This window comes from Salvia splendens, chromosome 1 (genome assembly GCF_004379255.2).
Source record: "Salvia splendens isolate huo1 chromosome 1, SspV2, whole genome shotgun sequence".
NCBI lineage: Eukaryota > Viridiplantae > Streptophyta > Magnoliopsida > Lamiales > Lamiaceae > Salvia > Salvia splendens.
The window spans coordinates 29433378-29505466 of record NC_056032.1 but is presented as its reverse complement, the minus strand read 5'-3'; the positions used below and the strand labels follow the sequence as shown (position 1 = coordinate 29505466).

The 72089-nt window shown below is 36.2% G+C and overlaps 4 protein-coding genes across 5 annotated transcripts; 2 read left to right on the top strand and 2 right to left on the bottom strand.

Annotated features, from left to right (window-relative positions):
* Positions 1 to 22304: 22304 nt before the first annotated feature.
* Positions 22305 to 26070, bottom strand: LOC121746790 (probable serine/threonine-protein kinase WNK5). Its single transcript, XM_042140725.1, has 5 exons — positions 25477 to 26070; positions 23911 to 24558; positions 23379 to 23649; positions 23012 to 23308; positions 22305 to 22935 (listed from the first exon to the last, which is right to left on the bottom strand). The coding sequence occupies exons 1-5, from the start codon at positions 25558 to 25560 to the stop codon at positions 22568 to 22570; spliced, it is 1668 nt and encodes a 555-aa protein (XP_041996659.1). The 5' UTR covers positions 25561 to 26070; the 3' UTR covers positions 22305 to 22567.
* A 4370-nt stretch (positions 26071 to 30440) lies between these two features.
* Positions 30441 to 36379, top strand: LOC121746779. Of its 2 annotated transcripts, XM_042140711.1 has the most exons (10): positions 30442 to 30670; positions 30759 to 30821; positions 30902 to 30957; positions 31621 to 31714; positions 31907 to 31967; positions 32833 to 32914; positions 33274 to 33329; positions 35364 to 35427; positions 35556 to 35637; positions 35947 to 36379. In XM_042140711.1, the coding sequence occupies exons 1-9, from the start codon at positions 30563 to 30565 to the stop codon at positions 35617 to 35619; spliced, it is 648 nt and encodes a 215-aa protein (XP_041996645.1). In that variant the 5' UTR covers positions 30442 to 30562; the 3' UTR covers positions 35620 to 35637; positions 35947 to 36379. The 2 variants fall into 2 exon arrangements, 1 of the variants encoding a protein (XP_041996645.1); XR_006039075.1 differs by lacking the exons at positions 35364 to 35427; positions 35556 to 35637; positions 35947 to 36379 and adding exons at positions 33717 to 34082; positions 34248 to 35125 and having other exon boundaries at positions 30441 to 30670.
* Positions 36380 to 46878: 10499 nt separating this feature from the next.
* LOC121766112 lies at positions 46879 to 49076 on the bottom strand. The gene is made up of 5 exons (XM_042162488.1): positions 48753 to 49076; positions 48493 to 48624; positions 47921 to 48243; positions 47478 to 47879; positions 46879 to 47395 (listed from the first exon to the last, which is right to left on the bottom strand). The coding sequence occupies exons 1-5, from the start codon at positions 49074 to 49076 to the stop codon at positions 46879 to 46881; spliced, it is 1698 nt and encodes a 565-aa protein (XP_042018422.1).
* An 8390-nt stretch (positions 49077 to 57466) lies between these two features.
* On the top strand, positions 57467 to 58185 carry LOC121797839 (non-specific lipid-transfer protein 1-like). The gene is made up of 2 exons (XM_042196587.1): positions 57467 to 57864; positions 57999 to 58185. Exons 1-2 carry the CDS (start codon positions 57524 to 57526, stop codon positions 58006 to 58008), a joined length of 351 nt encoding a protein of 116 aa, XP_042052521.1. The 5' UTR covers positions 57467 to 57523; the 3' UTR covers positions 58009 to 58185.
* The last annotated feature ends 13904 nt before the right edge of the window (positions 58186 to 72089 follow it).

The window sequence follows — 72089 nt, the reverse complement described above, 5'->3', positions numbered from 1 at the left end:
CGACCCCATTTTGCTAAGGATAGCAAAGCCGGAAACCGTGACTAGGAGTGGGAAATAGGAAGAGGGGAACAGAAAGGGGATAAAACAATGACCGAATATTCACTTAGAAATAAAGGGGGAATAATTTCAAATTAACTTTTAATTACAAGAACTTGAATAGAAATCTTACTCTTCAATAAATGTTTATTAGAGTATAGAAGAACAATACGCAGCGAAATGAACGCGGTTACATGTATGGAGACATGCACCCCAAGAATCTCTGCTTAGGTGATAGAGTAATCATCAAACTCAGCTCAGCATTTCCACCACCATTGTTCAACCTGTACATTTAGAAATACACGTAGGGCTAAGCACAAAGGCACTCAGTGAACGCATCGTCGAAACATACATATATAAAATGAAAATATTGTCATGCCATCACAGTAACACTCGAGAGTTTTCTCTTGAAGGCCCGAACTTACTAAATTCTTTGTGAGCTAAAGTTCGATTGATCAGTGTAAGTTCTTTTTTACTTCTGCCATATCTGAACACCAAGTGCCGTGAAGATGGTGCTCTTCCACGGTCACCTACATCTTTCTCCAGCCGAGGAGGTGGCCACCTCCCAACGACCTCTACTACATCATCTTTGTGCCATGGAAGGTGGCCACCTTCCACGGTCACCTGTGTAAACTAATCCGGGTAGGGACACCACCCTCACTTAGACCCGAATTCGATTCTTAAGTTCCAACCAAACAGATAGGTTTCATACATATAAAAGAAATCATTTATGGCAAGACAACATCATTTTTATAAATAAATATCATCTCGCAAATAATTTGAAATTTTTATCCACATTAGCATGTAGGATAAAAAAGTTCACCTCGTGTGTTTAACTTCCTTTAGTTGAGTTTCTTTACTCCTACCATCACTTGCTCGTAGAGATAGCCTTTTGAAAATAAAAACATATACTCCCTCCGTCCCATGTTACTTGCACTTTTCATTTTAGGCCGTAAATTTAGGATTGATTTTTTAGTGTAATTAAATTAGAATTTTAAGTGTAATGAGACATCACTTAATAAAGGAGCTCTTAACTTAAACTAACATATTAATTAAATGCATTAATTCTAACTTAAACTAACGTAATTAATTCACTCAGTCTTTGTTTAGTTCCAGCCCACCACAAAGTTTAAATCCTTCAGCCCAAAATTCTATCTCAAAACATTACTTACAGGCCCACTCTTTCAATACAATTAAAAAGCCCATCCTATTTTACACGCTCATCTTCTCCATCTCCCCCAAAGTCACACGTCATTGCAGCGCCACATCTCTCTCTCTCTCTCAGCTCTCACATCCGCTGTTGTGCTATTGGTCCGTCGCCGTTTCTCTCGATATATGGATATTTTTATTATCTTTCTATAGTTTTGATTATGGATATTTTTAATTGATTAATTGTCAATTCATATTTGTATGCTCTCTAATCAGAATCAATGATTTCCATGTTTGAAATATATTGTCTCCAAATTGATTCTATTTATGTATATGGAATTAATTTGGGTATATAGACTATGTATATACTGTATATAAATTGAGTTTGTATGTATGTATGTATGTATGGGTGAATTGAGATTTCAATTAAATGTTTCATGATTATGAATCTATCGAGACGGTGGAATAAATGTTTACATAATTCAATTTATGTTTTAATGTATACAATCATGATTATATTATGTTTATTTTGCAATCACCAAAGTGAGGCAAAATAAGTAAAGTCTATAATTAAATTCATATGAAAATTTATTTAAACAATTAATCACTATACATTTATGATTATATTATGTTTATTTTACAATCACCAAAGTGAGGTAAAATAATAGAAGTTTATAATCAAATTAAGTGAAAAACTGCTTAAACAATTAATCATTATACATTATTGATTATATAATGTTTATTTTACAATCACCAAAGTGAGGTAAAATAAGAAGAGCTTATAATTAAGTTAATATGAAAATCTATGTATGCAATTAATCATCATGCTTGTTGTGGCTATTCATTATCTAAATAGTTTGTTTTTCATAAAAGGTCTAGATTCCCAAAGGAAATAGTCTTTGCGACATAATGAACACTAAAATTGGTGTCGATTACCCAAAGGTAACGCCAATTTATTATTACTCAATTGTCGAACTAAGATATGGATATTAAAAGCATGATTTTTATTATTGTATGAAGACTACCCAAAGGAGTTTTCATAATTGCCTCATGATATGGGTTTTATATGTGAGCATTCATCTCTTAATTGCTCCTATAATGTAAAAACATATTTTTTTTCTACTAGACAGTTTACCTCAATCGTTCCCCAACTTAATGGAACTAACTTCTTTGAGCGTGCATCTCATGCTCACATTGCAACCGAAGGAGCATCTAAAGGGTAATATTCATTCGAATTTATCATTCTTACGGCATAAAGGAACTGGAACATATTTCTAGTGAAAGAATTAAGAGGCTTATAAAGGATAATATCCATTCGAATTTAGACTTTACATGCATTACCGTTTGTGAGGATTGTATTAAATGTAAACAAACCAAACACAATACTATAAATGCCACAAGAAGCAATGAGCTCCTTAAATTTATACATACAGATATTTGCATACCTTTTGGCGTTTCGACTTTTGGTGGAGAAAAATATTTTATCACCTTTATTGATGATTTTTTCGCGTTATGGATTTATTTATTGCAAGAAAAATCTCAGACACAGTTGAACATTTTATGACTGAGGTTGAAAGACAATTAAATAGAAAGGTGAAAATTATTCGATGTGATAGAGGTGGTGAAATTTATGGTCGTACCACTAAAATAAGTCAATTACATGAACCTTTTGCCAAATACTTAGAAAAGCATGACATTTATGCTTAATATACTATGCCAAGTACGCCTCAGCAGAATGATGTTGCTGAGAGACGAAACCGAACTCTCATGGAAATGGTTAGAAGTATGATAATTCTACCTTACCCATAACGTTGTGAATTTATGCTCTTGAACAGCTATTTATGTATTAAACTGAGCTTTTAGTAAGGTTGTACCAAAGACTTTCTTATGAACTTCGGACAGGTAGAAAACCCAGTTTGCAACACCTTCATGTTTGGGGTTGTCCAGCGGAAACTAGAGTATACTCTTCGCAAGAAAAGAAAAATGGATTTTAGACCATTAGTGGTTATTTTATGGGTTACTAGAAAAATCTAAAGGGTATAGGTTTTATTGTCCTAATGATAGCATGAAAATTGTGGAAACTAGAAATATATGATTCTTTGAGAATGGTGAGATCAGTGGGAGTTCTAACACTCGTAATGTGGTCATTAATGAAATAAGGGTATAACCTTCTTCCCTCATTTTCTCAAGAATTAAGTGTGCCAAATATTGTTGAACAGCCTAACAATATTTGAATGACCAACCACTTAATGATGATGCCAAAGTCATTGAACATAGGTGTGGAAGAAGCATCTACAGAAGTGACATTAAGGCGTTTTCTACGAGAACGAAGATCAACCATTTCTGATGACAATTTGGTTTATCTCCAAGAATCTGAATGTGATATAGGAATACGCAACGATCCAGTTTCATATTCACTAGCCATTAAAAGTCATAATTCTAATAAATGGGTTGATGCCATGATAGAAGAGTTGAAATCTATGGATTTTAATGAAGTCTGGGACCTTGTCGCATTGCCTGATGGACACAAGTGCATTGGGTGTAAATGGGTCTTCAAGACCAAATTCGACATGAACGGTTTAATCGAACGATTTAAAGCCAGACTTGTTGCCAAAGGTTACACTCAGAAAGATGGTGTTGATTATAAAGAGACCTTCTCTCCTGTATCAAAGAAGGACTCACTTAGAATTATTTTAGCACTTGTAGCCCATTTTGACTTGGAACTACATCAAATGGTTGTGAAAACTACTTTTCTGAATGGTGATTTGGAAGAAGAAGTCTACATGGAACAACCTGAAGGCTTCATTAAGAAAGGGAATGAACATTTAGTCTGCAAACTTAAGAAATCAATATATGGACTGAAACAAGCTTCTCGACAATGGTATTTTAAATTCCATGACACTATTACTGCTTTTGGTTTTAAAGAAAACACCGTTGATCTGTGTATATACCTCAAGGTTAGTGGGAGCAAGTTCATATTTTTGGTTTTGTATGTTGATGACATATTGCTTGCTAGTAGTGACCTTGGATTACTACATGACACTAAGAATATCTCTCTAAAAACTTCGACATGAAAGATATGGGTGAGGCATCCTACGTGATTGGGATAGAAATATCACGTGATCGATCACGTGGAATGTTAGGATTGTCTCAGAAAATCTACATAGATCGAATTTTAGAGAGATATGGGATGAGTGCATGTTCTCCAAGTGTTGTTCCAATTCATAAAGGCGACAAATTCAGTTTGAATCAATGTCCAAAAACTGAATTGGAATGTAAAGAGATGGAAAATATTCCTTATGCATCTATTGTGGGAAGTTTGATGTATGCTCAAGTCTGTACTAGACCAGACATCAGTTTTGCAGTTGAAATGCTAAGCCGTTACCAAAGTAACCCTGGTGTTGAACATTGGAGAGCTGTAAAGAAGACAATGAGATACTTAAAGGGGACAAAAGATTTTATGCTCACGTTTAGGAAATCTGATCAATTAGAATTGATTGGGTATTCAGATTCAGATTATGCTGGATGTGTTGACTCTAGAAAATCAACCTTTGGTTACATTTTTCTTATGGCCGGAGGAGCCATATCATGGAAGAGTGCCAAGCAGAGTTCTATTTCGACATCCACCATGGAAGCTGAATTTATAGCTTGCTTTGAAGCATCTATTCAAACTACATGGTTGCGAAATTTTATTTCAGGACTTGGTGTTGTCTCCTCAATATCCATGCCATTGAAATTGTATTGTGATAATAGTGCAGCCGTGTTTTTCTCTAAGAATGACAAGTATTTAAAAGGAGCTAAGCACATGGAATTAAAGTTTCTTGTCGTCAAAGATGAAGTTCGGGAACAAAGAATATCTATAGAACATATAAGCACACAACTTATGGATGCTGATCCATTGACTAAGGCATTACCGCCTAAGACATTTATGGAACACGTTAACAGAATGGGTCTTGGGTATGGAGATGTCTAATCTTTATGTATCCATGTTGGTTCAGACACTTAAGTTATCGATATTTTGAATTCAATCAATGATGTTCCTACTTTTCCTGCTTAAACTTATTATTGATATGCATATATACGTTTTTAGTATTAATGCAGGAGGTCTTGAAATAAGACAATTATGGACGTTGTGTCACTTATAGATTATATTAGTGCGGCTATTGGTGATGTGGTACATGGAATGAACTATGTCGACTGAATGATGTACGCCCGCAATGACCCACATTAGTAGTCTCTCTAATAAAATATTTATGTTTGCCAATGATGAAAGTATTTAAAAAGTCCGATATTATGCTCGCCTTATGTTTATTATGTCTATTTTACTGTGGCTCTGTCAAGTGTGACAAGTGGGAGAATCGAAAACTTTGTGTCTCACATATTCTCCAAGTGGGAGAATGTAAGTTTTATGTCTCACATATGTGACATGTGATAGAATCCTAAATAGAATTAGATTTTTAATATAATACATTAACTTGGTATTAGACACATCTTTCCCTAATTAATTAACTATCAATTGAATATATTGATTGCTAATCAAATCCTAAATAGAATTGGATTTTTAACGTAATACATTAACTTGGTATAATACACATTTTTCCCTAATGAATTGATTATTAATTAATTATTGTATTAATTGGAACAAAAATTGGACGTTTCCAAATTGGTCTTCAATTAGTCATAATGTATGTTGCCTAATTTAACTAGCCATCTATTGGCTGAATTAAAAGCCACTGCAGTAAGTAAAAAGGAATATTTCATTCCTATTACTAATAAGGTAAATGAATATATATTATGATTTGATTGGCTCATGTAACCGATCTTGCTATTCTATTCTTGGAGTATTATTGTGGAGCATAATTGGTGTTATTCTTTGATATCTTTTCCTTTCTTAACACTCCCCTTTTCCTTTCTTAATACTCCAATCAAATCATAATATATATTCATTTACCTTATTAGTAATAGGAATGAAATATTCCTTTTTACTTACTGCAGTGGCTTTTAATTCAGCCAATAGATGGCTAGTTAAATTAGGCAGCATACATGCTGAAAATTATTTATCATCATATATTCAATAATACATAATTGAATATAAATAAAACAAGATCTTCGAACATTATGTATTTCACGTATTAACCATAAACATAATGGATCGAAAACTTACCTTGACGATCCATAGCGGAAGCTATTGGGGAACACGGAGAGAACTTCCTCGGACTTTCTTTGGCTTAGTGGCGCAACTCCAACTCCAAGGATTTGTTTCTCTCTCTTTTCCTCGTTTATGTGTTCTTTGTAATGTGTGTGTTTTGAAGGGATCACCACACTTATATTTATAGGCAGAGAGAGGACAAACCCTAATTATCAAACATTAATGTCATTTCCATCAAAGTGGCTAATATGAACGTTTCTTATTGATCAAGAATATAAATTGATACTACTAATTGATCACAATCAATTCTAATCAAATCATAAATATATGTACATACGTTCCTTTCCTTAATAACCAAGGGAATGAAATATTCATTCCAATTAATGGCAATCAATGACATACATATATATTCACATATATTTTCTTTAGGTATTAGTCAATTATATAATGAATAATCAAAATTGACAATGTCTCTTATTGATTAATGGCTAATTTCCATTCGAATTAATACAAGAATTAATTGATAGCCAATTAATACAAGAATTAATTGATATGGTAAAATGTGTCTTATACCAAGTTAATATATTATATCAAAATCCAATTCTATTTAGGATTCTATCACATGTCACATATGTGAGACATAAAACTTACATTCTCCCACTTAGCAAACATGTGGGACAAAAAGTTTTCAATTCTCCCACTTGTCACGCTTGACAGAGCCACAGTAAAATAGATATAATAAATATAAGGCGCGCATAATATTGGACTTTATAAATACTTTCATCATTGGCAAACATAAGTATTATATTAGAGAGACTACTAATGCGGGTCATGGCAGGCGTATATCATTCAATCGACATAGTTCCTTCCATGTACTACATCACCAATAACCGCACTAATATAATCTATAAGTGACACAATGTCCATAATTGTCTTATTTCAAGACCTCCTGCATTAATACTAAAAACGTATATATGCATATCAATAATAAGTTTATGCAGGAAAAATAGAAACAACTTTATTGAATTCAAAATATCCATAACTTAAGTGTCTGAACCAACATGGATACATAAAGATTAGACATCTCCATACCCAAGACCCATTCTGTTAACGTGTTCCATAAATGTCTTAGGCGGTAATGCCTTAGTCAATAGATCATCAACCATAAGTTGTGTGCTTATATGTTCTATAGATATTCTTTGTTCCCGAACTTCATCTTTGACGACAAGAAGCTTTAATTCCATGTGTTTAGCTCCTTTGAATACTTGTCATTCTTACAGAAAGATACGATTGCACTATTATCACAATACAATTTCAAGGACATGGATATTGAGGAGACAATACCAATGCCTGAAATAAAATTTTGCAATCATTAATGCTTCAAAGCAAGCCATAAATTCAGCTTTAATGGTGAATGTTGAATTGGAACTTTGCTTTACACTTTTCCATGATATGGCTCCTCCAGCCATAAGAAGAATGTAATCAAAAGTCGATTTTCTAAAGTCAACACAACAATCATAATCTGAATCAGAATATCTAATCACTTCTAATTGATCAGATTTCCTAAATGTGAGCATATAATCTTTTGTCCCCTTTAAGTATCTCATTTCATCTTTGCAGCTCAGCTCTCCAGTGTTCAATGTGAGGGTTACTTTGGTAACGACCTAGCATTTCGAGTGCAAAGCTAATGTCTGGTAGTACAGACTTGAGCATACATCAAACTTCCCACAATAGATGCATAAAAATTATTTTTCATCTCGTTACGTTCTATTCAGTTTTTGGACATTGATTCAAACTGAATTTGTCACCTTTATGAATTGGAACAACTCTCGGAGAACATGCACTCATCATATATCTCTCTAAATTCGATCTATATAGTTTTTCTGAGACAATCCAAAAGTCCACGTGATTGGTCATGAGATATTTCTATCCCTATGACGTAGGATGTCTCACACATATCTTTTATGTTGGAATTTTTTGAGAGATAATTCTTAGTGATGTAGTAATCCAAGGTCACTACTAGCAAGCAATATGGCATCAACATACAAAACCAAAAATATGAACTTGCTCCCACTAACCTTAGGTATATACACCGATCAACGGTGTTTTCTTTAAAACCAAAAGCAGTAATAGTGTCATGGAATTTAAAATACCATTGTCGAGAAGCTTGTTTCAGTCCATAAATTGATTTCTTAAGTTTGCAAACTAAATGTTCATTCCCTTTCTTAATGAAGCCTTCAGGTTGTTCCATGTAGACTTCTTCTTTCAAATCACCATTCAGAAAAGCAGTTTTCACATCCATTTGATGCAGTTCCAAGTCAAAATGGGCTACAAGTGCCAAAATAATTCTAAGTGGGTCCTTCTTTGATACGGGAGAGAAGGTCTCTTTATAATCAACACCATCTTTCTGAGTGTAACCTTTGGTAACAAGTCTGGCTTTAAATCGTTCGATTAAACCGTTCATGTCGAATTTGGTCTGAAGACCCATTTACACCCAATGCACTTGTGTCCATCAGGCAATGCGACAAGGTCCCAGACTTCATTAAAATCCATAGATTTCAACTCTTCTATCATGGCATCAACCCATTCATTAGAATTATGACTTTTAATGGCTAGTGAATATGAAACTGGATCGTTGCATATTCCTATATCACATTCAGATTCTTGGAGATAAAGCAAATAGTCATCAGAAATGGCCGATCCTCGTTCTCGTTGAGAACGCCTTAGTGGCACTTCTGGAGGTGCTTCTTCCACACCTATGTTCAATGACTTTGGCATCATCATTAAGTGGTTGGTCATTCAAATGTTCAATATTGTTAGGCTATTCAACAATATTTGGCACACTTAATTCTTAAGGAAACGAGGGAAGAGGGAAATCTACCCTTATTTCACTAATGACCGCATTATGAGTGTTAAAACTCCCACTGATCTCACCATTCTCAAAGAATCATATATTTCCAGTTTCTACAATTCTCATGTTATCATTAGGACAATAAAACCTATATACCCTTTAGATTTTTTCTGGTAACCCATAAAATAACCACTAACTGTCTAAAATCCAATTTCTTTTCTTGCGAAGATTATACTCTAGTTTCCGCTGGACAGCCCCAAACATGAAGGTGCTGCAAACTTGGTTTTCTACCTGTCCAAAGTTCATAAGGAAGTCTTTGGTATAATACATAAATAGCGGTTCTAAGAGCATAAATTCACAACGTTATGGGTAAGGTAGAATTATCATACTTCTAACCATTTCCATGAGAGTTCGGTTTCGTCTCTCAGCAACATCATTCTGCTGAGGCGTACTTGGCATAGTATATTAAGCATAAATGCCATGCTTTTCTAAGTATTTGGCAAAAGGTTCATGTAATTGACTTATTTTAGTGGTACGACCATAAAATTCACCACCTCTATCAGATCGAATAATTTTCACCTTTCTATTTAATTGCCTTTCAACCTCAGTCATAAAATGTTCAACTGTGCCTGAGATTTTTCTTGCAATAAATAAATCCATAACGCGAAAAAATCGTCAATAAAGGTGATAAAATATTTTTTCTCCACCAAAAGTCGGAACACCAAAAAATCTGCAAATATTTGTATGTATAATTTTAAGGAGCTCATTGCTTCTTGTGGCATTTATAGTATTGTGTTTGGTTTGTTTATATTTAATACAATCCTCACAGACGGTAATGCTTGTAAAGTCTAAATTCGAATGAATATTATCCTTTATAAGACTCTTAATTCTTTCACTGGAAATATGATCCAGTTCCTTTATGCCATAAGAATGATAAATTTGAATGAATATTATCCTTTAGATGCTCCTTCGGTTGCAAAGTGAGCATGAGATGCACGCTCAAAGAAGTTAGTTCCATTAAGTTGGGGAACGATTGAGGTAAACATACTAGTAGAAAAAAAAATATGTTTTTACATTATAGGAGCAATTAAGAGATGAATGCTCACATATAAAAGCTTTGAATAATAACACGAACATTGATTTGAAAACCCATATCATGAGGCAATTATGAAAACTCCTTTGGGTAGTCTTCATACAATAATAAAAATCATGCTTTTAATATCCATATCTTAGTTCAACAATTGAGTAATAATAAATTGGCGTTACCTTTGGGTAATCGACACCAATTTAAATTATTAACTCCTTTAGTGTTCATTATGTTGCAAAGACTATTTCCTTTGGGAATCTAGACCTTTTATGACAAACAAACTATTTAGATAATGAATAGCCACAACAAGCATGATGATTAATTGTATACATAGATTCATATTAACTTGATTATAAACTCTTCTTATTTTACCTCACTTTGGTGATTGTAAAATAAACATTATATGATCAATAATGTATAATGATTAATTGTTTAAGCAGATTTTCACTTAATTTGATTATAAACTTCTATTATTTTACCTCACTTTGGTGATTGTAAAATAAACATAATATAATCATAAATGTATAGTGATTAATTGCTTAAACAAATTTTCATATGAATTTAATTATAGACTTTACTTATTTTGCCTCCCTTTGGTGATTGCAAAATAAACATAATATAATCATGATTGAATACATTAAAACATAAATTGAATTATGTAATCATTTATTCCACCGTCTCGATAGATTCATAATCATGAAACATTTAATTGAAATCTCAATTCATCCATACACACATTCAAACATAATTTACATACAGTATACACAATCAATATACCCAAATAAATTCCATATAGATAAATAGAATCAATTTGGAAACAAATATTTCAAACATGGAAACCATTGATTCTCGGTAGTGAGCATACAAATATGAATTGACAATTCATCAATTAAAAAAATATCCAAAACCTATGATGCCGTGCACAACAAGATTCAAAACATACAGTTAATGTATAACATATTCTCTCGAATCTATGGCATCAAATAACCATCATTGCCATTTTTAATTGTAAGTATACACTACTACATATGCATATTTCATGTAATTTCATAATCACACAAAATAAACAACCTTCAATTGATAAAGATAAAGTAATTAAACCAATACAATTCACAAATATATTATGCGAATAAACTAAATTTACCAATTCAAATATCTCATTGCCACGCCGTGAGATATTCAGGCAATACATAATCAAATCATGTGAATAAAATAAATATTCAGGCGGAAACAGTTTTCCATGAAAACATCCGAATCAAAACATAAAGGTTCAACTAGTCATATGCATATATTGAATTCACAAATACGTAATACACAGTTCATCAAATTTGAAGTCATATTATGCTTGAAACATATTTTAAAAACAGTCGATTCAATTAACAGTAATTTATCAAAAAAAAATACATTCAAACAATATGGTTTTCAATAATACGAAAATACATGAGTTCTCAACCTGGCTGTGATACCACATGTTGAAAATTATTTATCATCATATATTCAATCATACATAATTGAATATAAATAAAGCAAGATCTTCGAACATCATGTATTTCACGTCTTAACCATAAACATAATGGATCGAAAACTTACCTTGACGATCCATAGCGGAAGCGATTGGGGAAGACGGAGAGAACTTCCTCGGACTTTCTTTGGCTTAGTGGCGCAACTCCAACTCCAAGGATTTGTTTCTCTCTCTTTCCCTCGTTTATGTGTTCTCTGTAATGTGTGTGTTTTGATGGGATCACCACACTTATATTTATAGGCAGAGAGAGGACAAACATAATTATCAAACATTAATGCCCTTTCCATCAAAGTGGCTAATATGAACGTTTCTTATTGATCAAGAATATAAATTGATACTACTAATTGATCACAATCAATTCTAATCAAATCATAAATATATGTACATACGTTCCTTTCCTTAATAACCAAGGGAATGAAATATTCATTCCAATTAATGGCAATCAACGACATACATATATATTCACATATATTCTCTTTAGGTATTAGTCAATTATATAATGACTAATCAAAATTGACAACGTCCCTTATTGATTAATGGCTAATTTCCATTCCAATTAATACAATAATTAATTGATAGCCAATTAATTAGGGTAAAATGTGTCTTATACCAAGTTAATATATTATATCAAAATCCAATTCTATTTAGGATTCTATCACATGTCACATATGTGAGACATAAAACTTACAGGTCCGTCGCCGTTTCTCTCGGCTGTTTTGGGCAGCCACAAACCCCTATCTAAAAGCTAAGTTCTATCTTGATTTTGATTAACAAAGAGAAAGGTGAAAGCCTTAAATTCATACCTTAAATTATGAGTTTTATAGTTCAAAGTATAGCTACTTTTATATGTGATTGCTGCTTCCGAAAATTGTCTAATGATGCTTGAAAATAAAAGAAGTGGGATTGGTTGGAAAATTGTCTTTGCTCACTCTTTTCTCTAGCTCTCCATTTCTTTGGAATTGATCAACTGTGATGGAATTGTAGTATAATTTGGAGATTTGTTTTCAGGCGTGGATATGTATGCAAGAAAGAGAAGATGAGTTGGGTGGGCCTGTCCATGGACTCCCAATTTTTTGAAGTCAGCTGGAATATAACTCAAAGGCCCACATATGTACACCCCTTTTATTTCTTGAATTCCATCTCATAGTTTTTAGAGATGCATACCGGTAGTTAAACTTGTAAAATAAAAAAGTTTGGTTCACCATGTTCCTCACTTATGTATAACATTCCATTTACTAGAATTCTAATAACTTATATTATTCTTTACTTCTTTTGAAATTTTTGGCTAAACATTCCATGTCATTTCGAGAATAACAAAAAAAATATAGGTGAAAAAAAGTCGGGATGTTACATTCTACCCACCTTAACAAGATGAAAAAAGTCAGGATGTTACAACTTCATTATAGTAGGTTTTTACACCATTCGAATAGAATTATTACTTTATTCCAGTACATATAGGCTGTTTCGCGGGCGGAGCCGTCAAGGACATCCCGTCTACGCTGTGACAGTCCCAAAATTTCATGTATGACAACAAAATGAAGTGATAGCCTAATTGAATGGTGTAATAAGCACACGGAAATAAACTATTTGAATGAAGTATGTGTAGAAGCATTTAAAATCCTACTTGAATGAAGTGAAAACTTGTCCAATGAAGTAATAACCTTTTTGAATGAAGTAATAAACCTACTTGAATAAATTGTATTTTTTACAGCGAATAAAGTAAAAATCCAATTCAATGAATTCGAATGAAGCATGTGTTGAGTAATTTCAAAACCTACCAAAGTAAATAAAAACATACTGTAGTTTCAAGGTATTACGTACCGGAATGAAGTAATAAACCTACTAAAATGAAGTCAAATGGGCTTGTAATGAAGACCGAAAAAATTTAAACATCAGCGCATCTCTTAAAAAAAATAGATCTAATGGTCCTAATTTGGTATCTTCTCATTTCATTTAGTTTAAAAAATAAATATTAAATACACATCAAATTAAATATAATTTTTAATTGATATATATTGTTTTAAATTCAAAGTTAGAATAAAAGAAAATATAATTTTATAATATTTTCTGTGTTTTTGGAAAATATTTAAGCCGGCGTGTTTATTTTAAGAATAAAATTTATCAAAGACGCATCCTAATAATATTTATTTTAAGAATAATGAAAAAAATACTTTTTACTAACATAATACTAGACCTTGTCAAAATGCTCATATGAAATGTATTTGTAGCTTTTATTAGTTTACTTTTAAGATACGCTCTTGTTGTTATTATCTTTAGTTCGATATGAATATTGAATATTTATTTAAAATTAAATTAAATTGAAAACAAATGAGAGACATGAATAAGAGATTAAAATATTCCTTAAATCTAAAAGGTGGAAAAGAAAAAAAATATAGTGCAATAATATCTCAAATAACTAATTCTTTATTTGTATAAAATTTTTATGATTCATATTTTTACCAAATACCATAAATATGCGAACCCCATTATCCAAAGACAGTTTTTATAGTTCACTCTAGAGTCTAAATCTTATCCGACGAAAAAATAGCTTGATTGTCTAAAGCAAAAGTCTTATGCCTGAATTTCCCCTCAGCCGATTTAATTTTACCTAATCCCCATTTCTAGATTCAAACAATTGATACACCAAAATCGTCACTATCCAAAAAATAATAATTTATCTATCTCATATGAATGTGCTTATTCTTTTAAAGAAACATCCCAATTAAAGTAGTAAAATATTTAATAAAAATTAATATCATTATTTCTACTTTAATTATTCTCTATTCAACTCTATTCTTTATCTTTTCAACTTATAAAACCACACCACCTTAGCGTATTGGAAAGAAAATATTTCGATGGAATAGTAATGTTTCTCAAGTCAACTAATATATAGACTAAAGTTCTTGAGCTCAAATCTAGTAGTCAAAGCATCCACAATGGTCTAGGACCTCCCATAGCCCTCACATAGTCTTCTCACTGCCACATCATCCAGCACTAAAATCCTCCTGCCACATCATCTGGACATGCAACTGGACATCAAATAGCTCTCACATAGCCTATCCACATCACTAATAACAATTATATAAATTTAATTTACAATTGTAGCAACATACGAAATTTAATTTACGAGATAAATACAAGAAAATTGAATAATACTATTAAAATTTCAAAAAGTACAATAATTTTAAAAAAATACATTTAAAAAAATTACATAAATTTAAATAAAAAATTACATGAAAATGACGTCCAAAGCGCGTATATATAGTGTTTTCGAAAAAAAAATTTAAATTATGACGCCGATCCCGGGCCTACAATGGCGTCGTGAGGATCGGCGTTAGAACCGCCGTCACCACACGAATCGGCATGGGTACGCCGAAATTGACGCCGATTTCGCCGATGCCGGTCGCAATGGTTCGGCGTCAGAACCGGCGTCGGCGAAAAATCGACGTCGCGGTTTTGACGCCTCCATTGCTGATGCTCTCATGGCAGGGGAGCTAAATCACCAACTTTAAGAAAAGATGGATCGGATGCTCAAAGTGTAATATATTTAAATGTGCAATAGTCTAATTTTATGGCATGACATGAGAGTTACTTTTCAGTCTTAACCAAATTTGCAGTGTTGTTTATCAAATTGGCCTAAAAGCATATCTAGCCCATTCAAATTTAACATACTATTCCTTTTATCTCATATCGGCTGCCCAAATTGGAAATTTTCTAATTAATTGCAAAAACGGTAAAAATAACAAATTCGGAAAAGTTTATTTATTGCAAAAAGTGTAAAAAATAAAGAATTTGAATAGAAACTACTCTCACCAGAAAGTCTGATAATTCAAATTTTAGCTTAAAACTGCCTCAGACTATGGCGCCGAATTGCATTGGTCCTCCATAAACAGGAAATGAATGATTACTTTACTTAATTCTATTTCAAAATTCAAGATGATTATATACTAGTAGTTCAATTTGGTAGTTCATAGCCTCATTAATTTTACATTTGCATCTCTAACTACTACTAATAGATGTATCATATCAAACCTTGTTTTGTGACAAGATATTGCATTTCAAAGTGCAATATACTATATACATCTACCAAAAACATATGGTATTTATTTAAATTCAGGTATACCTCTCTTATTAATGAGACATTTAAGTGTAAGTGAGACGTATTTTTTTTGGACCGTTCCACTATAAATGAGATATTTTTTTATTGCAAAAAAACAACACTATGTCTCTCCTATTTTTTTCCGTTCCTACTTTATTTTCTCTTCATTTAACCACTAAACGCCACTACCTAAAAAGTGCCCAAAAGAATTGTATCACATATTCATGGACGAAGAAAGTACGTATATATACAAGAATGTGATCAATACCAAACTAGTCTTAAACGCTAAACGTCGAACAACATCATTATAAGATTGTTGGAATAATTGAATGAACAATTTCATAAAGCTCTCTATGGTGATTAACCAAGAACGACGGAGAAGGAGCTGAAACTTTAAAGCTAAAGCGTACCTTGATCCATAACGAATTGAAAGGCGGAATTGCTTTGCAGCGGCTATGGATCTTCCAAACGATCAGAGACATTCTTCGCAATATTATGTCGAGAGAATACAGAGATATCGAATGTTCTTCAGACTTTTGGGGACCATAACCCTAGTTTATATTTATATAAAATATAAACCCCTTTATTTTATATTCGGTCCCTCATCAAATAGAAAATCACAAATGGTATCTACACTTATTTCCACAACAAATAAAAACACTTTTAGCCCAAACTTTAATCTTTATAGGATCACTTTAATTGGGCAACTGAAAGACAGCCATACACATTAAATTAGTCATGTGGAAGCCCAAATTTCTAACAATCTCCCACTTGGGCAACACATGACAACAAATAAATGTGTACAAACCGAATGGGTGCTCAAATATGCTATCACATAGTGTATTTCCAAATAATCTTATTGTCAACCATATCGGCATAGGACTAAAGAGACAGTCGCCATATTTTTTCATGATTAAACCGATTAGTAATCACATATGCAAACATAATCAACAACAGATCAATTATGGAGTGTAGCATGTAAATTTCATGCAATGTGATCATACATGCCTAATTCCAACTGGTCCTCTCAAATCCTTAGTGAGATCAAACCAAAACCAAATTACAAAAAGTAATGGACAAAACACAATACTTTATTTCTGCAGAGAATAACATGAGTTTATTATAACTTCATGTTCAAAACACAATATAGAGCAATAACCCAAACTACTTCTATTGAACGGAAGTACCCTTAAACAACATAACACCCATTTGGGCTACATGCCCATGAAAGACCTTGGGTGATAGTCCCTTAATGAGCGGATTTGTCATCATCAAATCCGTTCCCTTATGCTCTATATGTATTTGTCCATTCCGAACTCTTTATTTAACAACCAGGAAGCTCTTGTTGTTTTAGAATATAATACCGCAGAGTTATTGTCACAACATAACTTAAGTGGTCTTTCAATACTCTAACAATATGCAGCCTCGTGACAAAATTTTTGCAGTCATATTCAATTACTAGATGCCCCAAAACAAGTTACAAATTCTGTTGTCATGGCAGAAGTAGCTACAAGTATTTGCTCAGCACTTCTCCACGAAATGGCTTCACAGCCAACAGACATACGTAACTTAAAATGGATCATTTACTGTATTGGCATCTAACAAAATCAAAATCAAAATGCCTAAATATCTCTCCAAATGATATGATTTTCTGTATACGAGCATGTAATGCTTTGTTCTCTATAAATATCTCATAACCCGTTTTGCTGCTTTCTAATGATCCATATCGAGTTATTGAAATATCTGCCCAACATATAAATAATTAAAACCAAATTGGGTCTAATACATACTTGAGCACACAATAGGCTCCCAATAGCCGAAGCATATGAGACCTTTTGCATTTTATAAATATCAAGATTTATCTTAGGGCACTGAATATGAGACTAAGTTTGCCTCCTTTAGACACATGGGTATTTCTTTACTTGCAATTATGCATCTCAAAATACTTTAGGCACTTTTTCAATACATCCCTTTTGTGACAACCAAAGAATATCTAGAGAGCTATCTCGATTTATTTCGATTCCAAATACAAAAGAGGTTCCCTAAAATCTCTCATCTCAAATTTATTCGAGAGAAAATTCTTAGTGTTAGTGCAACATATCCTTATCATTAATGACAATCAATATGTCATTGCCATATAATACCAAGAAGATGCATTTGCTCCCACTGAACTTGTGATACACACAACCATCAATAGCATTATTTCTGAATCCAAATGAAAGAACTGTTTCATAAAATTTGTGGTGTTATTGACGAGAGTCTTAATTGAGGTTGTTGAGATTGACTTTAAATGATCTCATCTACATGAGATTGAACGTTTACAACATTATCATATTGAAGTTCTTAATCTGCTTCTTCTTTAATGATAGTAATTGATACCTAAACATTGTCAGAAGCAGTAGTAGGTGCCGATACAGACACCTCCTCAAAAGTAATGCCCCTTAATACATTCTTCCCCCCAAACTCAACATCCTCTAGGAATACTATATTTCTCGTCCCAAAAATTAGTTCCTTTTGTGGGATCATAAAATTTAAAAACCCCTAAATTTTTGTGGATGACCAAAGTGAGAATATATGCTACAGTCTTTAATGCCTCTCCCCAAAGTGAATTCGACAAGGAAAAATGATAAATCATACTCCTTCACATATATTTAAGAGTTTTATTTCGTCTTTCAGCTACACCACTCATGCTAGGCAATCCCAGTATGGTGTACTAAAGGACGATCCCACACTCTTCCAAATAGAAGGCAAAAGGTCTTTGACATTGTTCACTTGAGCAGTCATTTCTGTCGTAGTATTCGCCACGACGGGCAGATTTGACTTTCTTAATGTCGTTGTTGAATTGGAGCTCAACATCAGCCCTGAATATTTTGAACTTGTCTAAAGCCTCAGACTTTTAATAGATTAAATGTAGGTGCCCAAAACAAGAATATTTGCCTATGAATGATATAAAATATTGTTGATCATTCCAAGAAACCGAAGGGAATGAACCACAAACGTCTGTATATATCAATTCTAAAATGTATAGCTTTATTGGCACTTATTTTTATGTTTGGTCTACTTTCCTTCGATACATTGAACACACAAATCAAATTCAGAAAAGATAAGTGTATTCAATATAACATTGACACAAGTCTCACAATCCTTTATTTTGAGATATAACCAAAACACTTGTGTCATAAATTAACCAAATTTTCATCATTTAATTTGCTTAGTCCTTTTTGATTCAACATGTAAATCTTCTGAATATGAAGTAACATAATTGAGCATACAAAGATTGTTATATGCACTTAAGGAAACAAGTGCCCACAATACTAGAATTGTTTGAAGGAAGAACTTTACTATTTCTGAATGAACAAGAGAAACCAAATTTGTCCAAAGTAGAAATAGAAACCAAATTTTGTCTAAAAGACAGTACAATAAAGTATCCTTCAAAACCGAAAAATTCCAGTCTTTAATAACAATCTATAATGCCCAATAGTCTATACTTCCACCGATTTGTCATATCACACTTAGATGTATCTTTTACTATTAATTGACTTTCGGCAGTTCAGACAGCCTTATAACCTTATGTGAGTAGTAGTATCAGAAACTACCCACCAAAATATCATTAGGGACTAAAGTAAAATTAACTTCAGAACAGACCAAAACAAGAATTGTAACTTCCTTCGCACGCCATTCGTGATATTTACAATTCTTCTTTGTATATCCATGTTTACCACAAAAGAAACAACTATCATTATTCTAATGTTGTTGCTTTTGTGATGAACCTTTATCCATAGCAGCATTCTCAATACACTTTTTCTTAATGCCCTTTACTTTATTTCTTGAAATATTGACCAGATGTGCAGCACCAAATGCACGAGCAAGTCTTTAGAATTCAAGTTTAAGTAAAACAACGTGAGACATTTTCGTAATGTGCTCCCTTATGTTGCCCTTGCTCTTATACTTTATTGAGATCAAGCACGCTTGTCTCAGCCTTATCATTTTTCATAAAACGTTCCTTAATTTTGGCAAGGTATTCACTGACCTTAGTAATATTCTCAGATGCAGTACCTCGAAAGGCTTCTAGATTGCTATACTTAATGATCATTAGACTTACGCGATTCAAGCATTTTTCACTTCTCATAGTTCTCCTTTGATCAAGAGTACTACTATCCATACGAGAAACAAATTGCTCGGTCCTTATCACGTAATCTAGATCCATGCAACCCAGAGTAATCAGAATATTACCTTTCCAATCCTTAAAATTCGACCCATTTAATATTAATATATATTGGAAGAAACTGTAGAAGCAGACACCATATCTGTACAGAGAACAAAACTGAAATAATTGTCATGCTCACATAATAAAATTCAAATAAAAAGGTAACATCTCGAGGTACCGACACAACATCCATATCAAGTCTTTTGACAGTAATATGAACTTGTATTGGTAGCCTCATCGTAATGATCAAACACTGAGAATAAGATCTGGTCAAGTAGTATCCATCTTTTGGCATCACACTACTCACATGAACACTGAATAATTATCACGTATTTATCACCACAGGTATATATGTATTTCGTGCCAAACATTAATCTTCCTTTTGGCCAACTAATATCTGCATTAAAATACACACACACATACCGTCCTAACATTCGCAATAAAGAAGTCTAGACAAGAGAGGTTACTTTTGCAACATCTTGCTTCGACCAATCTACTTTCAACATTAGGAAAACATTACGAGGTTCCGAGCACAACATCCACATCAAGTCTTTTGACAGTAATATGAACTTGTAAATGGCAACCTCCTTACATTGGTTAAATACTGACAGTAAGATCATGTTAAGTAGTGTCCACCTTTTGGCATCACAATACTCACATGAAAACTGAATACTTGTCACGTATTTATTACCACAATTATATGCGTATCTCGTGTCAAATATTAATCTTCCTTTTGGCCGACTAATATCCGCATTAAAATACATACTCATTAATAGAAAATAAGGAACATGAGATGTGCCCGAAAATTTAAACAAGAACGAAACCATTGAACATAATCAGCCAAAGCAACATCAAAACAATCAAACAAATCCACAAAATACTTATCCTAAGTTATCAACATGAAATCCTAACCACCGAACAAGGATATACAATTTGCAAATTATCAACATAACACATAATCATGTTATAATCAACCTGTATACGTAAACATAAATTCTCAACTCATCCAAAGAATTGCAGTTGACGACCATAAAAAGCAAGACAAACATGAATGAATTCTCAATTCATTCATCCAAAGCCTCGTAAGTTCATAATCGTGAAACTAAGAATTGAGAAGAATTGAGAAATTATATTAACAAGTAGTTTGACTTAATTTGTGTGCACAAAACCAATTCGTAAACCAAAAATATATACGCATCAACATATAAACTACAATTATGGAATCCACCAAAATTCCAAAACAATACCGTATCGATTTGCATGCATAAAAGATATACAAACCCAATTCTAAATCATACAGGTTCTCGGCAACTTATTTCAATTTAAAAGAATTATCAACCCTAATTAAAAGTGGTGGCTGTAGCAAGTAATTTATCAACACAAATTGTAGAAGAAAGTCTCAATAATCAACCACAATTCTTCACATCAGTTAAGAATTACTCCAATTCTCAATTCATGAAATACATCGGTATATATGCGCAAATATTTAACCAAAACAACGAAGTAAATCCACAAAATATAAACCCTAAAATTTTGTGAATTCATCCAAATCGAGCAAGAACAAAATCCCATAATTCTCCTTTTCCAATTCTTAGAGAATCATCAATAGAGTGACTCTGATACCACTTGTTGGAATAATTGAATGAACAATTACATAAAGCTCTCTATGATGATTAACCAAGAACGACGGAGAAGGAGCTGAAACTTTAAAGCGGAAGCGTACATTGATCCATAACGAATTGAAATGCGGAATTGCTTCCAAACGATCAGAGACATTCTTCCAAACGATCAGAGACATTCTTTGCAATAGTCTGCCGAGAGAATACAGAGATATCGAATGTTCCTCTGACTTCTGGGACCATAACCCTAGTTTATATTTATATAAAATATAAACCCCTTTATTTTCTATTCGGTCCCTCATCAAATAGAAAATCACATATGATATCTATACTTATTTCCATAGCAAATAAATACGCTTTTAGCCCAAACTTTAATCTTTATAGGATTTACTTTAATTGGACAACTGAAAGATAGCTATACACATTAAATTAGTCATGTAGAAGCCCACATTTCTAACAAAGATAACTCAGAGTTCAATATAATGAATTAATAAAAAACTTATAATGAACTCCAGATTTTTAAATTATGGTGACGTTATTGTTTTTAAATCTTTGAATCCCCTAGTTATAATGAACTCCGTATTATTTTACAAATGATGCGTTTGGCGCTTAGTGTTTAAAACTAGTTTAGTATATATACAGCCCTATATATACATGTTCATCTTACACAACCTTTTATTGCAAACTCTCACGCATTGCCACCATGCTATCTTTGTAACATGTCCATAGCATGCTTTACATCAGAGGAACATGTTCAGCAATCAGATCACACACCAAATAAAACACACTAGTGCATATAAAACCTTATAACATCCACACTGCTGAATGTTGGTGACAAATTTCAACATTCAACCTCGCCTCCTACTCACTGATTTCCCATTCCTCGCTTGACAATCCGGCTGCCTGTATCCAACCTGGTCAAGCGCCCCGACAGTGTTGAACATGCGTCGCTTGTTCACCTCCTCCACGAGCGTCCTGTGCAGCAACTGGCTGCGTATGTCCACCAGCGACGCGGTCCTTGGCATCATCCTCTGCTGAGTCTTTGAGCTGCAGTCAAGGCCGTTGCTCATGCTCCCTTCTGGCCCGAATCTCGTGCACTTTTGGCTACTCCTATTTCTGCAGATCACCTCCTTGTTGGTGTTTATCGCACATTCTTCGTAGTAGCTAAGATTGGTGTAGTTGTCAGAGCAGACAGAGCTCGTGTCATCACCTTCGTCTGCACCATATTAATGTTTCTTGTTACAACTTCATCGTGTTTGAGTAAGTGGTGTCAGGGGTATGACTACGTGTACCTTGAAGCCAATCTGGGGTATCATTGGAGGAGAAAAGATCCAGGAGGGAGGTTTGTGAGGAGGAATGGGAGGAGGAGGTGGTGTAGAGAGGGTGGTGTGGGCTGTTGTCTTGCTCGTCGTGATTGCATTCATTGTCCTTCCATGAAGGAACCAAACGAGTGATTTCGTTATGGATCATGCCGGCTATCTCAGATGGCTCCCAGTCCGTTATCTCAAACTCCTTCACCATCTCCTTTGCAACGTCGAGGGCAGTGTCGCTTGTGATCTCGAAAGGGAAGAAGATGTTTCTTGCAGGGCCTGAAACATTGTCCACCTCATAAGTGTGAAACTATGTTGATTGATCAGTTCAGTAGAATTCCATCCATACCTTTTTTATCAGAGATTTGTACTTTGAGGAAGATGGTGTCATCGTCTTGATTCATAGTCCCTGTGATGGTCATGTTGGTGGGGCCCACAGGAGATGATAGGGAGCACGGAGACATGATTTTTTTGGAAGCCTCTTCTTCCATGCTGCAAAGAAACGGATCGTTCAATAGCTCGGTAGCTGATGGTCTGTCGGGAGCCTTCCGCAAGCACCTCCCGATGAATCTCCGTGCTTCTTCGTCTTGGATCATGTCGAAGGCCTTTGGCAGCTTCCCCTGTTTTGGATGACAATGTCAATGTTTTGATTTGATTATCCTCCCTCTGCTCTACAGTAGTAGACTCATTTCATTTTCTGCACTCGTTTTGGAAAAATGAAAAGTAAAGTAAAAAAAGAGTATTCTCTACATTATTCTCTCTTAATTTACTCTTTATTCAATTTAACTATTTATTATTATTTTTCTAAAACGAGTGCAGATAATGAAATGACTCTACTAATGTAGAACGAAGGCAGTAGTAATTATGTGTGTAAATCTTACCGAAGTTACTTTCTTGTAGATTTGGGCAGGATTGGAGCATTCGTTGTAAGGATACTGAGAAGTGAGCATTTCAAGAACACACATCCCGAATGAGTAGACATCGACCAGCTGGTCGTACTCCTCCTCGTAGAGCTCGGGCGCCATGAACTCGGGCGTGCCTATAACACTATGCGCATGCTGGGAGCCACGAAGAACGGTTGCCAATCCGAGATCGCCAATTTTAAGTTGGCCGAGATGGCCGTTGACAAATATGTTGTCGCACTTGAGGTCGCGGTGGATGACTGGAGGGTCGTGCGCGTGCAAGTACTCGAGGCCCTTGAGGATTTGGCGCGACCAGTTCTTGATGGCCCCAAGGGTCACGCGCGTGTACCTCCTCCGGTACTCTCGTAGGGTCCCGGATGTGAACAACTCGGTGATGAAGTTGAAGGTTCGACGACGGGTGTCGATCCAAGAAGCAAGAAAGGTGATGATGGAAGTGTGGTTGAGGGATTTGAGCAAGTGAACCTCGGAGTGGAGCCTTTTTAGGGCATCAGGGGAGTTGAGCATGTTGTCTAGTTTAACTTGATTCCATGCCACTTCCCTTCCTAACACTTGGTCGAATGCTCTATACACTGTCTTTGTTGCCCCTTTTCCAAGAACTTCTTTTAACTACATCCATATAAATTGTTCAACTACACTTAGTATATAGTAGTAGATGTCATCTTCTCATGTAGAGAAGACAAAATATACGATGCAGTTCCAACAGTCGATGCTGAAAACCTTTTATGTGTCTTTGTTTTGAACGTAGTTTTTTTTATTAATACGATTATTTACATTTTTAAGAAACTGGGATTTTTATAATTACTCATCAGTTCAGTCATTTTTTATAGGAGTATGTTTTTGCGTCACTATATATTAACGTTTTCAACTTTTGTTTTATTTTATTTTATTTTATGTCCTGTCTTTTACATAGCCAAGCCCAAAATCATGTGCAGCGGACCAGTTCATTTTATTGGTTAGAATATGTGTATCGTAGTTTAATTGGCATATTAGATGATATAAATACTACTAGAGTTCTTACCAACCGTGAACAAAAGTGTCACGCGTGAGCAATTTTAAAATATTTTTGTATTCAGCCCAATATATAAACCGATAAATTAAGTCAATAAACGGATAGATTCATTCACCACACTAAAATGATGTTAGCAATATACATATAAAATATAGATATAGCGAGAGAGATAAAGGTTTATTGTCAACTTGCTCTCTTAAGTCAGACCAAAACTTTCTTCATAATAGAAAATAATTCAGCTGTGTTTACTAGTCTAATCTAGTGTAGTGGTAAAATATTAATGATCAAGAATAAAGGTTTTGAATTGCAGTCTACCATAACATGATCGTTAATATTTATAAATAAAAAATAATTCAGTTTTATAGTGAAGAACTGTAAAAAGGATTCTAATTAATCAGATCCAAAACCAGAAATTATTTATGATGATTGGTAACGGTGAAATATGTTTAATACTATAACAGATCAGCCAGAAAATATACATAAAAACAGGAAAAAAAAAGATAGAAAAAACTTACACGGCCATATCTCTGAGACGGATCCATCTCCACGTAAAGCTTCCCTCCATCATCCATGGCTTCCACACCTCCACTTTCGTACATAATTCACCAATATATGTATACAAAAAACAACTAAAATAAAAACAAACACACACTCGGATTAATATAATTATATGATTTATCTAAAAAACAAGAGAGTTAATTTGCGCTAGAAAATCCGAGGTTTTCCTTCGTGATTTTCGTAGGAGAAGACGCCAAATAAAATCCAGAACAACCGTGAGTAGTCGATTCTCAGCATAATCCAACCCATTCCCAAATCTTGACGTGAAAATTCGTAATTCATTTGCTTCAATTCCCACAAATTTAATACTTTGAGGATGAAAAAACATAAAGCTAACTACACTGTTGAAGATGTAATAAGATTGATCGAGAATATAATCAATTTTCAAAAGTGGAAATTATCGAAAAGTGGGGCCCCAAAGCTCTGAATTTGAAGAATCTATGGCCACGCTTGTGTAGCACCATTTGTGGTTCAGACAAGAATCTATTCACAGATTTTTCAAGAGAGAGAATAGGTGTGTTTTTAGGCAAAAATTTTGGAGTTGAAATTAAAGATTGCAAGGCTGATGGTATGATTATATTGTGAAGGAAAATTTAAAATTGATTAAATTTAAATATTACTATGAATTAATTAAATAAGATAGTAGTACTAGACAGAGTCAGAATAATAATCATACGCAAACAGTTTTCAAGTGTTGTGCGCCACGTTGATTATTTGGCTCATGTTTTTTTAAATGGAATTTATTTTTAAATTCTCAATAATTGAGAGGGGCCTGCATGCATTAGTATATATTAATGGAGTATATATATAACCGGAAAAGAAAAGCTATTATTACAAGGTACTACTATGTCTTTATTCCTAGTAATTAATTAAAATATCTACATTTTTGTAAAAGAATATATCATTCATGATAACATTTTTAATGCTCGTATCTTATGTAAACTATTTTAGATTTGTTGCACGAAGTCACTGGTGATAGTTGTCCCATTTTTATTACTCCAATTTACATTTTTTGCCAAAGAAAATTTGAAATTGTTTTAATTTCGCAGTCAACATTTAAAATAAAAATACAAGAGCAATGAATATTATACGCAACAATGCAATTACTGGAAAACTAAAAATAGTAAATTTATTATGTCACGATGAGAATGATGGCTAACCCCTCAAAACTCAAATAGGCCAACTCATATTAATTTATACTGAAATTACTTTAGAATTATAAGTCGAAAATGACACAATGTTTGACTTTAAAACCTACAGAGATCTATGTGTCGCCACCTAAATTTAATTAAATTTCTGCAACTCTATGATATTTGAATTGAAGTATTCATAAATTATAAACAAATAACGTCATAGCAGATGGATGCAATTTCCATGCTTTTAAAACTTGGAAAAAACTTTAACCACATATAATGTTAGTGATTTTTACTCCCTCGATAATAGTTCTATTTTGACTCAACACAAATTTTACAAAATTGTTTGACTTTGTGAACGAAAATGAATTAATGAAAAGTGAACCCTACTTTTATATATTGGTTATAAAATGAGTTACATAAATGGTAAGTGCCTTTATCTAAAATAGGAAAAAGCAAATGGGCAGTTAAATCACGTTCATCCCAAAATAACAAAATAGGATATTATTTCCCAGCAGGAGGGACGGAGTATTCTTTAAGTGCCAATTGCAATATCTATTCACAGTACAAAAAAAAAGCACACAATTGGATTGAGAGAATAATGGCAATTTCTATAATTTCAAGAAAGAGAACCATTCATCCTCTTCTTCTGACAACATTTGACATAATCAACAACAATGGTGATTGGTGATGACTATAAACTACACAAAATATGATGTAAAAGAAAAAGGAAATTGAAATTGTTGTATGTCAAAACAAGTTGGTATAGAGGCAGGCACTAAAAAAAGAAACATAAAACCTTTCAAGTGACAACAGTTTGACAAGGCCAAGACACACAACATTGGGGTATCTGTCGACGCCACAGAGGCGAGAGCCACCTTGGGCATACATACAGGTGTTTGGAAGAAAATACAAGCTAGCTAGCTCGTGCTCTTATGAGATAACAAAAATTCAGGAGCAGCAGAAATCGCTCAAGTACTAGACGAGCGATGAAGATTATCGGGAGTGAATTTTTACCTATCCTGCTCAATGCTCAGTGCAGTTTGCATCTTGGATGTCCAATTAGCTCAACAACTTCAATGATGAATTAAGATGCCTGGTCTGATGAGGAGGAGGGTAGCTGTCGGACGAGCTAGCCTCGGTACTTTTGTCAAGGTCATGGCTGCCAAAGTCGACCATATTTCCCACATTGTGATGGCGTGTGTATCTTGGTGGTGCCGGATTCCTTGCATTCATATCCGAAAATCTATAACCTGAGGCGGCATATTCTGCAAAAATCACAAACCACAACGACAATTATTATACTCGTATATGCAAATATCCTATTTGCAAAAATAACAAATCAGCCTACTGCCAAAATAATTAGACTTGTTTGCTTCTTATACATTTAAATGCTTGGTAAAGAACATGCATAAGCAAACACCAATACGATAAAATTACTTCTTTTTGCCTTGGGTAAAATTGTATTGTTGAGTTTATTGTATATAAGCAATTCTGATCATGCAATATGCTCGAAACATGTTTTATTAGTATAAATCTAACCTCTCTCTAATTCATTATAGTTATAGATAGTATTGTCCACACAAAATTCTATAAACCACTTTGATCCTTTGTAGAATCTAAACAATAAATAATCTTATTAGTAGAATTCATGTATTAGAATTTATATGAATTTGTTTTCTTCTTGCATGCCATCTATGTTTGCCATCTATGTTTAACGTGTGAATTGATTAATCAATAATAATCTAAATATAAATGTTTCTTTGATTTTGTTTTTGCTCATCCTAGAATCTATAATCGAATAAATCACCACCTCCATCCAGTAAGTGCATACATTGCAAATTTGACATATAATTCACTTCTTTCAACATAACCAACATGAGCATAAGGAACACAACCAAAGATATGTAAGAAAGATAGATTCACTTCTTTTCCCATCCAAACCTCCTGATGTGTCCTCAACTCCAACAGAGCTAATGAATCTCTATTGATTATGAATGAATCTGTGGTTCAACCATAAATTCTTTGGCATTCCATTTTTCATGTATATAGCTCATTCATTCAACATTTTGTTCATGCATTATGCAACTTCATTTTGTTGAGGTGTTCCTCTTAGAGTCTTTTCCATGCGAACTCCATTCTCAACGCACAAGTCATTGAACATTACAAATTCATATTCTCCTCCATTATCGGATCTTACATAGTTCACCTCCAACCCTGTTTCAGTTTCTACAATGGCTTTCCACTTTCTATAAACAAGAAACGCATCAAATTTATATATTAGAAAATAAATACATACTAGAGTCACTATTGAATGTCATATAGTATCCGGGGCCTCCCAAGGACTTTATAGGCACCAGTCTCCATAGATCACTGATGCAAATCTAGCCAACACGCATCATGCGTAAAGCTCAATATGATCGGTCACGGACGTGGGTGTTGACCCATAAATGCAAGATGCATTAAAAACGATCATCTAACTCCTAACCAATGAAGAGGAAACCCGATTGTTGGAGATCGGAGGTTGAAAATAGTGCTCGAAGTCGCGTGACATCGAAACAGCCAGGTCCCAAAAGGCGGGAGAGGAATAGGCGGAACTAGCAAGGTCCGAAACCTGAAATCAGGTCGAACTTCTCCACAACAATCTTGTCGTCGATCCCATCGCAATTGATCTCCCTCGAACCCTAGACTCTTGATACTAGTTGTTGAGAAATAAACACGACAAATATAAAAGAGATGAACACAAAGAATTGTTTGTCCATTTCGATATGATATGTATAAATGTCCGAGGGCAATGCCAAACCATATATTTCACTACATAATTTTTTGGATGCAATTTACAATGAGAGAACAACTCTATGCCAAAAAAAAAGAACTTAATTCCAGTCACACTAAAAAAATACTATATCCCTAAAAAAATTACCACTCTTAGGAGTCGTTCGCTTTCCTTTATATGAAATGCATAGAAATATATCTTGGTCTGAATTGTCATGGTAGGGCCCACATAATTGAGTCTATAAACTAGCGTTCGGTTCCCTAGATTTGGTGTTGGTTTGGGAAGTGTGGAAATTCTTATTTTAATCAAAGAATAGGGTTCTGACCCAAATACCCATGTTCCAATTTGTAAAATACATTATTGACCCAAAAATCTGGAGGGTATAATTGTAATCTCCCTCGCAATTCTGGATGTCACCTCAGCTCTCAGAAAGGAAAACTACCTCAACAAAGAGATTTGAATTTGGACATTTCAGACAGAAACAGTGAGGGCTTCTTGCTTTTCTAGGGCTCTGCAGAATTTAAACAAATAAGGTGAACATCAGAATTACTTTAGAAATAGGCCCATTTCTTGGTATTTCTGGTAAAGTGAACACACCCTTAAGAAAATAAATCTTAATTAGGGTAAAAAATATGTTGACCTAAAATACTAGCCTAACCCAACAAATTACTATTAACTGCTTTCCAGAAAAATTGTTTACCACTTTACCTACATCTGCATTTATGATACTAGTATATTTTTTCAGAAATTACATATTGAAAACAATACAATAAAACTTTCAAATTACAATTATTCGCAATAGTTTATGTACATTATATTATGTATCTCACCCTGATCAATTAGCATCACAAGTGATTAATAGGTGACGAATTTATAAAAATTAAATTAATCTTATGGAGTATTTAATAAAAATCATTTTCACTCAAAAATAGGTACGTACTTCATTTGTCTTCAAAATTTCTAACATTTGATCTTTCTATTAAAATTAATCTTACATTTAATAAATTTATTTTTTACTCAATAATTGTTTTCATCTCTCTAAAAAATGAAAACCACATCGACCAATTCCAGTGGCCAATTAAATTAAATTGGAAAGTTATCGGCGAAGGTTTGGCTGGAATCTCCTCAACTTCAATGGCGGCGGCGCTGTTTCTCCTCTTACTGAGTTTGGGGATACCGAGTTCACTTGCTTATCGACCCGGGGATATAGTTCCTATGAGTCGAATGGGCCAATATCACGCTGTAATTTCTCACCCTCTTTATTTTTATGAAAATTGATTGATTTCGTGATTCTTCAATCTGATTTACTTCTAAATTGTAAAATCTCCAGTCCAGAACAGTTTGGCACGACATGATCGGTAGACATTGCCCGATTTTCGCGGTTAATCGCGAGGTCAGTTCAATTAGGGTTTTAACTTGAAATTAGGATCTGTTTAAGTGGATTGTTGATTATTGGTTCAAATTTCTTTGCAGGCGCTGATTCCTATACCTAAGCCCACTGGATATACTGGTGCTGATCCGTACAAAATGTATGGCTCCAGTTCTGATCGATTTAGAATGGAAATGTGTCTCATGGTTTGGGAATCTCTATGTATAACTTGTGCTGGAAAGATCTATTGAAGATAAAGCTTTTGAATTTCTTTATTTGCGTGATGTTGAGTATGCAAATATAACTGTGAGGGTATTGTTGGCATTAATGTGTTGATTTTGGAATAAAAATCAGCTTCCTTTAAAAATCTTGTTGTCATGGTTGGTTGTCCTAAATTTTGGATTGTCATAGAAGCCTTTCATCCATGAGGCAGATTTTAGATTATGATATGATGCGATTACCCACTTTTGTCTTAAATGTGAGTCTTGAGTGAATGGTGCCTTCTTTTTTGGATAATTATCTGAGATGTAAACCTGTTATAATAGAAATTAGTTTGCTTCAGTCAAACTGTTGTCTGCAGTGGTGAATGGAACTTGTTTTATGATCGAACTTATGTTTTTGATATTAAGCGTAAACTTGGTAGATAGTAAGTGTCTTTCCAAGACTATTACATTGACATTCAAGTTTGTTCTCTTGATGATGCTCTTGTTCTCATGTTCATATCTCTGGCTGTTACTCTCAATCGATATGTTATTCCAAATTTGTGGAACTCGACATTGGAGTCAGTTTTCATCTTTTGATTTCCGGAGTTATTGATGTGCAGATCATTTCAAGTTGGTCAAGAGAAATTTTATGTTCCTTGGCTTTTTGTTATCAACCGAAAGAGTTCTGAAGTCCCAATGATTGAGATGCATCTGGTAAGACCTTGATTGGGTGGAAATATTCATAAATTTGACATGTGGATATCTATCTCTTTGTACTCTTTTGTCATACTAAATAGGCAGTGCCTCTTGTCTAGCTCAGAGAACACTCAGCTGGTGTATACTGATGGTTACTTATGGATTATTTGGGTGGTGCCTATGCTAATGAAATTTCATGTTCCTTTCCAGAGGTACTCAGGAGCTGATTTACTTGGTGTCTCGTCAAAAGTTGTAGATATGCCAAACAAATGTATGCTATTCTTTCTAACTTTCTTCACCCCTCAGTTACAAATCTGTGAATCTTTGAACTTGACATATAAATCTGCATTTGCTTCTTTTAAGCTACTTCACCAGAGGGCCGCTTGCTTGTATTTGTTCTGAAGTTTGATATTTTTGCCTTATCTATTTGATGGTGCTAAATATTTTTCTGTTGTTTCTAGGATTTAATGTATACTCTTAAATCATTCTGTATTGTGTCCTTTTTTCAGTTGTCACCTTGTCAGAGTTGTTTTTCTTTTATTCCCTTTTATTCCTTCCTGTCTGAGTAAGGATGCCACTGAGTAAGCATTCGGGTTTCGGTTCGGTTTAACCTAAACTGAACCAAAACTGAAAACCGAATTTAGTTCAAAACCAAAACCGAACCGAACCCAAAAAACCGAAAACCGAACTAAACCGAAATTAATTTTGAAAAACCGAAAAAAACATACATATATTAATATATGTATATAATATTATTTTTTATATATATACCACTAATAAAAAAATATATATATAATATAAAATTAATAGAATATATATAATACATATTATATAAAATATATTAAAAGAATACATATTATATATAATATATTAAATTAATAGAATATATATATAATTCGATTTTTTCATTTTTTTTCACCCTAACCGAAAAACCGAAAAATCCGAACCGAATTTCAAAATTTCGGTTTGGTTCGGTTCGGATATTCGGTTTCGATTTTTTGGCGCACCCCTACTGAGAAATTTTGGGATCTTCTATGATTGTATTTTACTTTTGCATGTTTTCGTATCTGGTCCTCTCTATCAAATTGTTTGAAAGCTACATTCTGAAGTTTCTCATCAATTCTTACATTGAATAGATGTAGAACTTCATCCCGACATCCGTAAACAATTTTGGGATCAGCAAGTATGGCCAAAACATATTCTTGTCAGATACACCTGGTATGTTTTTGAATATGTTTCATGGGTATCATCACTTCATTAGTTTGTTAGATAGTTGGATGGTTCAAACTTCGCATTTGAATCTTGCGAGCAGTTACAAATATTGAAAAAGCATTTAGTGTATTCTTGAATTAGGTTTTCTGGAGATTGTGTTGTAGAAATTCATGGACAGCAGCTGTTGGGATGGGGAATATACTTCATGAATATGTTTTCAAAAGTTTATTGATTATAGTTTGAAGAATTCAACTTTAATCTTTGCTTGTTTTCAGCATCCATGATCTAGAGCATTTTCCATGATTCATATCTTGATGGCTTAATGTTAATGAAGAAAGTGCTGGTTATTATTTTCTCCTTGATAGGGAGGAGCAGTCCGAGATGGATGTGGCTTCTGGATTTTATGTTCTCTTTGGATCCGGTAAAGTACATTTCTTTGAAATAAATATATGACTGAACAAAATTTTCATTGCTGCTCCTTAACTTGTTCTCAGTGGTGCCCTTGACTTGTTATTACTCTGTGGTAGAGCATTCTGTTAGATTTTGCCAGACTGACGTTCTTGTTGCGTTTGGATTATATTAATTATAATCAATGTTGTCAAATAGCGGCTATAGCGGGGATATTGTGCTATTGCATATCAGTTTTTAATGAAAACGCTATCGCCACACCGATACGTAGCATTTTTCTGTGGCGGCCGCCATAGCTCTACCATATCCCGCAATAGCGGTATTTTAGCCCAGTTTTGACTTTTTGGTGCTAATTTTGACTTTTATTGGGCTTTTTATTTTTTAATTTAATTTTGCATAGGCCCAATCAGCCCACCCCAATAATTCTAACCCCAATAATTCCACAACCCCAATCTGTCGCTTTTCATCTCTACTCCTTCAGTCCTTCCACAATCTGCCACCCACCGTCGCGCCGCCCCCGCCGCCTGTTGCAGCCTAGCCAGCACCCTCCAGCCCCACTCAGTGACTCAGCCACCGTCCAGCCATACAGCCCCTCCTATTCACAATCTGCACCCTACAGCCCCTCCTATTCACAATCATCCCCACTCAGTGACTCAGCCACTGCCCAGCCACTTGACGCCGCCACCCCTGCGCCGCCGCCGCCACCTACAGCAGCCGAGCACCTTCCAGCAACAGTCCAGCGACCAGCAGTCAGCTTTCCGACAAGGTATTTTTCTATTTTGTGGTTCTATTACATGCTTTACCCATTCTATAATGTATAAAACTTAAAAAGTAGTGATATCATCAGCTAGGTTGTGTGATAAACAAGAGCATGCAAATATTCTGGATTTTGTTAACTTATTATGTTTTATTGTTTTCTTTTATTTGCAAGAATGTCTCATGGAGAAGCTTCAACAGCTGCCACTAGTGGAAAATGTTCGAATAGAACTGATCTAGGCTGGAAGTATTGTTCTCCCATTGATGAAAAGTTGACTAGTAAAGTCAAATGCAACTTTTGCAACAAAGAGATGAACGGGGGCATCACAAGAGCAAAAGAGCATCTGATGGGCAAGAAAGGAAAGGTTGCCCATCAGATGTGATTAATTATATTTATTTTGTAAATTCATACAAGAAAGAGAAATAGGCTCGAGCATAAGAGGATGCAAGATTTGGTTTATGTGAAATATAACCAAAAATTGCATGATAGGAACAAGCTTAGTGCAACCGATGAATTTGATCCTATTATTCTCGATGATATTGATGAGTGCAATGAGTGGCTAGTTGGGGAGTTGGATGATGATGATGATTATATTGATGGTGGTAATCATTTGGTTCATGATGACGATAATACACTTGATTGGAACATGGTGTATAAGGCTTCGGGTGTTGGAGAGCCTAGGACATATACTAGATCAAAGAAGAGGAAAGAATCTTCTACATCTAGTTCAAGTTGTCTTAGAGTTTCTAAGAAAAAAGAACCTATCATACCTAGAAAAGGGAAAGGGAAAAGGAAAAGGCTTGCGCTTGTAGATGAAGAATCGGAAGAGGAATAATTTGAGGATAGTGTAAGTGGAGATCAAGAGGATGAAGCAATGGAGGATGAAGATGAAATGGATGCCGATGATAGTGATGATGATGAGCTAGAAGACTATGTTGAGCTTGATGATTGATGTCTATTGAGCTTATCATGGTTTTATGTTTTGTTGAACACTTGAACTAAAGACTTTAATTGCTAGACTTTTATATAATTGTTTTCTATTTTATGCTTTATTACATGTTTTTAGAGTTTTTAATGTTATATTTTTATTATTTTCTAATTTTTTGAATTATATATGAATATATAAATATTATTTTATATATTTAATTAATGACCGATATATCCCGCCATACCGATACGCTATATCCCTGTGGCATTTTTCGGGCGAACCGCCATGAACCGCTATACTGCTTTGACAACATTGATTATAATTGATCTTTCATATTTCTAATTCTATTGATTTTGAACCAGGGCTGATGCTTTCTTTCATTCTCTCAATCTATGTCTTGCAATCATCAAAAGATAAACTGGCAAGGTATGTTTTCCCTTCATCATGTCTCCTTCAATATTTGGTTTTGCAACCAGGATTTTTAAGACATTAGATGTTGAATTTGTTGTTCTCTGCATGTGGCCACAGTTAATTGTTTTTGTTGCTGCGTCTAGGTTTGTGCAGGAGACAGTAGCTGAAAGTAGCATGCCTGCCGGAGGTGTTGCTAAAGTTGAATGACCTTTCTTGAAATACAAGGTGCATTCTTCTGTAATTAACAAAAAATTGACACTTTGATTTCTCTTTGGAATATGCAATTTGCAATTTTCAATAAGTTTCAAAGGGTAGCTAGCCTACATTTCTTGTGGAATATACTTCAATGCATTTAAGCCAAGATAACGATATTCTAATAAGCATCTTTCTTCTGCCACTGGTTCCCTCTTCGACCACAAACCATCATAATGTATATCAATTATCAACTGCTGATTAAGTTCTTTACATTCAGTCATTCACAAGGCGATCAGGACTTTTTCCCTTAACGTACCACCTCTACTATGTTCGTTACAGCCGTGCAGGGTTGACATAGTCTACTGCAGTCATATGGTGAGCAGTGTGAGCTAACATAGTGTGTTGGGATCGAGAGGTCTGTCTTGTGACACAAAGTATATGGTAATGATGCAGCGAGCAAAATTGCGCCAAGAAAATCTAGTCATTGAATAGATTAAAATACGGGCATTGTCTAAAAATGGCTTGACAGAGAAGGTAATAACTTCAATTATTCCTTTCTGATATTGTTAGGATTTTGTGGACGATGAATTGATGATTATGAATGTGGAGTAAAGAAATATATACGCTTTTGAGACATGACTTCTAGTTAATTTATAGTACTACTGGTATTAACATCATGAAAGACGTTTATGTGTTTTTCTTCTTTGTTATTGAAACTTAATCTACATTTGTAATGTGACGGTGCCCTTGAATACAAGATTGTTTTGAGTTATCTTGCTTGCTCGTGGTGCGATATTCTGTAAAATATGCAGGAAAAAACACAACAAATAGATAGTATTATGTGCAAATATAAGATAATGTTGATTATATGGGGCAATATAGATGACTGATGAGCATGAGCATATTTTCTGACAATTTTTTTTACCGTTGGGAACGTTACTTGTTCCCGTTTAATAAAATTGAACATTAAAATATACTCTATCTGTCCTACAAGAATATGTTATCTTTTATTTTTAGTCCGTTCTAAAAAAATATGTACTTTTTAATTTTGAAAAGTCTTTTTCTAAGTTGAGACTCATTCTCCACTAACAATACTTTAATTACTTTTTTCCTCTATCTCTTTCTTCCTTTACCAATTTTATATTAAAATTCATACCGAACTCAAAGTGCATATTCTTTGGGGACAGAGGGAGTATAAAACTAACATCAAAATACTCCCTTCATCTACCATTTAAAGAGCTCTTTTGACTTGGCAAAAATTTTAAGAAATTGTTTTACTGTGTATAGAAAAGTAAAGGGAGAAAGTGTTGTTTTTGTTGCTAACACGAGATTTTATGTAGTGCTGTTTTGTGAGTTAATGAAGAGATAATAAGTAAGAGAGGCGAAAAAGTAGAGATAATGATGTTTCCATTTTAGAAAATATTTCACTTTTAATAGAATAACCCAAAAAGAAAAACGTTTTATTTTTAATGAGATAGATGGAGTATTAGTTATAATGTGGGGTCCACATAATAAAAGTATAATAAAGTAAATGGTTCTATAAATTGTGGACAATTCAAAATGACAAAATGATTCTTAAAATGGTGGACAGAGGGAGTAGTACTCACTCCATCCTCCATTATGTGTCGCAGTTTTTTATTTGGTTTGTCTTTTATTAATTGTTACTTCATTTCTACTACTTTTGATAGTGGATTTCACATCCACTAACTTATTTACTCACATTTTATTATAATACTAATTTTTAAAAATATGACCCACATGTCACGAATTTTTTAACCCACTTCCATTACATTTCCTAAATTCCGCGCTGGGTTAAAGTAGGACACGCATTAGGGACATAGGAGTAGTAGTTAACTTGACTGGAATTAGGGTTGACAATTTTCGACAAGACACGAAAATTTGACCCGAATATGCAGGAAGTTAATGAGTTTGTGACAAGCCTTATTCGTGTTGGGTCCATATCAGATCGATCTAATAAGCATGTAATGGTTTCAGGTTGAGTTCGTGGAGGTTTGGATAGCCATTAAAAAATAATATTACTCTCTCCGCCCCATAATAGATGACACACTTGGGGATTGACACGAGATTTTAGGTGATGTTGTTTTGTGTGTTAGGTGTAGAGAAAAAATAATACTCCCTCCGTCCCATAGAAATAGATCATTTGGTATGAGCACGGATTTTAATGTATAATTGGTAAAGTAAGAGAGAAGGAGAAAAAGTAGTTGAAATTGTGTAGTGGATAGTGGGGCCCATAAATAATAAAGTAAAGAGAAGAAGAAAAAGGTTACCATAAATGGATATGGAATATTTGTATGGGACGAATGAAAAAGGAAATATGACATATTTTTATGGGATGGAGGGAGTATATTTATATTAATGTGAGAGGGAGCTTTTTCTAAAAAAGGAATTGTGACATCTTTTGTGGGACAAACTAAAAAGGAAAGTGTGACATCTATTATGAGACGGATGAAGTATTATTTTAGTTATTTAAAAGTGTACACCATATCCTACTTAAATTTTAGTAGTATTATTTAGATTTAAATTGTGATAATATTTTAATTGGGTAATTTCAAATTTTATTGGGTGCTATCAAGTTTTTATTGTGTGATATCAAGTTCGGTTTGTTATCGTGCCGTCAATTCGAATTGTATCGAAAAGTTAACGGTGTTTGAAAATTTTCAATACGACACGAACACGCACGAAGTCAATGAGTTTGAGCTAAATTTTATTGGATTTGGGTCCCTAATGGGTTGACACAATAGGAATATAATGATTTCAGGTTGGTTTAGTCTCCCTTTACTTTTCTTCACAAAGTTAAACAATTTCTTAAAACTCGTGTCAAGTCAAAATGACTCTTTAAATGGTGGACGGAGGGAGAACTTATGAGAGAGAGAGTATTTTGCTCGAAGAGTTTGAAGTGCAAGAAATACGACAAGTTATCCAATAATTGTCCGTGTACACAAATGGAAATTAAATGTCCATTTACAGATACAAGAGTCTTTTCTCCACAAGTGAGAGGTACAAGGCTTTTTTTTAGAATGCTGGTGCTCTATTTCCGGAAGACTCCAACTCCGGAAGCATGCTTCTGCAAATGAAAAGACCCGTGAATAATGTTGTGAATAGTATGTATAGTGTCGTGAATAATACGCATATTATTGTGAATAATATACACGGTACCGTGAATAGAGGAGACCATATGAAAAGTCTTGGCATTAAAGTTCCTCTTAAACCATATAGATTATATAGATTACGTTAGATGAAAAGCCAAAGTACTTAAAAGAAAAAGAGAGGGTAAAAGCCTTCTTATTTCCTCACATTTTTAACAAAATTAAAATAATTTGTCCTCAAGAATGATTTCTTTCCGTATGATTTCATTAAGAAGTGGGATGGCATGAGCAGTAGCCTAAAATAGACCTCGATTAACGTGCACTTTTTTTTATCGTCTTTTGCATGCATGCAAAAAATTAACACGTGTCGCAAGGTAACCTTATACACATTGAAACAATAGTCAAACGCAATAAATTAAATTTCCCTCAACTACCAACTATACTATAGAAGAGTTCACTCACAACATCCTATAAATTTATTCATGTATGCATAAATTGTTATAGCACTACTGAAACAATCTCACATTATATTTTATTTTAATTCTAGTTGTATATTTAAAAAAAATGGAGGTGAAAAATCATGCGCGGATGCTAGTGTGCCTGGCTATGATGGTTGCATTATTGTCACCCGAGTAGGAGGCGGTTGTATCGTGCGACCGTATTCGCAATAACCTAGGGTCGTGCCTAGGGTATTTGCGCGACGGCGTAATACCGTCGCCGTGCTGTGCTGGGTTAGGGCGGTGGCGGCCTCGGCCAGAACCACCGCCGACCGCCGCATGGCATGCCGGTGCTTGGTGGCGGCCGCTCAATCGATGCGTGGGATTATAGATTTGGGGAATGCTGCGAGGCTTCCACGAAAATGTGGGGTTAATATCCCGTACCAAATCAGCCCTAACACCGATTGTTCTAGGTGTGTATATATTATACTAATATGATACTCCTTTTGTCTACCATTTAAAGAACTACTGATTTTTTATTTTGAGTTATTCATGATTTATAGAACAATTTACTTTTTTCAATTTTGGTATACGATCCTCACGTTGACTAACTTTTTACATAATCTTTTATAAAATTAATATAAAAAATGAGTCTCACATTCTATTAACCTTCTCCATTTATTTTCTCACAAAATTAAGCAATTTCTTAAAATTCATAATGAGTCCAAATGAGTCTTTAAATGAAGGGAATATAATATGCAAAGGGAATTATTTATTTCTGTTATTTATTTGGATTATTCTAGTGAATGAATTTTAAATGTTTTTCTTTTGCAGGGTTGTTTGAATTTGGAGTGTGATCGTGTTGGACTTGAGATGAGGCGAAATCCCCAGTTTGCCCTTTTTAAAAATAATGATATGAGGGCACCCGCAACGCTGTGCCGTTGCGGTTCCTATGCCGTTCCGGCGGAACGGTTCCGCGGCGGCACGCGTTGCGGGGTGCGTTCCGTCGCCGTTCCGTGCCGTCGCCGTTCCTATGCCGTGCCGCGTTCCGTTCCGGAGGAACGCGGAACGGAACGTTCCACCACGCGCCGAGGCGACGTGGCGGCCTCCCATTCGACGCGTGCAGCCCACTCGCTGCCCCGCGAGTGGGCTTCGTCCGGTGAAGCAATAATTAATTTTTTTTAAAAAAATTCGAATTTAATAAAAAAAAAAAAAAAAATTTTGCAACGGTAATGAGACCGTTTTTTTATATCCGTTTTTAATTTTTTTTTAATTTTTATTTTATTTATTTACTCTATAAATACTTCTATTTTATACTCATTTCAATCACAAACACACATCTATTCCTCTCTATTTCCACCCCAATTTTCATCTCAAATCAACTATATTTTCCTTCTCCCAAATTTAATCAAACTAATGGATCCTTATGAACAAATGCGTCAAATATTGGAATAATCACTTGAAGAAGATCGACGACGGGAGGCGGAAGAAGCCGCGCCACCCCAACGACGCTCCCGTACGTACATCCATCGTAACCGGGAGGAAGCCGCCGCAAGGTTAGTACGCGACTACTTCTGCGATAACCCGGTTTGGGGAGATACGTACTTCCGTCGCCGTTTCCGCATGGGGAAACCGTTATTTCTCCACATCGCGAATACTTTGGCAGCCCGGGAAGAGTTCTTCCAGGAAGGGTTCGACGCGGTCGGCCGTCCCAGCCACACGACGCTGCAGAAATGTACTGCAGCAATCCGCCAGCTTGCGACTGGACAAACGGTCGACATGTTCGACGAATACCTCCACATCGGAGACAGCACTGGGCGAATGTGCTTGCTCAAATTCTGCCAAGGCGTCCGAGCAGCCTTCACCGACGAATTTCTCCGAAGGCCAAGCACGACCGATTGTCAGTTCCTGCTCAACCTTCACGAAACAGTGCACGGATTCCCCGGGATGCTCGGCAGCGTCGATTGCATGCACTGGCAATGGAAGAATTGCCCGGTGGCGTGGAAGGGGTCCTACACGAGCGGCCACAAAGGCACCCACCCAACCGTTATACTTGAGGCCGTTGCCGACTACCGCCTTTGGATCTGGCACGCGTACTTCGGGGTCCCCGGGTCGAACAACGACGTAAACGTGCTCCACCAGTCCGACCTCTTGACCGAAGTTTTGGATGGTAAAGCGCCGGCCATCAACTTCGTCGCCAACAACCGGCTTTATAAAATGGGGTACTATCTCGCCGATGGCATCTACCCGAAGTGGCCTACCTTCGTGAAGACGTGCAGTGGGTCTGCGAACCCAAAGCAGACTCTTTTTGCGCAGAAGCAGGAGGCTGTTCGCAAGGATGTGGAGAGGGCGTTCGGGGTTCTCCAAGCGCGCTTCAACATCATCAAAGCCCCGGCTCGTACGTGGTTCATGGAAAACATGGTCGACATCATGTATACGTGCATAATCTTGCACAACATGATTGTCCAAGACGAAGGACCCGAGGCGGGAAATTGGTTCGACGACGAATCCCCCGGAAGCTCAACCGCAAGTAGTCCGCCTCGAAGTGGAGCGCATCCGTCTATACAAGAACGGTTATCTATTCGTGCAAGGACACGCGACTCTAGTGCCCACACCCAACTCCAACATGATCTAATTGAGCACATTTGGGCAAATTTTGGCGGATGAAATTATTAAAATTGTGTACTTTTATTTTTTTTAGGATTTTAATTGTGTGCTTTTTATTTTTTTACGTTTAAGTTGTAATTTTTTTTAATGTTGTGTGTTTTTTTAATAAAGTGTGTTTATTTTTTAAAGTGTGTTTATTTAAATTGAATTGGGTTGGAAATAAAAAAAAATGAAATTGAATGAATAGTAATTTAAGGAACGGTTAAGGAACGGAGGGTTGCAGGTTCCGTTCCTTAGTTAAGGAATGGAGTAAAAAAGTACAATGGGGCCCTCAAATAGTGGTTTAAGGAACGGTATAGGAACGGTATAGGAACAGCGTTGTGGATGGCCTGATGTTCCTAGTGTTTTAAATTTTGTTGTATGATTATATAAAACCTATGTTTTATACTATCTCATTACGAATATATCCATTTCCCTCTATAGTTTGTTTCAATCAAAATAATTTATTATAAAAAATTAAAAAATCGTTATTTCTATTTTATTTCTCTATTTAGTTAACATATAAAATAAAACTATATAAAGTTTTGTATATATCCCTTAAAGAATAATGAAGAGGTCATCTTATTGCTTATATGGGATTATAAAAAAATTACTATGTTAATACTATAAGTGATCTTGAAAATATTTTTTATCAAATTAATTTAATTGATCATGGCTCTGAAGATCTTGATTTATATGGAATCTGTATTTGAATTTAATCGTAGACTAATTGTATCTTTTAAGTATGTTAATGGTATGTTATGATTATGTTAAGTATATTAATTTTAAGTTTAATATTATAATCTATATAAATTAAAAATTCAATAAGTATATTAATATTCAATCAATATATACAAAATTCAGGCAAAATATTTTGACATTGCTGTAAAGGTGCCCTGATCATAAAGAAAAGTGAGTGAGCCATTTATGTTAATTGAATATAGCTGTAAAGTTGTCCGTAGTTTATGACACAGGCGACACCTAATATGAATATTTTTTCAATACATTTCATTCAATAATTTGCTGATATGTTTAAGTACTCAGATAATACGATCTTGTTTGAAATTAATTTTTTTGGTGAAATAAAATTGGTTGAAAATTTATTATTTCTACTTTATTTAGCAATATTTTTAATTCCTTAAAAGTGATGGGATTCAATAAAATCAGTAGAAATTAATTATAAATTTTACAAATACATATGAAGCGCCTATATATGTTTATGTACGGAAATAATAGTATAAGAAGTAGTAATAATTGAACAAATTGAAATTTTTATAAAAGAATTCACGAGTTCTAGTAAATTACAAAATTAAAAAAAAGTTGATTTATATATAAAGTAATTAATTAAGTTTCATATTTTATAATTAGCTATATGTTATCCTTTGTTAAATTTTAATATTATTTATAATAAATACATACAAATAAATGTATGGTATAATATTTTGGCATGAATATTGATTTAACCAGTTCGATAAATTGAAACATGACTATATAGTTTTATAAAGTTGTTTGCTGATTCGATTTTTAAAATATTGTAAGCAACTTTGAAAAATGGCTTGTAGTTGTAGTTGTACCATATGTCAATATATAGCGGTAGAGATTTATTTGAAATTTTAATGTGAAAAACAACATCATTAATTACACGCGGGAGGGTGGCAAGCATAAGGTAGGTGAATTCATAATCATACAATTAATAGTCGCAGCGTGGCATTAATTATCACTTCTATGCGTAATTAATATGACAGCACCAGCAAAACCCAATAATTATTCTCAAAATTAAGGTTACACAATGGTGTCCCATTTTGACTTTCTTCAACAAAATAACTATGTATACATTACGCACACAGTTTATTTAATGTTTCCAATTTGTTTTATATTTGCCTTTATGGAATTTTTAGCTTGTTTGTCTCAGATAAATCTTACACTCCCTAGTTAAATTTATGATTTTAAAATTTAATTTATGGCTTTCAAATACTTATTCATTGAAAAAATCAAAAAATTTAAGTAAATATTCACATATATATAAATTTACAAGTGAATAACTAATAACTTCACATATATAGAATTGATAAGTGAATATTTAATAAACTTACACAAAAGTGGCAAAAGGCACTTCACATCATCATAACTTCTGTTTTTTTTATATCTTTAATTATCGAAAATAGAAAAATCGCATTCGATTTTCAAATGAGAGAGATTGTTCATATCTTTAAAATTATAGCTAACTTCGTATATACATATCAAGATAACAAACTTTCTAGAAAAAAATAATAAAGATATCATAAACCTTTTAGAAAAATTACAACAAAACGGAACATTATTTTTGAAAGTATGGAAAGTTCTACCGTAAAAAAAATAAAATTGTCAAAAGAGGTTGCTTTCGTGTTTTGAGACTTAAATTCGTATGGAAAATCATTACGAGTAGTAAAATTTGATTTTTGTCGAACTATTCTTGAGCATATACTCCCTCCGTCTATTATATGATTAAATGTCTCATATCTGACCGTCACAGATTTTAAGAAATTGTTTAATTTTATAAAGTAAAATGGATAAAAAAAATTAGTGATGGGACCTATTTTTTTTAACAAGAAGAGGGCATCACCCTAAAGTTCAAACACCGCTCCTACATTGGGCACATACGACCATGGGTTATCCCCAGCTGGTCATTCAGTAACAAATTCATCATCTCAACCGGTCATTAGCCTACTTTTATACTCTCTTCGTCCTAACTAAGTTGAGTCGTATTCCTCTAAGGGATGTTCCAACTAAATTGGGTCATTTCCTATTTTAACAAAAAAATAAAACATCTAATCATTCTTACTTTATTCCTTCATCTACTTTACTCTCTCTCTTTATCTTTTCTACTTTATTCTTCTCTCCTACTTTTCAACACAATTTCTTAATCTCCATGCCCAAAAAGTTATGTCTCAACTTAATTGGGATGGAGGAAGCATATTGGTTTTCCAATAAAATTTGAGTTGGATGAGTTAGTAGAATATAGTATCCACTTACCAAATATAATAAAAGTGAAATAGGATAAAATAGGAGATTAAACCAAAAAAAATAAGGATAAGGTGGATCTATAAAAAAAAACTAGATCCAAAATTAATTGATAAAAGATTAGAGTTGGTACCTCAAAACCCCAATTAAAAAGATGGAAGCAACTCTAGATAACTTTCACCATGCTAGATAACTCTATGACTCCACCAGTCCATTGATACACAAGCCATGGATGCATATGTATACTAGATCTACTTGATCTAATCAAAGATAAGAAACAAGCCACTTACAAAGTAGAAATTGAATAAATCCTCTCAAAGGAGGACACTCACAAAGGAGATACAATTTTAATTCTCAAAGTCCAATTGGAATATCTCATTTATAGTTGGGGTTGAAAACCTAAGAATAAGTGTTCAAAATAGGGAAAATTGCCAAGACAGTGCAAAATGCCTGACCGGGCGTTTCCCACTCCTCATTTCGCCCGACCCGTGTAAACTCACTAGAGTAATTGACTAAAACTATACAAAACGCCCGACCGGACGTTTTTCCTCCCTCATTTCACTCGAGCCGCGCGATCTCTCTGGAGTAAATGCTCTCTAATGCACGAAGACATTGTGGCCTTAGTTAAGTGTTTGGATGTGTTAAGGATCATCATCCTTAACATTGAATCCCACACGTAATCAAGAAACAATTGCTGTCGTTGTCGGGCGCCCAAACGTTGGGTCGACGACGAGAACAACAAAAGGGGGGTGGCTGGGCGCGAGTTTACTCGTCGGCAGCCTAATGGAGGATTTCTTGATGCACAATTTATGTGAGCCAAATAATTTATTTCATAGATAGATAATTGATGACATAGAGGCTCTATTTATACTAAAAAACCCTAGGGTTGGTTCGACCTAATCCTAATACGTTCGAGAAAGAACCAACTAAGAAAACCTGAACGGGGCTTATAATTCGCCTGACTCAATTATAAATAAATTAACAATAATAATCCCAAAAATAAAGTAAACAAAACATAAAAAGAAAAAGACTCCTAATCGACTTAGTCGCTGCCCACGTGACTTAATTCGTGTACTTCCGCGGCGGCTTGATTCGATCCCGTGGCCTCAACGTCCTCGTCGCTGCTGCCTCCTCTTTCTTCCGATGTGGCTGCGCAGGAGTTCCCGGAGCATCCATCGCCTCCTCTGCGTCGGCCGGCTCCTCTACTGCATGGACGAATGTATCAACTCCCCCCGGTGTAACTTCCTTGACCTCAAGGGGAAGGTTAGGAAAACGCTTGCGAATGACGTCCAGAGGCTCCCACGAAGGTGAGTCTGAGCCGTCCGACCAACGCACAAGCACATGCTCCATCGCTTCGCCGTCATGCCACATCACCTGCGAATCCACAAAAGCCACTGGTTGCACGACTGGGCGGCAACCTACAAAGTCGGTTGGGAGCGGGACGTGCAAGATTGAGTCCTCTCCTGCCACGAATTCACGAAGGAGGCTGACGTGGAAGACGTCATGGATGCGGCTCCCCTCCGATAGGCGAAGGCGATACGCCACTGGCCCTACTCGAGCCAAGACCTCAAACGGACCGTAATATCGTCTGGCCAGCTTGGCCGACAGAGGTCTGGCAACCGAATGCTGTCGGTAAGGCTGAAGTTTCAGCCACACCAAGTCACCCACTTCGAACTCCACATGGCGACGGTGCTTATTGGCGGAATCCCTCATTCTCTGCTGAGCGCGTTGTAAGTTGTCACGCAGCTCACGAAGGAGCGTCCCTCGCTATCGTATCAGATCAGCCACCATCGGAAGAGTGGAGGCCGATGGTGGTGATGCCACCAAGGGTAGTGGTTCGCGGCCATATAGTGCTTTGAAGGGTGAGGTGCCCAATGCAGCGTGGTGGAAACAATTTAGGGACAGTTCAACCCATGCCAACAGATTACACCACTTGGAAGGGCGATCGGCAGCGAACGCGCGCAGATATTGCTCCAAACCTCGGTTTCGGACTTCCATCTGGCCATCACTTTGGGGGTGATAAGCCGTGGAAAAATGGAGTTTGGTGCCGCTTAGGCGCGGCATTTCTTCCCACATTGCATTCAAAAAACTGAGTCCCTATCAGAAACCAATGTCTTCGGAAAGCCATGGTGCCGAACCACCGTGTTGATGAATAAATGTGCCACGCGTAAGGCATCAAACTTTGTAGGCAGCGGGGCAAAGTGCGCATACTTGGAGAGGCGATCCACCACTACCATGATCGTGGTATAACCTCTCGATGGGGGAAGACCCGTAATGAAGTCCATGGATACGTCTTCCCAAACCTGAGATGGGATCGATAGTGGTTGCAGCAACCCTGCAGGCTTTTGCGTGGAATACTTGGTCGACTGACACACTGCGCAGGCCTCGACAAACTTCCTCACATCCTTGCGCATATGAGGCCAATAGAATCCTACCGACAGCAGGCGAAAAGTCCTTTCATGGTCGGGGTGGCAAGCAATGGGCGTGTAGTGGTGTTCCGTCAAGAGAGGGTGTTTAAGCTTGGAGTGAGTACTGAGTAGGATCCGGACTTGAAATAAACCAGGCCGTCGGTGAAGGATAGATGCGGTGGTGCTGTGCCTGCCGCAATTTGGTTGACCAATTCACGAAGGTCGGGTAACGTGGCAGTTTCCTCGCGCAGCGCCTCTAACAATTTCAGTACCGGTTGGGCGACTGTCGCGAAGAAAGCCGCCCCTCTGACGGAAGGAAGTCGTCGGCCCTGGTAGGTGGGACTGCCGTCGTCGCCAGGTCACCGGCGACGGTGGTGTCGTCACTATCATCCCAGCGCCATTTATGCACAACCTCTACTATTGCATACAGTTCTTTGTGATAAGTCGAGGCAACGCGGCGACCTGGACCCAACTTCTTACTGAAATAGACGATCGGGTGCTTATCCTGGATTAGCACCGCCCCGATGCCGATGTCGGAAGCGTCTGTCTCTATACAAAATGGTTTGTCGAAATCCGGCAGACTCAGAACAGGTGCTGACGTCATAGCTTGCTTGAGATCAGCGAATGCCGTTTCTGCCGCCGGGGACCAAGCAAATGCCTCCTTTTTAGTAGATCTGTGAGCGGAACGACAATCATGGTGTAATTAGCCACGAACCTACGATAATATCCCATCAATCCCAAGAACCCCCGTAGCTGCTTAACCGATATAGGCTGGGGCCATGCGGTCATAGCCACAATTTTTGCTGGGTTAGCCTTAAGCACTCCATCCGATACCAGATGACCCAGATATTCTACTGTCGTGTCGCATAACAAACACTTGGACATCTTAACGAAGAACTGGTGTGACTGCAGTAGCTGTAGCACTTCTGCCAAATGAGAACAGTGTTCTTCTAGCGTCGGGCTATAGACAAGAATATCGTCGAAGAAGACGATCACACACTTCCGCAGCAAAGGCTGAAAAATACTATTCATGGCAGCCTGAAATGTAGAAGGGGCATTAGTGAGGCCAAAAGGCATAACCAAGAATTCGAAATGACCATCGTGTGACCTGAAGGCCGTTTTAAATACATCTGCGTCATGCATGCGGATCTGGTGGTAGCCCGAACGCAAATCCAATTTTGTGAAGAATTTTGCTCTGCCGAGTTCATCAAAAGCTCATCCGCGGTTGGGATAGGAAAGTGATCCGGTACTGTGGCCAAGTTAAGGGCTCTATAATCGATGCAGAACCTGAATGTGCCATCCTTCTTCCAAATAAGGAGGACCGGAGAAGAGAAAGGGCTGTGGCTCCGCTGAATAAGCCCCTGCTCGAGCATGTCGCGGACTTTCCGCTTGATCTCGTTCTTCTGAAAGTAGGGGTACCTGTACGGCCGCACATTAACGGGTTTAGAGTTAGGGAGCATATGGATGCGGTGATCGAACTGGCATCTCGGCAGCATGCCGGTCGACATAGAGAAGACCTGCCTGAACTAATCTAACACCCGCCGTACCTCCGACTGTGTATTGGACGGAAAGACTTCTTCAGACATTGTCCCGGTCTCCCCATTCTTCGTGACGACCGGTATAATCTCGTAAAAGTCATGGGTAGATGAATGGGACGCAAGCATTGCCAAGGACCGCAAGGAAATCAGGCGCGGTGATGGTTGGACGCTGTGCAACGCCAGCGTGATCCCGTTCCGTCTGAACTCTAATGTCTTCCCAACAAAATCGGCGGAGATCTTACCCAACGATTCTAGCCATTCCATTCCCAACACAATATTCGGGCCATGAATTTCTATAATGTGCAAATCGATGAGGAAATCGATTCCTTGCATTGACAGCTTGGTTCGACGTGCGATGTGCGAGCAGACCAACGAAGCACCATTACCCACGTACACGCGAAAATGTTGAATGGGGTCAGTGACAACTGTAATTGCTTCGCTACCCGTGGATGCAGGAAATCATGCGTGCTTCCGGTGTCAATAAGTATACTAACAGTGGTCGTTCCGATTGTCCCGACAACATTAAATGGGCGCCCCTTAGCACCCCCTGCCATGGCGTGAAGATGAGACAGGTCTGCTGTGATAATCGTCTCGCTCTCCTCACTGCAGTCTGACCTGTCCAGATTATCTTCCCCATCATCCTCGCCCACATTCGACAAGATTTTCTGTTTACACACATGGCCCAGTGTCCATTTTTCCGGACAGTGGTAGCATAAACCCTTCCGGGAGCATTCCGCCTTTTCTGCGTTCGAGACTCAAATCGGTCGAAAAACCGGCTTCGTGGTCTCCCTGGCCACAGTGTCGGCCTGGCCGCCTGGTTGGGGCTGACTGACCCCTGGCACCCATGTGTCACGGTTGCTCCATCTCCCACGCCCCGCCTAGGGTTGGCGTTCCTCGTGCGACGCCGCCAGCCGTAAAGCTAGCGCCATTGCCTCTGTCAAATTACGCAGCTCTTGCAATTCCGCCTTCTCCTGGATAGGTTCTTTAAGGCCCGTGATGAAAATCGGGATCAACGCCTCCTCAGACAGCCCTTTCACCCGATTAAGATATCGTTCAAAAGCGTCGTGATACTCTGCTACCGAACTCGTCTGCACCAATTTGGAGAGCGGCCCAATGTAATTAATTGCGGAAACTTTGCGGGTCAAACCTATGATGCACGTCCTCCAAAAATTCCCTCCACGTTACTACTGGGTTATTCTCACGATAATTGAATATCCATTCAGCAGCCTGCGGCCGAAAAAACATGACCACATAATGTAGGCATTCCGAATCGGGCATCCCCAGGTGGTCAAAGTAATAATCGACCCTAGAAATCCAATTTGTCGCATCTGATCCGTCGAAGGGGGGCGCTTTCATGGAAAGCTCGTTCAGTCTCTCAGGCCTGTGTGTCCCGTAATCTTGCCGTTTCCGGGGTGAGTCCTAAGACGTAGGTTGACAGTACCCCCGAAAACCTGTGTCGACGTCCCCCAGAGCACGATCCCGCGGTCTGTCCCAACACGTGCGGGGCCGAGCCTTGGGTCGATCGCGGTATGGCGTATTATCAATCTCGAGCCGTGGATAGCGGTCGTCGCGCCTATGTAACGCGCGGGCAGCGCCTCGTTGGCGACGGATATCTCCACCACGGTCTCGCTGACCGAGGGAGAAAGGCCGGAGGACATCCTCGGCTCCCGCCCAAGCGTCGCGAGGGGAGCGATATCCGTCGTTGTCAATATCGTCAGAGAAGTAGGGGGTCCGGCTCGGGAACTCGCGGCGCCTCCAACCTCTCCATCATGAGCTCCATTCTATCAAATCGAGCCAAGATCTTCTCCAAACCTGTGGAGGAAATCGCGGCTGTTCCTGCCACGTCTTGCGGTGACTCGCCGACCGCCTGGAAATCGCGTTGCGGAAATCGCGGCTAGTCATCGCAAGGTGATGCGCTTGTGGACGCGCGGCGCGAAGTGCCGACGATCACCACCTGGGCGTTGCCTCCGGTGAGGAGCCCCGTCGGCGGTATACGTTCATCCGATCCAGTCATGGTGAGTATGCAATAAAGGCACCAGTTGTTAAGGATCGTCCTCCTTAACGTTGAATCCCACACGTAATCAAGAAACAATTGCCGTCGTTGTCGGGCGCCCAAACGTAGGGTCGGCGACGAGAACAGCGAAAGGGGGGTGGCTGGGCGCGAGTTTACTCGTCGGCAGCCTAATGGAGGATTTCTTGATGCACCATTTATGTGAGCCAAATAATTGATTTCATAGATAGATAATTGATGACATAGAGACTCTATTTATACTAAAAAACCCTAGGGTTGGTTCGACCGAATCCTAATACGTTCGGGAAAGAACCAATTAAGAAAATCCGAACGGGGCTTATAATTCACCCGACTCAATTATAAATAAATTAACAATAATAATCCCAAAAATAAAGTAAACAAAACATAAAAAGAAAAAGACTCCTAATCGACTTAGCCGCTGCCTACGTGACTTAAGTCGTGTACTTCCGCGGCGGCTTGATTCGATCCCGTGGCCTCAACGTCCTCGTCGCTGCTGCCTCCTCTTTCTTCCGATGTGGCTGCGCAGGAGTTCCCGGAGCATCCGTTGGCTCCTCTGCGTCGGCCGGCTCCTCTGCTGCATGGACGACCGTATCAGGATGCCATCTCAATAGGACAATTACTGTTTGAATCCATCTCCAACTACATCTTAGCTCTTTGTCATGGCCTTTCCTTCTTCTTGAGCCCCACTCTATCCACGACTCATAGCATAATAGTGACTTTTGAGGCTCGACACCCGTGGATGTGGATGTATCAGTACCTCTTCATATTGATACTATAGATTGTGACATTCTTTGCGCTATGGATCCACTGAATGTTTGTCACGTGCTCCTTGGGAAGCCATGGGAGTGTGACAACCATGCCGTCAAAAATAACATCACCTATGAGTACACCTATTTATTGGAAAAGAGAAGATATAAATTGAAACCTCTTCCTCCACATTATGTTGATAAGGTTTATGAGCATTTGAGAAGGGAACCACAGAGATAAAAAAAGCTTGAGAGCGAAAGTAATAAAAATGTAGTGGAAAAAGAATATTGTTTGAATTTCGTGTAAATAGTTGATGTGATATTTGCGGTAAATAAATTTGAGTTTGATATAAATGATTGGAGTAAAATCAGTATTTTAATATGATATTACATTAGATTCACATTAAAATGAATTAGTTTCATATAAAAGGTTGAAGATGATCTAAACATTATAAACTTACTTAAATAACACGATGGATCGAATTTGTATGTAGCAACGCAAGAGAGGTAAATAACCATTCTAATTGTGTTGTAATCCAAAAAATTTTAGTCTCCAAACTGGACAGTCAACATGAAATTAGGGGACTAAATGAATCGATTAATAATTCGGGAAAAGTTATCGGTCATATATGGCCTTATATATTCATAATTTAATAAATAAATACCATTGTATTAAAGTTAGAGAGGGTAATGCTAGAAAAACAAAATTACTATAATAAATACGAAAAATAGATCATTTATGAATATCAATCATGACCAAATAATACTATTAAATAATTTGGCCATAGGAATTATAGCATATCATCATCACTTTAATGGAAAATAATGTTTTGCTATTATTTCATTGATATTTATTATCATACAACACTTTTTAAATGGGAAATTGATACTAAAATAATCAACTTTGCCCAATTTTTGGTATTCTGCATAAACTTTAAAATTAGTTTAAAATATCACAAACATTATTTTTTGTCTGTTATTTCCAACCAGCCCAAATAAGATATTTTCGGCAAAAATCTTATTATACGCGGGCAACCGTAAAATGTTTACATATTTTAAATTACTTTTTAAGTTCGATACAAGTAAGATGAAAAAAACTATGAAGAAATTCATGTTGATTTAGTAGTGCCAAGTAGTATAAAAAATGCACGGAAGTTGGTCGGATATGGTGATTGTCCTACCATGGGAAATAACAAACAAAATGTAAAGTTTGTGATTTAGACAAATTTTAAAGTTTGTGGGAAATACCAAAATTTGGCCAAGTTCATGATTTTGGAGACAAATATCCCCTTTCTAATATCTTAAAGTTGTTGCAATTATGTTAATTTCGAATTAATTATACTTACGGATGTTAATTGAAAAAAATCTATTGGAGCGTCGAGCTGTTTGGTTGCATATCATGATTATAATTTTTTCCATGTAAAAATTGTCAACCTTAATTCTAAATCTTCAAACTTAAACTAACTAATCGAGTCAATCGGACTAAAAAAATTTATAATATATTTTAACCAAAATTTTCTATTGAAAATTACATATAACAAATAAATACATATATTTCAAAACCCTAAGGGGAGATGATCCAAACAAGTAGGTGTTTAAATCTAAAAATGCAGCTCAAATCGTGACCCAAAGATTAGGCGATCTGATGGTCAATAATGAACCAGAAACACGGAAGATCATTATTAATAAGTTTTTTTAGGTTATTTTATAAAATTTGGGTTTGATGTCATTTTCAGATCATTTTAGGTCATCCTTATTTAAAATGACCTCAAAATAAACTACCAATTGACCTGAAAATGCACTACATATGATTTTGTTATGCGTTTTTGTATTAAGATCCGATTTTGCATAAATCAAACCCAATAAATAAATGTTATTTTGAAACTAATGTTCCTCGTAAAGCGATGAAAATACAATTTTTCTTACATAATTATTATTTCTAAATTTCTATATATAATTTTACAAAAAATGTAAAAATAAAATAAAATAATATAAATTAATGTATAACTTTCAAACAATATTGCACAAATATTTGTAAAACAATATTTTACTAACCTTTAGTTGTTTAAACAGTAATAAAATTTGTCTCATTTCAGGCAAACTCTATGTGGATCGGGTTAATTTCGGATCAATCCTATTAGATTGTGAGCTATTCGATTAAGTTAATTCGGGCAATAAAATTTCGACCTCATCCCATGAAATTGTGGAGATATCAATTAATTCTTTATAGCGTCCTCTACTTCTTTTTGACAAATAGGCTAGTAGTCGTTGACGTTTTCCCAAAATTTTGCGCAAACCTCTCTGAGATGAAAAGTCTTTTTTGTGCAATTCCAAATGTGAAGTAAGTCTCCTTATCTTAGTGGTGAAACTGAATACTTGAAATTCAACAGACCCTCTATTTTCTTCGTTTTCTTTTTGAGAAATAATCGAAATTACGGAATTTTTTACCATAAAAAATGCTCCTTTTTCCTTGTACAGATATGGATTTTACCGATCAGTAATAATAATGCTATTAATTTGTATGTGGTATATACAATAATTTAATGTAAGTAACTCCTAATTTTCTGAATTCAAACCAATCAATCGAATTTGAAATTCTATTTAGATAGGAATAGAAAACAATTGGTACATTTTCACATGGAAGAATTTAGACCTAAAATTCATAAGTTTCTGTTAATTCATTTCGAGATCTAATTGAGATATTATTCAAAGTAATTTCATATTGGATACTAGAATGAGATGTGAGACAATAAAAGCGGATGGTCTGTATATGTGTTTACTTTGATATACCCTAGAAATTCCATTTTCTATTCTAGGGTATATAGAAATAGGATCTAGGATATATAGAAAAATGTATTATTCACAAAATTTCAATCGCGGATACAGATGTATCCTTAACATACTGAAACGACTGCCATTATTGGTATCAAACCAATAACGATTCATACAAGCTAAATCTTCTAATCGATAATTAGGCCAAAGAAAGAGCTTTAATTTCATTAATTTATTTTTCTCTCTATCAAGATGGTTATTGTCATGTGAAACTTGGCTGCTGTTTGTTACGTTCGTTTCATTCCAAAATACTATATTTCTATCTATATAATTTATATTCTTTGAATTGAAACAAATTAGAATTCTCACTTTTCTACGACGTTTAAACGATAAAACTATTTTCCGGAACAAGTAAATTAAAATGCTTTTTGTCTCTATTTTTGGTTATTCTTTGATGTGGTAAAATAGTTTCATCCAAATTTTTCTTAGAAACATATCTTTGCTCTTGATATTTTTGATTAATTTGATGCTTACTCTTATGAAGCAGCGAAATACCTATGGTTTGGTACATAATGAATTGTCCGTCTTTTTTGCCAGACAGACGAAGTGGTTCTACAATCAATACTCCTTTCTTCATCAATTCGGAGAGAGTCAAATTCACATATTTAAATTAATTCAGGCTATAAATTTTCAACCAAATCTTATGAAATTGTAGAGATATTTGGGTTAAATCCATGAATTTTGGATTAAAACATCCCTACTTATACGTATTTATGTTAATTCACGCAATGAATTTTTAACCTTATCCTATATAATCGAAGAGATATTTGGTTTCAATTTTGGGTTGAAACCTCCCTACTTATAAGCAGTGGCGGACGCAGAAATATTTTATAGCAGGGGCTGTACAGTGATTTTTTTTAGTTAACATACACTTCTTTCGTCTTTTAAAAATAAAGATTTCTGTGGCAACACGAGTTTTAAAGTGAAATTGATATAGTATGAAACAAAAATTGATAAATTAGTTGAAACAATATTAGTCGTAGTGGAACCCACATCATTAGTAGTGTAATATGTGATGAAAATGTTTTCAAAATTTTAAAATGAATAATGAATCAAAATTATAAACATTTAAACTTAATGTATACTTATATGAGTATAAGTAACATGTATTGGTACATTTTTAACTTACAGTGCAACAATTGAACAATTTTAATACACTAAAAAGTAAGTACTAATAGAAGTAGAACACGTGATATAGCTAGGCGTAGCCTATAGGTAAGGGACGTGACATTTGCTAATTTTACTATTATTATTAATTTAATTAGTCATGGTTTATCTCATCTTCTTCCTCAAGCAGCAACACAGACGACCATTTTTTTTAAAACTTCCTTATGAAATTTCAAACTTCAGCCCCTCCTTATTCAATCTTTTACATTTTAGAATTCCCATATTATAGTTTGGTGAGGGCTTAAGACATTTTCTAGAAATTTTTAAAATTTTAATGTACAAAATATCAAAAAAAATTAATTTGGGGAGGGCTTAAGCCCTTCCTCCCTTGACTGTGTGTTTGCCACTGCTTGTAAGTATTAATAATATTCACTTTTTCGTTTTAATTAATTTTTTATTTTTCTTAGTACTACAACGTATAGCTTTACCTGTTAATAATTAGGCTGAATATATACATTCTCTCGGAAAACATTGATTTTTTCTACACCTTTACTACTATTATAGTAGTACCACTTTCTGAAAAGGATATGCAATTATAATCTGAAATTCAATAATCTAATTTTTGGGTCTTTTTGTACCCATATATATATATATATATATATATATATATATATATATATATATATATATATAGGGATATATATATACATATTTGAATTTCGACAAAATTTCGCATATAAGCATTAAAAATTTAAAATCTAGGTGGTGTTTATAGAATTATAAATTTTTATGGCGTTTCGAAACCAACCAATAAAAATTTCGAATGTATATATAGTGCGACATCATTTAATTTCTTGCCCGATTGTGCTACGTCACTTAAGTCAATCCATATCAACAACAATATTCGTCTAATATCTTATTCAATTGAAAAATCATATAGGAGTACACAAATCTGTTTGAAAAATCATATAGGAGTACACAAATCAGAAACAGAATGTTCAAAATTTTACGGACTAATGATCCTAATTAAATTTATTTCTCCCCCTTCACTTCATATAAATAAACGAAAATAAGCACATGCAAGGATTGATTTCCAATGTTAGTGCAGTTGCATCATCTCTTAGGCACAAGTGTGAAGCCTTAGGAGGTGGACTTTTGGCCGGACAATGGGTTAATAACTCCCCCCTTAGCGGCCACTGTGTACCCTGATTGAACACCCTTCACAATACTGTCAGGCCGGGATGTGGTGTTGGGATTGTCGACTGCACATTAGTTTGATATTGTCGCTTTGGATGGAACCCAGCCTGCACGGATTTGTTTTTGGGTCATCCCTCAAACTAATTGGAGTTGGACAACACTTATATATTGCTTCTAACTTTCCTCACTTATCCGATGTGAGATGGATTTGTAACAAAACAAACCTCTCCTCAAACCGAGACCACATCGGGAACACACAATCGACACATCGAGATATTACGGCCCAGATTCAAACTTGAGTCTTCCTGGGCCCCACTCGAACAGGGTCATTCAGTGCCTGACCCTTTGGTTATCCAGGGCCCAGCCCAAGCCACCTGGGCTCTGATACCAGTCGTTGGGATTGTTAATTGCACATTAGTTTTATATTGCCCGCTCTGGGTTGAGCCAAAGCCGCGGGGTCATCACAAAAGTCCTCAAACTCACAACCTTCCTCAATCAATGTGTGATGGATTTGTGACCCATCATGTGGGACGCCTTGAAGTTGGGGGGGCTTCAACACCCGTTTCAAGAATAAACGAAAATAGTGTTGCCATTATTAACATGCACATGACTTACAATTTTTAAAAAAGAAGGTACGAATTTATCTTAATATAGGTAGTCGATCAGCACAAAAGCACAGCTAATATCATTAATAAACACATTGATGAAATCCAACTACTTACCAACTACAAATCTATCTAAACTCATAAATGTAGTAGTACTCCTATTTCAACCAAAAATCCTCTATTTAAACACCACCAAACCTCAGATATCCTACACACCACATTTGCAACAAAAAAAAAATAAAAGAAGTTAGAAAATATTCAATGGAGAAAGCTACTATAATGTTAATCCTGGCAGTGATGGCGATAGCAGCGGCACAGGGCGAGGCCGCGGTCTCATGCTCCACGGTGATGACCGATCTCTCCCCGTGCATCAACTACGTGATGTACGGGGGAGCTCAGCTCCCACCGGTGAACTGCTGCCAAGGGATAAGGTCCCTCTACAACCAGGCCACCTCCACCCCGGACCGCCAGACCGTGTGCTCGTGCCTCAAGTCCGTCGCCAACTCCGCCACGCCAACCATCATCACCAACGCTGCCTCGCTCCCCTCCAAATGCGGCGTCAACATTCCCTACAAAATCAGCCCCTCCACTGACTGCTCCACGTAATGTCTAAATCTTGTCCCACATCAACTTGGTCTAATCTGGATAATCAAGTTGACGATGGATTTAAATGTATTTTCTTCACTAGTTTTTACTAATTAGTTTACATATTTTGTGTAAAAATTGTTTTTTGCAGGGTTCGGTAGGACGGTGGAGTGTGATTGGGGCTTTTCCTGGAATGGCGGAGCAGAAGTATTATTAGTACTAGAATAATTAAGGTTTTCAATTAGGGATTTTGTCTTCTGTCTATGGGGAAAAGTTGGGGTCTAAGTATTTAATGTACTTGTCTTAATATTGAAATCAGTGTGCTTTTATCTGTTTAATCCTTCTTATTTTCCTCCAGTACATACAGCAAATAAATTGTGTAATAAGTAGTATTATAATTACTAAATTTATCTGAAGTAATTAAGAATTTCTTCACTAGTCTAAATTAATTAAGAACTGTAAATTAGGGGTTGAATTCACAAGAAGACGATTTAGTTGGAAAACCCTTAGATTGGGAAAAATGGAGATAAACTAACGAAGAAAAATAAAACAAAATAAAAACAATGAAAAAAATTTAGACATATCACAATCGGGATAAGAGCTACTACTATTTGATTCAAAAATTATTTCAACCAATTGTACCGACTCAGTTGTAAGACCTACTAGTCAGGATTGTGTTGGTTTTATGTTTTCCGGCAACTAATCACTAGTTGGGGGATTGTACCAATAGAATAGAAAAAGTTGATCATATCTTGTAGCCTTTACTGCAAACCTATCACCACAGTAGTTTTTAGATTAATTTCTATTACAGACAGAGACAAGTAAATATTTAAATAAGTAATATTGAGATACTAGTCCTTAAAACTATAAACTTCGCCTAAAATTTGGTATTGTTCATGAACTTTAAAATTGATTTATAATATCACAAACTTTGCACTTTATTTGGTATTTAAAGTCCCATTGCTTTTTTCCATTTTAGGTAAGACATGGAGGCTAAGCAAGGTATACTTTGAGGTTTATTTATTTTCCAGTTAGTAGAATTAGTAGATGAAAAAATATTAGGAGGAAGTGTTTTCCCTTCTATTAAATTAGGTTATCCTTTTATGTTTATTTTCCTTTCAGTTATCTCCTTCGAAGTTTTTCGGTCATTTTCTAAGTCTATTTTGCACATTTATTACAAGACACGTCAAAATACAAAATAATACAAATATTGTAACCCTCCACTTTTCGAACCCTAATTTTTTTTTTTGCATTTAATGCCGTGAAATCCGTGAATTAAATGACGAGTGAAATGATTATTTGATATTCTTGTGACCCAATTTAGGGTTTTGGCTGTCCGTTGACTGAGTCAACTTCAATTCCTTGTTGGATCCGATAAAACTTAATATTTAAATAAATCTTTCCCTTGAGAAATATTTATTGGACTCAATTCCTTGTTGGATCCGATAAATTAAATAAATAATACAAGTTCAATCTTGTGGAAAATATAGTGTGGGCTTTCTTTTAAATAAGGACAATGTCCTAACTATTTTATTGATGGAAATAAAATGCGAATATGTTTATCATGCCGTATTTTGGTTTTAACGTGCCTATCTGAAATGGCTTTGCCATTTATTATATAAATCGAATTCGGATCCTTGTAGGGCCGCAAACCCTACTTGGATTAGTGTACACCTATGGCAGGCCATGTGCCAGCGTACGGGTGTGCCGGTCTAGTGACTTGGTTTGTGGCCACATTCCAAGTCATGTATGAGCAGATATGGTTGACAACTATGGGAAACTGACTGCGCAGTCGCGATTTTTGAACGATGAAATATTTTGGTGCCTCGTGGCTTTCTAAAGCTAAAACCCCGATGGCTACTTGACAATGACATGATAAATATAATATTTTTTTGATAACTTGTTTTCGGCATAAGTCCACTGAGTATTTTTATAGTACTCAGCTCTGCATGTGTTATCCCTATGTGCAGGTTGAGTGGCGACGAGCTGGGTGGTGTTGAGCTTAAATTGAAGTCTTGCTGGTCATTATTTGAATTCCGAGTGCCGTCGTGTCTTCATCATGACGTCACTCTTTCTCTTGAACGCTTCCGCTGAATTATGACTACTTTTCTCAATTATGTTTCTGAACCCCTTTTCAGTATTGGATCATTACTTATGATAACTGTTGACTTGGATTCAAATATTAAGGGTTTACACTGATTTTCTCTCATGAATTGAATATTAATGATTTTGGTCAAACTCTTTGTTGAAACCCTAGAAAATTCTCCTTTCTTAAAGTCTCATTAGTCGCAACCTCCCGCATTTATTAACCGTTGAAAGGCCGATCGTGACAAATACTAACATATTTTGCATGAAAGATATTCAAACCTGGCCAAAAATAAGCCCTTAATACAAGCAATATCCGTGTTTATCATATATCTACTTAGTTAATTAAAAGAAATTAATCGAACTCTTATCATTCTAACGTAAGGGGAGTAATTACACAATTCATACAAAATATTTCATTTATTTCATATTCATACAAAATGTTTGAAGTTTACAAAAATAATAAAAAAGTTTTATCCAGGTTTCAATTTAATACTTTTCTATCATTTATGTGCTTGAACATCATTAACACTTTATCTACTTGACGTATAAAATATGAAACAATGATAAAAATTTTTGTACAAATATTAAACAATGATAAAACTTTATGTACTAATCTAACATGAAACTGCCATGGGCGGATCCAGCTTGCAAGGTGCTGGGGCAATTGCCCCTCCTCACCCCTACCTCACTCTTATACATTTACATATAAATTTCCAATTATATACTCCAATTATACTAATTGTCCCTTCTCAAATACATAAATTTTTTCTATATACAAATGTTTGCCCCTTCTCAGATGAAATTCTAGCTACGCCTCTAGAAACGGTGATGAAACATTTTGTACTACATATAGACAAAAGATAACGACATCCAAGAAAAAAATAATGGAATGTACTAAAATAAAATATGAATGAATACAAAATGTATGATATATACAATTTAAAATTTTTGAAAAATATTTTATTTGAGTTGTGTATTTAACCCACGACAGACTTATCGAAAGCCTAGCTCAATTCCTTTCCTAAAGTCCATCATATTTCACATCAGGCCCCATAACACAATTTCAGCTATAGCACTTCTATCTCTATATATCCTACTAGCTTACAAAATACGCTGTTCACCTCCTCAAGCCCCGCGGCCATGGCAGGGGTATTGGATCCGGTACCGGCCAAGCCCCTGTTGGAGCAACCTCTTGACCTACGTTGAGTCTCTCCCTGATTATAAATGTAACACCCTGAACCTTTTCTAGCTTTTAGTTGTTTTTGATAGAACTTTGAATTTTTTTAAACCTGATTTTCGCCTTGTTTCTTTTCGTCGATAGAAGAAAAATAATACACCATTCGTCCACGAAAAATGGTCTCATTTTGCCATTTTTGGAATGTCAACAAAAAGTAGCCCTATTTCTATAAATGGAAAGTGTCTCTCTCGTACTTTACCCACTTTTTCTCTTTTCTCTTTTCTCTCTTATACTTTACCTAACTATTCTCCATATCTCTTTTACTTTACCTATTTTCTCTCATGTTCTCTTACTTTACCAAATTTTTCATTAAAACTCGTATCGTCCGCAAATAAGACTATTTTTTTGTGGACAGAGGGAATACTCCTGTTGGGTCACAATTTTTCTTTCCTTTTATCAAGCCCAATACTTTCTCTTGAGGAAAACTATTTTATTTTTTTATGATCCCAAATCATCTATTCACAAATCTTGTTCTACAGCCACGAGTTAAACCATCGATGAATATATTAGATTCACCAAATCCTAACGGAAATACAAGCTGCAGTATATATAGATGTGTATCATGTCCTCTCGAATTCACTCTCCTTCCCTCATCAAAATTCTTTTCACAATCAAAACCGATACCAAAAGAGTATGAAATATAAGTGTGCACCATTTCTGTTAATTGCAAAGGTGGGAATTTCGATTCACAAATATTTTGGGAATAAATAATTGGGCAAGTTAGAGCATCTTCAGTGGGCGGATGTCCCACTAGGACATCCACTAGGACTTCCCAAACACACCTTCTGCCACGTCACTAGGACTTCCCATCCCACTGCCACGTGACTAGGACATCCCCTTCACAATCCACCCTTCCCATCGCCCTTCCCACTAGGACTTCCCGCAATAAAAAAAATCACAAATTCACAAATATACGTAACGGAATTATAATTTTGACACGGAATACGGAAAAATTGCAAATGCTTCATTAAAAAAAATTACATAAAAAAAAGAAAAAAAATTACATAATAAAAAAGAAAAAATTACATAATAAAATTTTTTACTCGGCTCACTCCTCGTCGTCCGTGCCGCCCTCGCCGTCTCCCGTGCCGCCGAAAGCGAGACGTTTTCCCACACGCTCCAGACCGTCCGCTTTCCCGTCTCCTCATCATCCTCCTCCTCAGCCACCGTTCGCGAGGAAGAGCCCGTGGCTTTCCCCTTGCCCTTGCCCCTACCACGGCCCTTGCCCCTGCCTTTGCCGCTGTCCCCACATCATCGGGAGTCTCCCTGATTGGAGATAGCCCCAACTCCTCAAAAGAGAAAGTTTCCGCGCCGGTGAACTGAGTCTCCGGAACAAAACTGGAGGGGGTATCAGTAGACAGCATATCGATAACCGGGCAATACACATCGTCCGCTAGTGGTTCAGGGCCCCTGCCACCCCCTCCACCAGGCATGGTCTGCATCATCCCCGGCATCATCCCACCCATCCCCATCATATTTGGGGGCATGCCCCCCATCCCCATCCCCATCCCCATCATATTTGGGGTCATGTCCCCCATCACCGCTGCCCTGGGCATCATACCACCCATCCCACCCATCCAATTGTACATACCGAAGTAAGTGGACATCATACCACCCATCCCACCCATACCACCCATGCTACCCATTCCACCCATCCCCGACATTGCCAGAACCATTGGCGCATTTCCGCTAGGGTTTCCCTCCAGTTCGGCGGGAAACGTCGGAGTCAGCGATTCGCTCGTGCCGGGGGAGGTTCTGTCGTTCTCCATTAAGTAGAAATGAAATTTGTAGTAAAAGAAGAGAGAAACTTGTTAACACAAGTGGAGTGAATGAAATGACGGGCAACGAGCCGTATATATAGAGTTTAAAAAAAATTAATACCGGACGTCCGACCCGGACGTCCGACCCACACCACAATGGCGGACGTCCGCCCGCCCGTCGCCCGCACGTCCGAGGACATCCGACGTCCTTACGGGACGTCCGTATCCTACCTTCCACGCCACAATGGCGGACGTCCCGGTCGCCCGTCGCGGATGTCCGACCGGACGTCCGCCATTGGAGATGCTCTTAGTTATACGGATGAGAAAAGAGGAATGAAGAGTTTGGGCTGCTCTAATTAAAATAATTGGGTAGTTGGTTTAAGAAAAAGGAAAATTGGGTTGAATTAAATCAAGGGTTACTTCACGCACACAATTCGAGAACGAAACGAAAAGACAAGTTCATATTTTAAGCAAACGACATGGGCTTTCTTTTAAATTAACGCAATGCCTTTCAAGTATGATTTCAGTTATTTAAATTCTAAAACTATGTTAGATAGACGTCTTCTAAATCGCACATATAGATATATAAACACAATAGAACGAGTTGAGTAGCTGGAAATTTCGATATAATTTTTCGAAAAAAATAAAGTTCAAAACAATTCTTACTAGCTACTAGCTAGAAGTAATCTAAAAACATAGCCACATGGTGTGATAAAAATATTTTACACAAAAATACCAAAGTTGATGAATCTTCAGCTAGATGAGATAACCAAGCCTTCAATCCTCCCCTATGGGGATCCTTTGAGTTTTCTTTTCATCTATCTTTCTTTACATATTCTATTCTCTTACTTTACCAATTGTGTATTAAAACTTATGTCTTTTTAAAAGTTTCTATTTTTCGAGGACTGAGATAGTATAAAATAGTCCAATAACTGTTGAAATGGTTTGTGTTTTATTCAACTTGGAATTCACCGTGATCATACATTCATCTATATAGAAGGAGGAGCTATACAAATAAGGTAATGATTCACCCTAATTCTAATTACCTTATTCACGGTAATTTACAATTAATTCCATATCTTCACAATTATTTACACCGTGATTTGATTCCCATAATCTTCTCATCGATTTGCTTGATTTCTTTTCAACACTCCCCCTCAAGTTAAGTAAGGGGATCATCCATACTTAACTTGTCCAATACTTCATGGAAACTTCTGGAGTCCACAGCTTTGGTAAGAATATCAGCTAGCTGGTCTTCTGATCGGACAAACGGTAGTTCCACAACTTTGGCTTTAATGTTGTCTTTAATGAAGTGTCGATCAACTTCAACTTGTTTTGTCCGGTCATGTTGTACTGGGTCCTCGGATATGCTGATAGCTGCCTTGTTATCACAAAATAGTTTGCAGGGCCCGGAAGACATCAATTCCAACTCGGTCATTAGTCTTTTTAGCCATAGGATCTTAGTCAATCCACTCTTAATTCCTCAAAATTCTGCTTCAGCACTAGACAAAGCTACCACTTTTTGTTTCTTACTTCGCCAGGTGACCAAATTGCCACCAACGAATGTGAAATACCCTGCGGTTGACTTTCGCTCATTTGGATTTCCGGCCAAATCAGCATCTGTGAATCCGTATATGTCCATATGACCATGCTTCTTGAACATCACTCCATGTTCCGGAGTTCCTTTTAGGTATTTAACGATCCGCAGTGCTGCTTCCCAATGAGCTTCTTGGGGTTTGTGCATAAACTGGCTCACCATCCCAACTGTGTATGCGATGTCCGGTGTCGTATGAGACAAGTAAATTAGCTTTCCAACCAAGCATTGATACCTTGTGCGATGAGTAGGTTCTGCTCCTTCTACTATCTGTAGCCCATGATTCTGCACAATAGAAGTATCTGCTGGCTTGCAATCCAACATTTCCGTTTCCGCCAGTAGATCGAGGACATACTTTTTCTGATTAATGAAGATTCCCTTCTTTGATCTCAATACTTCTATTCCCAGAAAGTAATTTAGCAGTACAAGGTCCTTCATCTGAAATTCTGAAAACAAGTTCTGCCTCAACAGTTTGATTTCTTCCTCATCGTCGCCAGTGAGGATCATGTCATCTACATAGATGATCAGGCAGGTAATCTTTCCTTCCCTCTTCTTCAGAAACAAAGTATGATCAGAGTTGCTCTGTTTATACCCGTACTTCTTCATTACTTCGGTGAATCTCCCAAACCATGCTCGAGGTGACTGTTTCAATCCATACAACGTCTTCTTGAGTTTGCACACTTGTCCACCTTTGAAGTCTGCAGAGAAGCCTGGTGGGGCTTCCATGTATATTGGTTTCGAGAGTTCACAATGCATGAAGGCATTTGTAACATCAAACTGGTGTAGGGGCCACTCCTTGTTGGCTGCAATAGAGAATAGAACTCGGATAGTGTTCATTTTGGCAACTGGGGAGAATGTCTCGGCATAATCGACTCCATACGTTTGAGTGTATCCCTTGGCTACCAATCTCGCCTTGTATCTCTCAATCGATCCATCTGGTCTCCTTTTGATGGTGAAGACCCACCTGCATCCTACAGCTCGCACACCTTCTGGTTTGGCACATACATCCCACGTTTCGCTCTTCATCAGTGCATTTATTTCTATCATCATCGCTTCCCTCCAATGAGGCATTCTCATAGCCTCTTCTGCTATTTGAGGTATATCTCTTCTTCTTCATACAGAGCGGTTGTGAACGCCCTAGCCATTTCTGTGAGATTGGCTTTAGCAATATTTGCTATTGAGTACCTGCTCTTAGCCCCGATTTTCTCCGGACTGTATCTTTTAGGTGGAACCCCTCGAGTGCTGCGCTGAGGAAGGATGTATCGACCGGTATCTCCATCAATGGCAGTGACTTCATCTGCGCCAGGATTGTCAGTAGAAATAAATGTACTTTCTGGTTCAGGATCGGGAGTTACCTCAGATATCACTGGAGGAGGATTGGACTGTGGCGTGGTTGGCTGAGGAGGATCTACAGTAGACATGACCTGCTCGGCGGTGGCGCTAGCTTGTTCTGTTGGCTCCGCCTCGGAGTTGCTTGATTGAGACACCAACCAACTTGTCCATTTATCTCTCTTAGGTCATTTCCACTACTCTCCCCCTGACCTCTAAGTTGGGTTTGATAAAAATATTCGCACTCAAGGAAGTTACAACTCATAGTAGTGATTATTTTCCTAGATGACGGATAATAGCACCTATATCCCTTCTGATTAATCCCATACCCAAGAAAGACACATTTCACAGCGCACACATAAAATTTCGTCCGTTCGTGTTTCGGAACGTGTACAGAGACGGAGCATCCAAAAATTTTAGGCTGAAGAGTGAGAGGTTCAGGGATTTTCGACACTTTTGAAAGAACTTGAAGCGGTGTTTTCATATTAAGTATTTCGTAGGAAGACGGTTAACGAGGTAGACTGAGGTAGCGACTGCTTCTGGCTAAAGAAATTTTGGGACATTTGAATCAAAAAACAAAGCTCGAGTTATTTCAAGAAGAATTCGATTTTTTCTCTCTGCTACACCGTTTTGTTCCGGTGTATAGGGACATGAGGTTTGGTGCACTAACCCGTGTGTTTTAAAAAAGTTTTCCATGTCTTCATTGACAAATTCCCTCCCATTATCTGACCAAAGGACTAAGACAGTTTTGTGAAATTGTGTCTGAATCATTTTTAAAAATATGGCAAATTTTTCAAACACTTCTGATTTCTTTCGCAAAAAATACACCTAGGTCATTCTTGTGCAATCGTCAACAAACAGGAGAAAATACTTAAAATCATGATCACCAGTAATAGGCGCAGGGCCCCACACATCAGCATGAACTAGGGAAAAAATGTCTTCAACACGCTTATTACTGGATTTAAAAGACTGTCTATAATTCTTAGCAAAAACACACGACTCAAAGAAATGTCTTTAAGATGCGAAAATTTTGGAAAAAGCAATTTAAAATAACCCGTAGACGGATGACCCAATCTTCGGTGCCACAACCAAGCTTTCCTATTAGCAAATCCGTGAGCAAGCATCGCGGCGCCACCTTGGTGAGCTATCTCGTCCACATAATAGAGGCCTTGACGCTCAGTGTCACGCCCAATTATCCTCCTCGTCCTGATATCCTGTAACACACATAAATTCGGGTGCATCAATAAAGTACAATTCATCTCCTTAGTCAGGTGATTAATAGACATCAATTTGTGAGACAATTTTGGCACATACAGACAATTCTTGAGTTTCAAATTTGGAGATATTTCAATAGTTCCACTTCCATGTACAGATGTTAATTCGCCATCTGCAGTTTGAATCTGGCTTTTAATTGCTCCATTAAAAGTAGAGAAATCCTCCTTATCATAAGTCATAGTATCTGTAGCTCCGCAATAAAAAATCCACTAACTTTCAGAATGACCCTTCAAATTTTTTGCCATGCACATAATACGGGTGTTTTCAAGGGGTGCAAAATAATTAGGGCTAACAAATGAATTTTTTGAATCTGGGGGGTCAGTTTTTGTATCGGTTTTTAGAGGACTCAATTGCATAGAAGAAACGTTCTGGGGTAAATTATGTAATTTTTCGCGTCTGGGGGACTTATGTGCAATTGGAAATGCTGGATGGGGTATAATTCAACATTTTCCAGAACTAGAGGACTTATGTGTAAACATCAAATGAGGGCTAGGGTTAAACAACCCTAACCCGTTACCTCCGAATAGTCCGCCGCCTCTCCTGAACTCGGCAATCGCTACCTCTTCAATCGCTCCACCTCTGTTCTCCGGCCGTCCTTGAGCGTCGGCGGCCTCTTGGTTGCCTGCTCCGGTTGCCGGGAATGTGCCCCCTCCACTTTCGATTACACCGATCGCCAACTTTGCTTTGGCCTTTTGATTCTCATCCCACCATTCCGAGAATCCAACAAGAAGGAAACACGATTCCTTGGTGTGTTTGTGTTTTCCACAGTGTGAGCACCACAATTTTGACTTGTCTTGCTTGAATGGCCGGCGATTTGGAGCTGCCGTTGTGCCAAGTCGATGCGGCGGTTGTCCACTCCTCTGCTGGTTGCGGGCCGCGAATCCGAGCCCGATCCCGCCCGATGATGATGTATCGTTGGTTGCGATGGTGGGTTCGATGGTGGTTGCCGGCATGACTCTAAGTTGGGTGGTCTCCCTCTTAATCCATCCGTACGCGGCCTCGGCTGAGGGCCACGGTTTGTCTTTGAGCACTTCCCGTTTCATTTGGTCGTATCTCGGGTTCAGGCCGGTTAAGAATTTGAAAAGCTGCCGTGTTTCAATGTATTTTCGGAACTGTCTGATTCCTTTATCACAACACGTGACGGGTTGTTCTTGGCACCGATCCACATCTATCCACGTTCCATGTAAGTGCCGCCAATACGTTTCAATGCTCTGTTCTCCTTGTTTAACATTTTCTGCCTTCTCCTCCAGATCGAACAGTAGAAAGGGATCAGACGTGCTTTCAAACGTCACGGAAAGGCTTTTCCATAAGGCCTCTGCCGCTTGGTGATGGGCGAAATCGATGACGATATCAGTTTCGATGTTGTCTAGGGTCCACGAGAAAATAATTAAGTCTGTTTCCTCCCACTCCGTATAACTGGCCGTTCCTCGTTCGGGCGGTGGCGGGTTGTCGTTGATGTGTCGGAGTACCCTCCTACTCCCGATCTGAATTTTCATGAGCCGCGCCCATATCGAGTAATTTGTTCCATTGAGCTTCACGGCTACAGTAACATTCTTACTCACTCTCAATTTGTGGTCGTCTGAGAGATTTGGTTTGATTTCGGTTTCTTTGGTTTCATCCTCGGCCATGACTTGGTTTCTGCCTTAAACTATTCCATCGGTGACTATGTCACCAATGTCACCCATATAAGACAAAAAAGCCATAAATAAAAATAATTATAAATGAAATTCAATGGCCCAACCCTCCCATTTCAATGTCACCCTGCCGCCCTTGGCAAAAAGTGGGAGTCAAGGACACATGTCATCTTCTTGTTGGATGTGGGATATTTAATTAATTTTAATTTTCTTTTACTACTTTAATTTGTTAGTATTATTTTATTCAATTACTTATATATATTTTATTGTACTTCTTTTATTTTAATTACTTATATTTTTTTATTATTTTATTGCTAGCTTTTTTTCACTCTTCATTTGTATTTTGGTTTGTTTATTTCTATTATCGCCTTGTATGTTTTAATGTGTGTAATTTATTATTATATTGTGCTTTAATTATTTGAATATCTAATATTTTCTATTTCTAAATTTGAATCATATACTTTTTTATTATAATTTTTAGACATTATTTAATATATCTAAATTAATTATAAATCAAAATATTAATATCAAAATATGGGTTGGGTTGGGGTCACTGATGGAAGTAAAAAAAGTTGATGTGGGTTGAATTGAGGGAGGATTGTGTATGCGAAGGATAGAGAAATGAATATTTTATTAAAAGGTTGATTGGAGTTGGGTTGGGTGAGTGTCACGGATGGAGATAGTCTTAGGTCGGGAAAGGTTTATTGGGCTGTGATGATATTTTTTCTGAGCCTTTGCTCTGATGCCATGTTGAAATGGTTTGTGTTTTATTCAACTTGGAATTCACCGTGATCTTACATTCATCTATATAGGAGGAGGAGCTATACAAATAAGGTAATGATTCACCCTAATTCTAATTACCTCATTCACGGTAATTTACAATTAATTCCATATCTTCACAATTATTTGCACCGTGATTTGATTCCCATAATCTTCTCATTGATTTGCTTGATTTCTTTCCAATAATAACAAAATGTATAAACTCAACAGGTAAAGGTTCTCTTTTTTAAATTTCTATGCTTTCTCCCTCAAATTCTCACGAACTACAGTCTACAGGCTATTAATATTATAAGGAAAATACATCGAGCGACAAATAAAAATATATTTTGAATTATTTGTTAGGTATGGAGTAATAAATATATAGTGTTATTGCTAACTCAATACTTAATTACTAACGACAATTAAATAATAGCTATTAGATATTCAAATCAATTACCTAGATCAACAGTCCCAAAATGTCAATATGATCAATAAAAAACGTTAATAAGGATATTAATGTCAATTTACAACAAATTAGTTGTAACTAACTTTTGCAAAATATATCATAACTTTAAAATGCATATAACTTTCTCGATTTAAATTATTTTTTCGTACAACACATATCAAATTAAAGATAATTTCATAAGGATTGTAACGAGATCTCACTTGCATATGTTCTGATGTCAAAATTTAAAAAAAAATAAAAAATTTTCATAAATTTTGTTAACAGCTTTATATCAATACACGACACATAATATGTCAATACAATGTTTGTACAATGTCAATATGAAATTGTATTGACATTGTTGTGTCTTTGTGTTGATGTATTTCATACATTGTATTGACATTGTGTTTCTAAACCCTAAATTTGATAGTTACTAGTATTTTTTTAATATTAAAAAATGGAAAACAAAATTACACATGACAAATTGTAGACAACAATATTTCTAAAAATCCTATGGTCTTAAACTAGTTATAGTTAGCAATTAAATGATGCGTTAGTAATTAAATGATGCATTAGCAATTGATGACTCCCTTGTTCAGCAAACATTTCCAACTATAACCTAAACGCATTAGTTACTTTTGAAACTTCCGATGATTAATAATTTTTGTAGTTGGACTATTTTCTACTAAAAGGCGTTTACTAGCTAGAAATTAATGCGTAAGATATTTATTAAGATTCACACCCCCATGCTTAATTTGTAGATCATTTTTCATTATCTCTAATAAAATTAATTTAAAATGTCCAAATTTTTCGAATAAAGAAGAAATTAGTAGCTGCCAGAGCACTCATGTTAACTTTCAAATGGCAAAAAATTGATTTTATGTAGCACCCCGGAAAATTGTGACTTTTTATTTTTTTTATTTTTATTTGATGGCTTTTTTTAATTAATGTGGATGTTGAATAAGAATTTCTTTTGTGGAAATTGAGTCTCTATGTGTTTGAGTTAATTATGTAAAATTAGTTGTTGTGGATTATGTGAGTTAATGTGATTAAGCTTCCAATGTGTGAATTAAATTAAGTGGGATCATGCATATATTTCTAGCCATATTATTTAGAATTTTCGGCCCTCCTATCAATTGGAAATAATACTTTCTTTCTTGGATTTAATTAATTACTTTGGGATATTTATCTAAATTAAATCCAAACCAAATTATCCCTATATATGCTATTCTACATAATTTTCGCTCATATGTCTTTCAATTACTTGTGGGATTAATTTATTTGTTACCTATTTTGTGGGAGTCTTTTCCTACAAGAAATTACCAATTTAAATCCTATTCCTATTTAATTGAGGATTTAAATATATATATTTTTTAAAATACTCCCCTAGTACACGTCCCTTTTCCCTATTTTCACTCCACAATTTGTTTTATTTTTTATTTTTGTTTATTTAAGTGGAGAATTAATCCTAGAATATAAAAAGGGAGAAACCCAAACCCTAGCCCCATTATTTCAACGCCTTTTTCTCTCCCTCTCCTCTCTCCCACACGTTTTTCCTCTCTTCCTCTCCTTCTCCAGCAATTCTTCACCAATCCTTTGTTCTTGCATCAATTTGGAGTTGGAAATTCAAGATTCATCGAAGAATCGCATCAATTATCTTTTCTACCGATTGTTTTTAAACAAGAAAGGTATATTTGAATTCTCTTTCTCATCTTTTCCATTGAATCCTTGTTCTTGATTCCCTCATGCATATAGTGAGTGTAGGAATCATAGATCGCATAATTAATCGGTGGGAATTTGTGTTTTGTATGAGGAGATTTGTGAATATTCGATTTTGAATGAATATGTGTGAAGTTTGAATGATTCATTGGTGAATGATGTGTGATTATATGAGAACATGATTATGAGAACCTTTTTAAGCATGATTGTGTGTTATAAGCATGAAAAAATGTATTTGGATGATTGAGGAAGAAACCCTAATTTCGAATTTGTGAGCCTGAAATATGTGACGTTCGAACAACGGTTTCTGATGTGTAATTGACCTAACAAATGATCGAATTTTGATATGAAAATTTTACCGAGTAAATTTCAAGGTGTTTTCTGTGTCTCGTGTGAATTTCA

Coding starts and splice junctions, on each gene's coding strand:
- LOC121746790 (XM_042140725.1), bottom strand. CDS start 25,560: ATGTACGAAAGTGGAGGTGTGGAAGCCATGGATGATGGAGGGAAGCTT. Junction 23,650..23,910: donor TCTACAAGAAAGTAACTTCG/GTAAGATTTACA, acceptor CATCCAAAACAG/GGGAAGCTGCCAAAGGCCTT. Junction 22,936..23,011: donor TACCCCAGATTGGCTTCAAG/GTACACGTAGTC, acceptor AATATGGTGCAG/ACGAAGGTGATGACACGAGC.
- LOC121746779 (XM_042140711.1), top strand. CDS start 30,563: ATGGCGGCGGCGCTGTTTCTCCTCTTACTGAGTTTGGGGATACCGAGT. Junction 30,671..30,758: donor GAATGGGCCAATATCACGCT/GTAATTTCTCAC, acceptor TAAAATCTCCAG/TCCAGAACAGTTTGGCACGA. Junction 30,958..31,620: donor GGTGCTGATCCGTACAAAAT/GTATGGCTCCAG, acceptor ATTGATGTGCAG/ATCATTTCAAGTTGGTCAAG.
- LOC121797839 (XM_042196587.1), top strand. CDS start 57,524: ATGGAGAAAGCTACTATAATGTTAATCCTGGCAGTGATGGCGATAGCA.
- LOC121766112 (XM_042162488.1), bottom strand. CDS start 49,076: ATGCAAGGAATCGATTTCCTCATCGATTTGCACATTATAGAAATTCAT. Junction 48,625..48,752: donor CGTCCAATACACAGTCGGAG/GTACGGCGGGTG, acceptor GCGGCCGTACAG/GTACCCCTACTTTCAGAAGA. Junction 47,396..47,477: donor TCGCGACAGTCGCCCAACCG/GTACTGAAATTG, acceptor AAATTGCGGCAG/GCACAGCACCACCGCATCTA.